Source organism: Sorex fumeus, unplaced genomic scaffold (assembly GCF_029834395.1).
Source record: "Sorex fumeus unplaced genomic scaffold, SorFum_2.1 ptg000236l, whole genome shotgun sequence".
Classification (NCBI taxonomy): Eukaryota; Metazoa; Chordata; class Mammalia; order Eulipotyphla; family Soricidae; genus Sorex; species Sorex fumeus.
The window spans coordinates 929,020-1,001,108 of NW_026606293.1; the positions used below are offsets into that span (position 1 = coordinate 929,020).

At 42.4% G+C, this 72,089-nt stretch overlaps 1 non-coding gene and 2 pseudogenes across 1 annotated transcript; 1 reads left to right on the forward strand and 2 right to left on the reverse strand.

Annotated features, from left to right (window-relative positions):
* Nucleotides 1-10,332: 10,332 nt before the first annotated feature.
* On the forward strand, nt 10,333-37,119 carry LOC130018099 (RNA-binding motif protein, X-linked 2-like; annotated as a pseudogene).
* LOC130018110 (U6 spliceosomal RNA) lies at nt 24,649-24,755 on the reverse strand. Its single transcript, XR_008791477.1, has one exon. It is a non-coding gene; the product is annotated as a U6 spliceosomal RNA (small nuclear RNA).
* Nucleotides 37,120-41,176: 4,057 nt separating the features above from the next.
* On the reverse strand, nt 41,177-41,862 carry LOC130018084 (elongation factor 1-beta-like; annotated as a pseudogene).
* Between the last annotated feature and the right edge of the window lie 30,227 nt (nt 41,863-72,089).

A 72,089-nucleotide genomic window follows, 5' to 3' on the forward strand; every position in this document is an offset into this window, starting at 1 on the left:
ATTAAGCTCAGGAATCGATCCTGGGTGAGCTGTGTGCAGGGCAAGTTTATTAGTCCTAAGGCTATAGTGAACATCATTGAAATTGGTATGAGTATGTCAGGCAATCTGTTAAATAGTTTTTGTAGGATGGTCAGGATAATGGGGGTAATCTGCTCCCCCCCCTTGGTGAACACAAACTTTTCTTCCACTTCCTAGTTTCCTCTAATAAGGAAATTATATTTCTGGTACCCTTCACCTGTTTTGTTCCCCCCCCCCCCCAACAATTGATCCAGCCGTGCCTGTTGTACTGGCTCTCTAGCTCTCTTTTTTAAAAATTTTTTTTAAACTCAAAAATGTAAAGCACAAAACCCTGATGTGTGTATTCCTAAGAGATTGAGTTTTTCAGAATAGCAGCTCCTTCCATCGTTGAATGAGGTGTGGAAAGAGGAAGCTAGCCACAAGCCAGTTGTGTCATGGAAAGGCTCTGGGCTTCCCCTATAGCTCCAGGACTGAATTTGAGTCAGCCACGAGCAAGGCAAACTCCCTATGCTCTGTATTCTGAATCTAGCCCCTTCTGTAATATTTTGGACAACTCGCTCATTGTTTTATTTATTTAATCATGAGCTTCTGCAATCTCACTGAAAGTGGAAAGGGAATATATAATAATATGAAACTGAAAGGAAAGCACTAGCATCAGAGGACATGAGTATGTATGGGATGGAGGGCTCCTGAGGAACAGAAGGAATGGTGTTGTGGTTTAGTTGTTTTGTTTTGTTTTGTTTTGTTTTGGGATCACACCTAGCGATGCTCATTGGTTATTCCTTACTCTAAACTCAGGACTTAATCCTGGCAGAACTTGAGGAACCATATTAGATGCTGTGGATTGAAGGTGGATTCAAGAAGTAAAAGGCAAATGTCCTACTCACTATTTAGTGCTCTTGTCCAATGTTCTGGTAGTTCTAAGAAAAATCCTAAGCCAATTCTTGTCCACAGTCTGAGATCATATTTTGGGTGCTCTTGCCATTTCAGGATGCAAAATGCTTCCTGGGTTCCACAATATTCATTTCCTATTCGAGCATTCCAAAATCTTTGTTCCTGCCATCCAACCAGTCAGTTTGATGTTGCAGGGGCAAACCTGGGAGTCTTTTGTGTTGTGTCCTGCTTTTGCCATGGACAAGATGCCAGGATTGGTGTGCTCCTAGATGAAATTCTCCTTACTCAGCATCTCCTTAATTTTTTCCTTTTTAAAAAAACTTTTAATTGTAGCCTTTGACTATCCAGTGGTTTGTGATGTGCCCTCCTAGGGCCTCACTCCTATCCCTGCATTCATGACAGGAGAATGCAGGAGTCTGGCGACCAAGTGAGAGTTCATCATCGACAGGCACAGTTTTGGGGGGAGGGTGTGGCTTGCTCCCCATGAGGGAGACCCAGTGCTCCCAGTCTTTCTGAGGCAGTTTGGACGCTTTTTCAGTGATGTTGATGGCTTTTTAATTATTTATTTTCACATCTGGATGGCAGTGGTAAATGGTGCGTATAGTTTTGGGCCTTTACCACCGCAAAAAAAAAAAAACAGATAAATAATTTAATAAAAATATATATATACACCTGATGTCTTTAAGACTTGTTCTGAAAGAGACTAGGCTAGGGTTATTAAAAAGAAAGAGAGAAAAGATATTTACTGTAGGAAGTTTCTAGAACCTGCATATGCATACGCTGCATTGGTCCCATCAGAGATACTTTTTCTGAAGCATCTGAACTTTGGGACGGTGGGGCTGGAGGAACTTAGGAGGGATCTGTAGTGTGGAGGGGGTCCTGGGTGCAGGGGCCTCGGGCTCAGGGTCCGGGTTCAGGTCAGCAGCATAGAAGATCAGATAGACGAGCAGGGGTTTCAGCAGGTGGACCTTATCCTGCAGCTGCGCTGTGAGGGGGTCTCCCAGGATCTGAACAAGGTGCCAGTCTGCTTCTTCACGTCCTGCACGATGATGTTGCCTTGCTGCGGTCTGGCTTTCACTGTCTTGATGATCAAATCCTTGCAATTGATCAGGGACCTCCGCAGGTGCTCTGCAAAAGCTGTAGTGGTAGGTCGGTTGAAATGTTCCGCATAACATAGCCTGTTCACTTTCTTTCTTCCTTTTGGGGTCACACTCCATGGTATGGAGGTTTTTCATCTGGCTCAGTCTCAGGAATTACTCCTGATGCTGTTTGGAGGACCCTGTGGGTCAGAATCTCCTATTGATGAGTACTAATCTGCTGGTGCTGTTATTTTGGGAAAGCAGGAGGATTATTCCATGGTAGGAAGCCTGCTTGAATGACTGGTGGATTCCCAGTGTCTCCCTCTTTGGGTTTTTAATTGAATTAGATATTTTTTGTGAGAACATTTTCCTACCTCTTCCGTGAAAATTCATGTGAACTGTTACCTGTATGAATTTATTATTTTCGTCTTAGATGTTACTTTATTGAGAAAGGTTTCCCACCTGTCCAACTTTGATAGTGTTGAGTTAGGTATGATTTCAGTGGGAACGATTTATTACATGCTTTATAACCCTCGGATTTCTTCCTGTATGAATTTGATATTATTGGATTCTACATGACTTTAGTGAGAAAGTTTTACTACTTGCTTTACATTGATAAGGTTTTTCTTCAGAGTTACTTCCATATTGTTGAATTACATATTCTAGTGGGAAAGTTTTCCGACATGCTTTACACCTCTAGGATTTCATACTGCATGAATTTGATATTGCTGAATTCTGCATGAATTTCGTGAGAATGTTGCTGTTTCAAATTTGCAATGTTTATCTTCAGAGTGACTTCCATCTTGTTGAATTAGATGTGATTTCAGTGGGAAAGATTTCCTACATGCTTGCTTGCCTTGCATGCAGCCCATCGGTTTGATCCCTGGCATCCCAGTACTCTGTCTCCGCATTTGATTTTTGGTATTTTTCTGACAGATGCCAAGTGATAAGTGTTTGGTATTTTGTTAATACCCTGGATGGCTGATACCAATTGATAAGCCTCTTGAGGATTTGACTTGCATTACCCTGATCTTTCACTTGCCTGGAATATTCTATTTTCATGATTCTAGCAAGTAAACAACTCGGAAGTCAAGAATGTAGCTTCTTTTGGAGAGGCTTGATCTGATTGGTAAGGGCTACTAGAATTTTGATTTTGCTCACTTATACTTAAGTATTTCTATAGCTGAGGCAACCCTGCATCAGGTAAGATGCTTCCCTTGTATGTGGTCGACCGGGTTTGATCTCTGGCATCTGTATAGTTGCCTGAGTGCAAAGCCAAGAGTAAGCCCTGAGCAGATTGTGCGCTGGACCGGACAGGGATTGATCAAAATCCAGCAGAGAAAATGCTGTAATTTGCATGGGATTGGATGGACTTCTCGTAAGTAAAGAGAATCAGAAAGAACAAAGGGCTCATCAAGTAGTCTCAGCTCTATGAGTTGTAAGGAAAGAAGGTGCCACCCAAGGACAGTGGAAAGAAGACCAGGAGGATTATTCCATGGTTGGAAGCCTGCCTCAAAGGCTGGAGGATTCCCAAACTCTCCCTCTTTGGGTGTTTTAATTGAATTAGATACATTTTTGTGAGAACATTTTCCTGCCTCCTCCGTGAATATTAATGGGGACTGTTAGCTCTATGAATTTATTGCCTGTACGGGACTTTCATGAGAACGTTTTACTACGTGCTTTACATTGATAAGGTTATTCATCAGAGTGATTTCCATATTGTTGAATTAGATATGATGCTAGTTGGAAAGATTTCCTACATGCTTTACACCCCTTGGATTTCATACCGTATGAATTTGATATTGCTGCATTCTGCATGACTTTCTTGAGAATGTTTTGCTACCTGCTTTAAATTTAGAAGGTTGCAGTAGCCGATCTGTTTGATCCCCAGCATCCCAGTACTCTGTCTCAGCATTTGATGTTTGGTATTTTCCTGATAGATATCAAGTGATATGTGTTTGTTACTGGGTCACTTGCAGGCAGATACCAGGTGATAAGCCTCTTGAAGTTTTGACTTGCATTGCCCTGATCTTTCACTTGCCTGGAATATACTATTTTCCCAATATATGTGTCTGCCATATTCTAGCAAGAGAACAACTCGGAAGTTAAGATGTTAGCTTCTTCTGGAGAGGCTTGATCTGCTTGGGTAAGCCCACCAGAATTTTGAGGTTACTCACTTATACAAGGGTATTTCTAGGGCTGGAGCAAATGTGCATGAGGTATGATGCTTCCCCTATCTATGGTCAACCGGTTTTGGTCCGTGGCATCCATATAGTTGCCTGAGTGCAGAGTCAAGAGTAAGCCCCGAGCAGATGGTGCAGTCGACCCGGCTGGGATTGTTCCCAAATTCAGAAGAGGAAATTCATGGGGTTTCTTTTTTTTTTTTTTTTTTTTTTATATATTTTTTTTTTATTAGTGAAAAACCATGAGGTACAGTTATAGGCTTACAAATTTTGTGCTTGGGTTTCAGTTATACAATGATCAAGTCCCCATACCTCCACCAGTGCCCGTCATCCATCCCCATGGGTCCCAGCATCCCCCCCCCTCATCCCCCCCCCCCGTCCCATCCTGCCTCTGTGGCAGGGTATTCCCCCTTGTTCTCTCTCTCTTCTTTTGGGTACTGTGTTTTGCAAGAGAGGCTTTGAGTGGCAATCATGTTTGGTCTATCGACTACTTTTAGCATGCTTCTCCCACCCTGGGAGGGCCCTCACAACACCCTTCATTTGGTAATCTCTTCTCTATCTGAGCTTCCTTTTCACCTAGAGCCTGTGGCTGGCCTTCCATTCATGGGGCAAAATTCCTGGTACTAATCTCAGCCATTCCTGTGTGTCACTCTCACTTTTTGTTGCTTTATGTTCCCCAGATGAATGCAATCTTTCTGTGTCTATCCCGCTCTTTCTGACTCATTTCGCTTAACATGATACTTTCCATGTAGTACCACTTGTATGTAAATTTCATAACTTCATCTTTTCTAACAGCTACATAGTACTCCATTGTGTAAATGTACCAAAGTTTCTTTAACCAGTCATCTGTTCTTGGGCACTCAGGTTTTTTCCAGATTCTGGCTATTGTAAAGAGTGCTGCAATGAACAAACAATTGCAGATGTCACTTTGACTATACCTTTTTGCCTCTCTGGGATATATTCCCAGGAGTGCTATAGCTGGGTCAAATGGCAGATCAAATTCTAATTTTTTGAGAGTCGTCCATACTGTTTTCCAAAAGGGTTGGACCAGCCGGCATTCCCACCAGCAGTGAAGGAGGGTCCCTTTCTCGCCACATCCGCGCCAGCACCGGTTGCTTTTGTTCTTGTGGATGTGGGCCAGTCTCTGTGGTGTGAAATGATATCTCATTGTGGTTTTGATCTGCATCTCTCTGATGATTAGTGATGTAGAGCATTTTCTCATGTGCCTTTTTGCCATTCGAATTTCTTCTTTGCGAAAGTTTCTGTTCATTTCCTCACCCCATTTTTTGATGGGGTTGGGTGATTTCTTCTTGTGGAGTTTAACCAGTACCTTGTATATCCTTGATATCAACCCCTTGTCGGATGTGTACTTGGTGAATATCCTTTCCCATTCTGTAGGCTGTCTTTGTATTTTGGTCACTGTTTCTTTGGAGGTGCAGAAGCTTCTTAGTTTAAGATAGTCCCATTTGTCTATCTCTGTTTTCACTTGCTCAGCCAGTGGCGTGACATCTTTGAAGATACCATTAGCTTCAATATCATGGAGAGTTTTGCCGACTTTGTCTTCAATAAACATTATGGATTCTGGTCTGATGTTGAGGTCATAAATCCATTTTGATCTTACTTTTGTGCATGGTGTTAGGCAGAGATCTGAGCCCACTTTTTTGCATGTAGCCGTCCAATTTTGCCAGCACAGTTTGTTGAAGAGGCTTTCCCTGCTCCATTTCACTTTTCTTGCCCCCTTATCAAAAATTAGATGATTATATGTTTGGGAGGAAATGTCAGTATATTCAACTCTGTTCCATTGGTCTGCAGCTCTGCTTTTGTTCCAGTACCATGCTGTTTTAATTATTACTGCCTTGTAGTAGAGTTTGAAGTTAGGGAGGTTGATTCCTCCCATTTTCTTTTTCCCAAGAATTGCTTTAGCTATTCGTGGGGGCTTATTGTTCCATATAAATTTCAGGAGTGTTTGCTCCATTTCTTTGAAGAATGTCATGGGTATCCTTATAGGGATTGCATTGAATTTGTATAGTGCTTTGGGAAGTATTGCCATTTTGATGATGTTGATTCTCCCCATCCATGAACAGGGGATATTTTTCCATTTCCTCGTGTCCTCTTTTATTTCCTGAAGTAGCGTTTTGTAGTTTTCCTTGTACAGGTCCTTTACTTCCTTAGTTAAGCTGATTCCTAGATACTTGATTTTCTGGGGCACAATTGTGAATGGGATTGTTTTCTTGATGTCACTTGCTTCTCTTTCACTATTTGCGTATAGGAATGCCATGGATTTTTGGGTATTGATTTTATAGCCTGCCACTTTACTATACAAGCCTATTGTTTCTAGGAGTTTCTTGGTAGAGGTTTTAGGGTTCTCTAAGTATAGTATCATGTCATCTGCGAATAGTGAGAGCTTAATTTCTTCTTTCCCTATCTGGATGCCCTTAATATCTTTTTCTTGCCTAATCGCTATTGCAAGTACTTCCAGTACTATATTGAACAGTAGTGGAGAGAGTGGGCATCCTTGTCTCGTCCCTGACCTTAGGGGGAAGGGTCTCAGTTTTTCCCCATTGAGGATGATGTTTGCTGTAGGTTTGTGGTAGATGGCTTTAACTATATTGAGGAAAGTCCCCTCTATCCCCATTTTGGCAAGGGTTTTCATCATGAATGGGTGCTGGATCTTGTCAAAAGCTTTCTCTGCGTCTATTGATATGATCATATGATTTTTATCTTTTCTTTTGTTGATATGATGGATTATGTTGATTGATTTCCGAATGTTGAACCATCCTTGCATCCCTGGGATGAATCCTACTTGGTCATGATGTATGATCTTTTTGATGAGTTGTTGTATTCTATTGGCTAGTATTTTGTTGAGAATCTTCGCATCCGTGTTCATCAGGGATATTGGCCTGTAGTTTTCTTTTCTTGTGGTGTCTTTGTTTCCTTTTGGTATTAGAGAGATATGGGCTTCATAGAAGCTGTTTGGGAGAGTTTCTGTTTTTTCAATTTCCTGGAAAAGCTTGAGAAGAATTGGCAATAGGTCCTCTTTAAATGTTTGGAAAAATTCGCTAGTAAATCCATCTGGGCCTGGGCTTTTGTTTTTGGGAAGACTTTTGATTACAGTTTCAATTTCCTTGATGTGAATGGGTCTATTCAGGTACTCTATATCTTCTTGATTCAGCTTTGGGAGATGGTAGAGATCCAGGAATTTATCCATTTCTTCTAGGTTCTCGTGTTTCGTGGCATAGAGACTTTCAAAGTAGTCTCTGATGATCTCTTGAATTTCTTTAGTTTCTGTTGTGATATCCCCATTCTTATTTCTGATTCGATTTATTAGGGTTCTCTCTCTCTGTTTCTTTGTGAGTGTTGCTAGTGGTTTATCTATCTTATTTATTTTCTCGAAGAACCAGCTCTTGGTTTCATTGATCTTTCGGATTGTTTCTTTGTTTTCCATGTCGTTGATTTCTGCTCTAAGTTTTATGATCTCTTTCCTTCTGCCTGATTTAGGCTCTTTCTGTTGATCCTTTTCTAAGGTCTTGAGCTGTGAGGTCAAATTGTTTATGTGCATCGTTTCTATCGACTTAAGATAGGCTTGCAGAGCTATAAATTTCCCCCTTAATACAGCTTTCGCTGCATCCCATAAGTTCTGGTAGTTTGTGTCTTCATTCTCATTTGTTTCCAGGTATCTTTTGATTTCATCCTTGACTTCGTTCCTGACCCACTCATTGTTCAGCATCGAGTTGTTTAATTTCCAGGTGTTTGATTTGGTTCTCCGTGTCTGTGTGTGATTCACTTCTATCCTCAGTGCATCATGGTCTGAAAAGATGGCTGATACTATTTCTATCTTCTTGATTCTGTTGAGGTGTGTTTTGTGTCCTAGCACATGGTCTATTTTGGAAAATGTTCCGTGCGCACTGGAGAAGAATGTGTATTCTTTCTTTTTGGGGTGTAAAGCCCTGTATAAGTCCATAAGCCCTTTCTCTTCTATTACTTCTTTCAAAGCCAATAATTCCTTGCTGGGTTTTGTTCGTGTTGATCTATCCAGAGGTGATAAGGCGATGTTGAAGTCTCCAAGTACTATTGTGTTGGTAGTGATGTCCTCCTTAAAATCTGTTAGTAGTTGTTTTAAATATTTAGCTGTTCCCTCATTAGGTGCGTATACATTTAAGAGTGTGATTTCTTCCTGTTGTACGTATCCCTTGATGAAGAGAAAATAGCCTTCACTGTCCCTTCTAATCTTTTTCAAGGTGAAATTAATGTTGTCAGATACTAGTATGGCCACCCCAGCTTTTTTGAGGGAGTTGTTTGCTTGCAGGATTGTATTCCATCCTTTGACTTTGAGTCTGTGTTTGCTCTGGCTGTTGAGGTGAGTTTCTTGTAGGCAGCAGAATGTTGGGTTCTGTCTCTGTATCCATTTTGCCACTCTGTGTCTCTTAACTGGTGAATTTAGACCGTTGACATTGAGAGAGAGAATGGTTATGGGGTTTTGTGTCATGTTTCTGTTTCTGATTTACACCCAGAGAATATTGTACTACATGAATTTGATATTGCTGAATTCTGCATGACTTTCCTGGGAATGTTTTGCTACCTGTTTCACATTTGAAATGTTTATCTTCTGAGTGTCTTCGATATTGTTGAATTAGATGCGATTTCAGTGGGAAAGATTTCCTACATGCTTGCTTGCTTTGCATGCAGCCCATCAGTTTGATCCCTGGCATCCTTGTACTCTGTCTCAGCATTTGATGTTTGGTATTTTGCTGAGAGTTACCAGGTGATTAGTGTTTGATATTTTCTTAATATCTTGCAGACAGATAGCAACTGATAATCCTTTTGCGATTTTGACTTGAATTTTCCTGATCTTTCACTTGCCTGGAATACACTATTTTCCCGATATATGTGTCTGTCAGATTCTAGCAAGAGAACAACTCGGAAGTTAAGATGTTAGATTCTTCTGGGGAGGCTTGATCTGATTGGGTAAAAGCCACTAGAATTTTGAGGATACTCACTTATGCATGAGTATTTCTAGGGCTAGAGCGATTGTGCATCCGGTAAGATTCTTCCCCTGTATGTGATCAACCGGGTTTGGTCCAAGACATCCGTATAGTTGCCTGAGTGCATAGCCAAGAGTAAGCCCTGAGCACTGTGTGGGCTGGACTGGGGTGGGATTGGTCCAAATGCAGAGAGAAAATGCTGTACCTTCCATGTGATTGGATGGAGTTCTGCTAAGTGAAGAGAATCATAGAAAAAGGGGTTCATCAGGGACTCTAACCTATTTGAGGTGTAAGGAAACAAGGTACCACCCAAGGACAGTGGGAAGAAGACCAGCAGGATTGGTCCATGTTTGGAAGCCTGCCAATTGTACTGGAGGATTCCATAATTTCCCTCTTTTTTATTTTTTAATTGAAATATATAGGATTTTTTGGGTACATTTTCCTACCTACTCCTTTAAAATTCATGGAGTTTCTTACCTGTAACAATTTAATATTGTTGACTTAGTTGTGACTTTCGTGAGGTTTCTCACCTGTTTAAATTCGATATTGTTGTGTTAGATATAATTTTAGTGGGAAAGATTTCCTACATACTTTACACCCCTCAGATTTCTTACTGTATGAATTTGATATTGTTGAATTCTACATAACTCTAGTAAGAAATTTTTAGTACTTGCTTTACATTGATAAGGTTTTTCGTCAGAGTGACTTCCATATTGTTGAATTAGGTAAGATTACAGTGGGAAAGATTTCCTACATGCTTTACACCCCTAGAATTTCATACTGTATGAATTTGGTATTGCTGAATTCTGCATGACTTTCGTGGAAAAGTTTTGCTACCTGCTTTGCATTTGAAAGGTTTGTCTTCAGAGTGACTTCCATCTTGTTGAATTAGATGCGAATTCAGTGGGAAAGATTTCCTACATGCTTGCTTGCCTTGCATGCAGCCCATCAGTTTGATCCCTGGCATCCCAGGACTCTGTCTCAGCATTTCATGTCTGGTATTTTGCTGACAGATACCAAGTGATGAAGTCTTTGGTATTTTCTAGATACCTCCCTGGCAGATACCAAGTGATAGTTCTCTTGTGGGTTTGACTTGCAGTTTCCTGATCTTTTCCTTGCCTGGGACATACTATTTTCCCGATATGTTTTTCTGCCAGATTCTAGCAAAAAATCACCATGGAAGACAAGAAATTAGCTTCAGCTCGTGAGCTTGATCTGATTGGGTAAGATCCACCAGACTTTTGTGAGTAGTCACTTATACTTAAAAATTTATATGGCTGGAGCAATAGTACAGCAGATTAGATGCTTTCCTTCCTTGGGGCCCACGTGATTTGATCCCCTGCACAGCAGATCATTTCCTGAGTATAGAGGAGTTGGGATCAGAATAGGGACCATATTGACAATGATGGTTGGAAGGGATTTCTCTGAATGGAGATGTGTTTTGAAATTGGGTAACTGACCAAACATGATGGCCTCTCCGTATCGGTATTGGAAGCCATAAGCCCAAAAGGAGACAGAGAGACAAGATGAAATATGCCTGTCTACAGGCACACTTGGTGGCTCAGAGTGTGTGGAGCTGGTAGAAGGGAAACTCAGGACATTGGTGGTGGAAGTGTATTTGGTGAAATGATGGATGTTGGAACATCGTATGTCAAAAACCTGATCACGAAAAGTTTATAACTATCTCAAATATTCAGGTAAATTAAAATGAATTAAATAATATTGGTCACTGTCACTGTCCTCCATTGTTCATCGATTTGCTCGAGCGGCCCCAGTAACGTCTCCATTATGAGACTTTGTTGTTACTGTTTTGGCATATCGAATACCTCACAGGTAGCTTGCCAGGCTTTGCCCTGCAGGGAGATACTCTCTGCAGCTTGCCGGGCTCTCTGAGAAGGGCAGAGGTATCGAACTCGGGTTAGCCATGTTGGCTGCATGCAAGGCAAATGCCCTACCCACACAGCTATCGCTGTAGCCCCATAATATTGGTACTATCATAAAATATACATACATATTTTATACAAAAATTCAGTGGTGGAGGGTCTTTGGTACTTTGGTGCTTTCCAATGTACAATAACGTTGTACTTGAAAACCATAAATGTTAATACTTTCATAATGTATTACTTTCAGTGCAATAAAAATGAAAGAAAAATGTAAAACCTCCACTGGTGGAGGGGGGCACTTTTCATTGGGGTGTTTTAATATCAGTCAAGAGAAATGGAGACTATGGTATGGATTGTGGTGTTTAAAGTTTGTTTTCTGAAATCTTATCATTGACAATATTGTAAAATTATAAATCCCACTGAAATTTAAGAAAAGCATTTTGTAGAAACTGTGCTCTCCCTGATTACTTGATGGCAATAAACAGTCTGCTGTTCTGTGTATACAAAATACAAACCAAAAATCTTGAACACTGTACAGGTCAATACTTTTGTAAGCACGTTTCCTACACTATAATAAAAATTAAATTTGGTTTGTTTTGTTGCTTTTGGGGTCACACCCAGCAATGCTCAGGGGTTACTCTGAGTATAGAAAACTGTTTAAGTTTGAACATGGAAAGGACAAGAAAACCAGTAAGGTGAGGAATATTGTCTTTAATGGAGGCAGGGAGCAGGTGGGAAAGGGGAATATACCAGGGATATTGGTGGTTGGTAATGTGCAGTGGTGAAGGGATGGGTGTTTGATCATTGTGTGATTGTAACCCAAACATGAAAGCTTGTAACTTTCTCATGGTGATTCAATAAAATCAAAATACAACAACAACAAAAGAAAACCAGTAATGGACCAAACTAATCTTTCCTCAAACCCCCAATTTTTTTATGTTTTGAAATTTTTGTTTCAATTATGTAGCGAGATCTAGCTATGCGAAAGTATCACTCCTAGAGGTACTCAGGGGACCATAAATGACAGGTGGTAAAGTGGTATGCAACTAAGGTTAGCCAAGTTCAAGGCCTTAACCGAATACTGTTTGGCCTTCAGAACCAAAACTTTGTAAGCAAAGAAGTTAGTTTCCAACACGACAAATATATCTTAAAATATATTATCAGCAGTTAGGGAGTATAGCAGATGTTCCCCTTACGTGTAGCCACCCCAACCTTGATCCACAGCACCCAATGATTCCCCCAAGCCCAGAGTTATCTCTGAATGTAGAGCCAGGAGTAACTCTTGAGCACATCAGGTGTGGCCCCAAAACCGAAATATATGTGTGTATAGATATGATTGTATATGCATATATATGTGTGTATACATATGTGTGTACACATACATATGTATGTATGTGTTTATATACAAATAAAGTGGACCAGAGTCATGCTAGAGCAGGTAGAGCATTTGTATTCTATTCAGCTCGCTCAGGTTCAATTCTTTGGACCACAGATTGTCCCCAAGCCGCACCAGAAGGAACCCCTGAGCTCAGAACCAGGAGTAAGCCTGAGCACCACTGTGGCCCAAAAATACAAAAAAAAAAATTGTTGAAGTCATCCGTTCCTTATCCCCCATAGCTATCTTTAAAATTAAGTGTTTCCACCGGGGCCTTACAAACAGAACTCAGGGACCATCCCGTGGATATTGGGTCAGACAACTCACTGGAAGGGCCCAAGCATGTGGTGCTGCACTGACTCTGCAGATTGGGGAACCTCCAGTGCCACCTGGCAGTCTCTGGGGCCACCTTTTGATGCTGTGAACAGGGCTTTTAGTGCTGCGGGAATCAGACGTAGTTTAATAATCTACGCTCCTAAACCGCTATCCTCTTGCCCCCCAAAATCAGTTGAAATGTGCAAAGATTAACCCTACCTCACACAGACTAAGGATTATAAAGAAAACTTTTAGGTATTTAACAAAAGTAAATCCTCGTTCAAACATATCCTACCTCTATAAATGCGTTTATTAGTATGACTCATGAGATTGTTCAAAGCAGCAAGGAATGTGTCCCAGGCAAAAGAAGGAGAGGAGGGGGGAAAGTGAAGAGGGGCAGGGAGAAGAAGAGAGGAGTGAGGGATACGGGAGGAGAAAGGAAAGAGGGGGAAGAGGTGAAAGAGAGAAGGGCAAAGCAGGGAAGGGAAATCTGGAAGACGAAGGAAAAAGAAAAGAGGGTGGGCATGGGGAAGAGGAAACGGGGAGAGCTGGGAGGGTGGAGGAAGGCAAAAAAAGCGGAAGGGGAGGGATAAGGGGAGAGGGAAAATGTGGGGGGAAGAGAGAAAATCGGGAAAGGAGGGGAAGAGGAGGAGGGGAGGGAAGGGGAAGAGGAGAGGGAAAGAGGATGATGGGGCGAAGGGGAAGGGAAGAAGGAACAAGGGAGAGGATTATAAGAGGATGAGAAGGGTAAAGGGAGAACAGGAACTGGAGCATAGCACAGGGGGTAGGGCGTTGGCCTTGCTCATGGCCAACCAGCTTCGATTCCCAGCATCCTATATGGGCTCAGGAGTAATTCCCAAGTGCATAAGCCAGGAATAACCCCTGTGCAAGGCCTGTTGTGACCCAAAAAGTAAAAAAAATTAAAAATAAAAGAAAATGCACGACATTAAAAAATAGAGGACAGGGGATGGGGAGAGCACGGAGAGGGGGAAGAGGAAGGAGAGTGGGAGAGAAAGGCAGGAGGAGGGCGAGAGCAGAGCAAGGAGAGGCGGAGAGGAGGACCCAGAAAGCCAAGTGGACATAAAGGGGAAGGGAGAAGAGGGGAGAGGGGAATGAGAAAGGAAATGGGGAGGGGGAAACGGAGGGGTGAAAAAGCTAAACTGTCCCCGTGAGACACGTGCCGGTTCTAGTGCGCATGCGTTCCTCGCATTACGTCCCGACGTGCATAATCTCTTCCGGATTAAATGGTCTCTTCCGGGGCAGCTCTAGTCCAATGGGATTGCGCGCTGAAGCCGGGCGACCGGCCGTTGAACGGCTTTTTCCAGAGGTCGTTACATCGTCATCTTGGAGCAGAAACCTGTGGAAGATGAAGTAAGGCTCCGGTTGTCCTACGTGGAGTGTGGGAGGTCGGGGCTGGGGGATTGGGATGCGGGGCGGGAGGAGCTGAGGGAAGAGGCGGGGGCCGAAGCGTCCGAGGGGGCGGGGGTCGCGAATTCTGGACAGGGCCGTGACTCTTCCAGTGGAGACCTAGTTCGGCGTCTGGGTCGCTGGGACATTTCTTTACTCTGCGGCAACTTCCGCAGCCCATTGACGAAATTGAAGTTAATCAAGGAACTCAAGGAGCGAGGGGTCCAGCTGGGGGTGCCGGAGAAGGTGTCCTGGCACCCCGAGTACAAGGACAGCGCCTGGATCTTCTCGGGTGAGTTTTGCCGCGGTGCGCTTCGGGTTCCCCGCCATGGCTTTCCAGAGAGGGTTTCAGCCTTCCGCCTCTCTTCTCCCGTTATTCCTCTCCTCTCCCTGGCTCTCGCGCCCCCCCCCCCCTCCTCGTTTAGGTGACACCCAGCGATGGTCAGGCGTCATTCCGGGATCTCCATTCAGCAGTTCCTTCTGGCGGTGCTCACAGAACCTATGGGATGGTCCAGGGAAGGTGCCAGGGATCGAACCTGGGTCAGCCTCATGCAAGACGATTGCCCTACCCGCTACACGAGCGCTCCAGCCCTGCCGGCATGTATTTCTGCTTCTTATTTTGGGGTCCACACCTGGTGGTGCTCCTGCGTTTCTCCTGGCTCAGTGCACCGGGAATACGACTGGCGGTGTCTGGAATTATATGGTATGCCAGAGATGGGACCCACGATTTTGGCCACGGGGACGGCAAGCGCCGTACCCATGGTACTATTTTTCCAGCACCCTTATTTCTGTTCTTTTTCCAGGCTTTCATTTTTCCCCTCCATTTCTCACCCTCCCATCCCATCTTTATTTTTTTTTTTTCATTTGTGAAACACCATGAAGTACAGTTGAAGACTTACAAGTTGTTGTGCTTGGGTTTCGGTTATAGAATTGATTGAGTACCAATCCCACCACCTGTGCCCATTCTCCACCCCCACCAATACCGGTATCCCACTCCAACCCCCATCCCCCATCTCACCCTGCCTCTGTGGTAGGGCAGTCCCTTTTGTTCTCGCTCTCCTTTTGGGTGCTGTGGTCTGCAGAAGAGACATTGGGTGGCAGTCATGTTCGGTCTATAGACTACTTTCAGCATGCATCTCCCATCCTGGGCAGATCTTCCCAGAACCCTTTATTTGGTGCTCCCTTCTCTATCTGAGCTGCCTTTACCCCTAGAGTCTGCCTCTGAGCCATGGAGTGAACAACCTGGTATTTATCAAAGCTGTTCTTCGGTGTTAGTCTCTTATTTTGTTACTCTATGTTACCCAGATGAATGCGATCTTTCTATGTCTGTCCCTCTCTTTCTGACTCATTTCACTTAGCATGATATTTTCCATGTAGTACCACTTGTATATAAATTTCATGACTTCCTTTTTTCTAACTGCTACATAGTACTCCATTGTGTAGATGTACTAAAGTTTCTTTAACCAGTCATCTGTTCTCGGGCACTAAGATTTTTTCCATATTCTAACTACTGTCAACAGTGCTGCAATGAACAAACAAGTGCAGATGTGACTTCGACTATACTTTTTTGCCTCTCTGGGGTATATTCCCAGGAGTGGTATTGCTGGGTCAAATGGGAGCTCAATTTCTAATTTTTTGAGAATCGTCCATACTGTTTTCAAGAAGGGATGAACCGGTCAGCATTCCCACCAGCAGTGAAGGAGGGTCCCTTTCTCGCCACATCCGTGCCAACACAGGTTGCTTTTGTTCTTTTGAATGTGGGCCAGTCTCTGTGGTGTGAAATGATATCTCATTGTGGTTTTGATCTGCATCTCCCTGATGATTAATCATGTAGAGCATTTCTCGTGTGCCTTTTAGCCATTCGGTTTTCTTCTTCGAGAAAGTCTCTGCTCATTTCATTGCCCCACTTTTTAATGGGGTTGGGTGTTTTTTCTTGTGGAGTTCAACCAGTATTTTGTATATCCTTGATATCAACCCCTTGTCGGATGTGTATTTGGAGAATATCCTTTCCCATTCTGTAGACTGTCTTTGTATTTTGGTCAGTGTTTCTTTGGAGGTGCAGAAGCTTCTTGGTTTAAGATAGTCCCATTTGTCTATCTCTTTTCACTTGGTTGGCCAGTGGCGTGGCATCTTTGAAGATACCATTAGCTTCAATATCATGGAGGGTTTTGCCAACTTTGTTTTCAATGTACCTTATGGATTCCGGTCTGATGTTGAGGTCTTTGATCTATTTTGATCTTACATTTTTTCATGGTGTTAGGCAGAGATCTAAGCCCAGTTTTTTGCATGTAGTCATCCAGTTTTGCCAGCACCATTTGTTAAAAAGGCTTTTCTTACTCCACGTCGCATTTCTTGTTCCTTTATCAAAGATTAGATGAGCATTTGTTTGAGGGGAGATGCCAGTATATTCAACCCTGTTCCACAGGTCTGCAGCTCTGCCTTTGTTTCAGTACCATGCTGTTTTAATTAATACTGCTTTGTAGTAGAATTTGAGGTTCGGGAGGTTAATTCCTCCCATTTTCTTTTTCCCAAGTGTTGCTTTAGCTATTTGTGGGGGCTTATTGTTCCATATAAATTTCAGGAATGTTTGCTCCATTTCTTTGAAGAATGTCATGCGTATCCTAATAGGGATCGCATTGAATTTGTACAGTGCTTTGGGAAGTATTGCCATTTTGACAATATTAATTCTCTCGATCATGAACAGGGGATATTTTTCCATTTCCTCGCGTCCTCTTTTTATTTCCAGAAGCAGCGTTTTGTAGTTTTCTTTGTACACGTCCTTTACTTCCTTCACTTCACTTAACTTAATCACTTAACTTCCCGTTAGTCGGCGATTTGCTCGAGCGGACGCCAGTAACGTCTCCATTTGTCCCTGTCGCGTGCTAGTGTAGCCCAATGGCATCTGTTCGCTCCGGGAACATGAAGGGCCTCAAACCGATCGATCATGATCTTGACGAAGACGTCTGACCACCTGGTAGGTGGGCGGCCACGCGGTCTTTTGACATCCCGTTGAATCCAGTCGGTAACAGCTCTAGTCCAGCGGTCATCTTTAAATCTCATTACGTGACCAGCCCATCTGATTTTCGACACCTTGGCAAATGAGACAGCGTCCCTGATTCTTGATCGTCGACGGATGTCAGAACTCCGGATTCTTTCTCTCATTTGAGTGAAACGTGATATTCCAAGCATAGCTCTTTCTATTCTTCTTTAGGAGACCTGAATAGCGTTCTCATCTTGTTTGCGTGGGGCCCAGGTCTGTGAGGCATATGTTAATGTAGAAACAACAGTGGAATCAAAGAGACGTGCCCGGAGCCGGAGGTTCTTCGTCCTCTTAGCTATTTCTTCGACGTTCTTGAAGGCGTTCCAAGCCACTCTCTTCCTCCTGCGCAGCTCGGGTGCCAGGTCATTTGTCATGTTGACCTCTCGACCTAGGTACACATAGCTGTTGCATTCGGAGATGGTCGTTCCATTGAGAGTGAATGGGGAGTCAGGAACGAGGCTGTTTCTCATAAACATTGTCTTCGTAAGATTCAGCTGTAGTCCTACCTTTCCACACTCACGGTCAAAGTCGGCCAGCATTTGTGCCGCTTGGCTGATGTTTGGTGTTATTAGAACAATGCCATCAGCAAAGCGGAGGTGGTGTAATTGCCGACCATCTGTCTTCACTCCCATTCCTTCCCATTCCAGTCGTCGCATGATGTTCTCGAGGGTGGCACTGAAGAGTTTCGGTGAAATGGTATCACCCTGCTGCTCCCCTCTCTTGACATCAACGATCACTTCTTTGTAGAAGTACTTCCTTAGTTAAACTAATTCCTAGGTAGTTGATTTTGTGGCATACAATTGTGAACGGGATTGTTTTCTTCATGTCATTTTCTTCTCTCTCACTATTTGCATATAGGAAAGCCATGGACTTTTGGGTATTGATTTTGTAGCCTGCCACTTTATGATACAAGTCAATCGTTTTTACGAGTTTCTTTTTTTTTTTTTTTGATTTTTGTGTCACACCCAGCAATGCACAGGGGTTAGTCCTGGCTCTGCCCTCAGGAATTACCCCTGTCAGTGCTCAGGGTACCATGTCAGATGCGGGGACATTGAACCTGGGTTGGCCGCGTGCAAGGCAAACTCCCTACCCATTGTGCTATTGCTCCAGCCCCTCTAGGAGTTTCTTGGTAGTGGTTTTAGGGTTCTCTAAGTATAGTATCATATCATCTGCGAATACTGAGAGCTTGATTTCTTCCTTTCCTATTTAGATGCCCTTAATCTCTTTTCCTTGCCGAATCGCTAATGCTAGTAATTCCAGTACTATGTTGAACAGTAGTGGAGACAGTGGACATCCTTGTCTCATCCCTGATCTTAGGGGAAAGGCTCTCAGTTATTCCCCATTGAGGATTATGCTTGCTGTATGCTTGTGGTTGATGGCTTTAACTATATTGAGGAAAGACCCCTCTCTCCCCAATTTGGCGTGAGTTTTCATCATAAACGGGTCCTAGATCTTGTCAAATGCTTTCTCTGCATCTATTGATATGATCATATGCTTTTTATCTTTTCTTTTTTTATATGATGGATTATGTAGATTGATTCCCGATTGTTAAACCATCCTTGCATCCACGGGATGATCCCACTTGCTCATGGTGTATGATCTTTTTGATGAGTTGTTGAAATCTATTTGCTAGTATTTTGTTGAGAATCTTTGCATCCGTGTTCATCAGGGATATTGGCCTGTAGTTTCCTTTTTTGTGGTGTCTTTGTTTCCTTTTGGTATTAGAGAGATATGGGCTTCATAGAAACTGTTTGGGAGAGTTTCTGTGTTTTCAATTTCCTGGAAATTGCTTGTTGTTCCCTATGAGATTTCTGTTGCTCATCTTCAAGCGCGCTGATCCTCTCTTCAGCTGCACTTATCCTATTGCTAAGGGTACTTACTTGCTTTTTAATTTCACCTACTGAATCCTTTATTTGTGACGCTTCTTTGTGTAGCTATTTTATTTCTGCTCTCATTTCTTCCTGTATTTTCTCGACTATCTGTTCTATTGTTTCTTTCATTTCTCCTTTTAGTATTCTGGACATCTCTTCCATTGACTCTTTGAGTAGATCCTTGAAGACCCTCTGCATTTTGTCCCGGAACTCTTATTCAAAGAGAGCATGCATAATTGTGGACAATCTCGGTTGAGGATTCGCGATTCTTTTCTTCGTATTCTCCTTGTAGTGGAGATTTGCGTTGTTTCTTCATGTTGCTTTGGTTGCTAGAGGTAGAATGCTGAAATCACAGGCACTGATCCGTTTTATCGTGGGAAAGGATTTTGGTTAAGATTGGTCGATGGTAGCCACCCTTCTCCCAGTCTAGAGTCCGACTTTCTATCGGTAGCTTGCCGGGCTCTCCGAGAGGGGCGGAGGAATCGAACTTGTGTCGGCCATGTTGGCTGTGTACAAGGCAAACGCCCTACCGCTGTGCTGTCGCTCCAGCCCTGACATTGAGTGAAGCTTTGGAGGAGGTGCTTTTTAGGATTGAGATTGTATAGCTTATTTCATACTGGCCTTTTGTTAGAAGTAGAGTAGGCCAGTGGGATGTTGTTATATTGTAGTAGAGGTGGTCAGAAATTTTTGGTCGGTATTAGGAGACAAAGTATGGGATGAAAGTCCTGAGTGCTCAGATTGGGAAATATAACTATGGCCAGGAGAAGGACACACCCACTTCTGGGAGGCCACGCAGCCTATGTAGTGGCCACGCCCCTGGCCTGCCCCCCTCCCGTTGCCCTCTCCTTCACCCTCCCTGTGCTCTCCCCCTCTTATTCCCATTCTCCCTGCTCTCCTCATCCCCTGTCCTCCTCTATTATTTAATGCTGTACAGTTTCCTGTATTCTTCATTTTTAATTTTTTACTTTTTGTGTCACACCCGGCCTTGCACAGGGGTTACTCCTAGCTTACTCACTCGGGAATTACTCCTGGGGCCATATAGGATGCTGGGAATCGAAACCGGCTTGGTCACGTGCACGGCAAACGCCCTACCCACTGTGCTATCGCTCCAGTCCCTGTCCTTTCACCCTTCTCCTCCTCTTATAATCCTCTCCTTGTTTCCTTCTTCCCTTCTCCCCTTCATACTCTTTCCCTCTCCTCTTCCCCTTTTCTCCCCTCCTCCTCTTTCCCTCCCCTTCCTCAGTTTTCTCTCTGTCCCCCTGGACTTTCCCATGCCTCTCTTCCCCCCACTTCTTCCCTCTCCCCTTCTCCCTCCTCCTTCCTCTTTTTTTTGCCTTCCTCTACCCCTCCCACCTCTCCCGCTTTCCACTTCCCCATGCCCTCCCTCTTTTCTTTTTCCTTACCTTCCTCTTCCCATTTCCCTTCCCCCCTTTGCCCTACTCTCTTCTACCTCTTCCCCCTCTTTCCTTTTTCCTCCTCTACCCCACACTCCTCTCTTCTCCTTCCCCCTGCTCCTCTTCACTTTCCCCTTCCTCTCCTTGGTTTCCCTGGGGCACATTCCTGGCTGCTTTGAACAATCTCATGAGTCATACTAATAAACCCATTCGTTGAGGTAGGTTATAATTTAATAAGGCATTACTTTTGTGAAATGCCTAAAAGTTTCCTTCTTAATCTTTAGTCTTTGAGAGGTAGGGTTGATATTTGCATATTTAAACTGATTTTTTGGGGGGCAAGGAGATAGTGGGTTAGGGGCACAGTTTTTGTTTTGTTTTGTTTTTTATTTTTTTGCTTTTTGGGTCACACCCGGGGATGCACGTGGTTATTCCTGGCTCTGCACTCGGGAATTACCCTTTGCAGTGCTCAGGGGACTATAAGGGATACTGGGAATTGAACCTGGATCGGCCGCGTGCAAGGCAAACGCCGTATTCGCTATGCTATTGCTCCAGCCCCAGGGTTGCAGATTATTAAAGTAGGTCTAGTGTCCCCCAGCACTAAAATCCTGCTCACAGCATCAACCCGTGCGGCCTTGGTGGCCCCAGCGCACTTCCAGGTGGCACTGGAGGTTCCCCAAGCTGTAGTGTCAGTGTATCACCACATCCTTGGGGCCTTAGAGTGAGTTGTCTGACCCAGTATCCAGGGAATGGTCCTTGGGCTCTGCTTGGAAGACCCCTTTGAAAACATTTTTTGAAGGTACCTATGGTGTATAAAGAGCGTATGACTTTAAATTCTTTTTGTATTTTTGAGCCACAGGCAGTATTGCTCAGGATTACTGCTGTTTCTGAGCTCAGGGCTTCCTTCTGTTGGGGCTTGGGGACCATATCTGGTGCACAGGATTGAACCTAGGCCAGCTGCATATAAGACAAGCTCTCTACCTGCTGTAGTATGACTCTGGTCAACTTTATATATACATATATGTGTGTGTATGTATATACATACACACATATACACAGATACATGCATGCATATGTATTTATATGTATTCACACATATATGTATATATAACCATATATCCATACACATATTTCGGTTAGGGGGCCACACCTGCTGTGCTATGGGGTTACTACTGCCTCTACATACAGAGATCATTTCTGGGCATGGGGGAATGATATTGGGTGCTGGGGTCAAAGTTGGGTTGGTACATGTAAGATGAGCATCTGCTATACTATCTCTATAACCGCTGATAATATATTTTAAGATACATTTGTGTTGTTGGAAACTTAACTCCTTTGTCTACAATTTTTTTTGTTTTGAGGGACACCAATAGTACGTAGGTAAGGCCTTGAAATTGGCTTTCCTTAGTTGCTCACCACTTACCACATAGGGTCCCCTGGATATCTCTAGGAGTGATCTTTGAGCATAGTTGAATGTGGCAAGATCATTGAAACAAAACATTTTCAAAACAAAAACAAATTGGGGGTTTTGAGGAAAATTTATTTGGGTCCATTGGTGGTTTTCTTGACCTTTCCATGTTCAAACTTAAAAACTATTCTATACTACTGGTGTGGGCTGGAGCAATAACACAGCAGTAGGGCCTGTGCCTTGTGTGCAGCCGGCCCGGCCAAGCCGGTTTTGATTCCTCCGCCCCTCTCGGAAAGCCTGGCAAGCTACTGAGAGTATCTTGCCCGCAAGGCAAAGCCTGGAAAGCTACCCGTGACGTATTCGATATGCCAAACACAGTGATAACAAGTCTCACGATGGAGACGTTACTGGGCCCGCTCGAGCAATCGAAGAACAACAGCAGGACAGTGCTACTACTGGTGTAATGTATTCTATTAGATTGTGAGTTCAGATCCTCTTTTTTGATAACCTCAAGGCTAGGCCTAGGGCCTTGTAGATAGTACATGCTTGGTAAATGTTTGAACTGAAATGTGATTTTTCTCTTCTAGGTGGACTTCCTTATGAACTGTCTGAAGGGGGTGTTTATCTGTGTTTTTGCCCAGTAAGTTCGCTTTAATTTTCTCCTTTCTAGATTATCTGTGTCATTTTCTTCCGTGATGAAATTTGTTTCCATACAAATTGTAAGTTGGCTGGCATTTCTGCATAGGGAGAGCTCAATTCAAGATTTTGCTTTAGTTCTACCCAGGACGTAGATCTATAGCTCTCCCAGTCTGGAAAATCCAACAATTTGTCTCTAGGCTTCGGCTCTGTTTCTATTGCTTTTGTTCTTCTTCTTTTTTTTTATTTTTCGTTGCAGAGTCCTTCAAGCAGTTACTCCTGACTGTGCTTAGGAATCACTCTTCTTTTTTCTTTTTGGGTCACACCTGGCAATGTGCAAGGGTTACTCGTGGCTCATACACTCAGGATTTACTCCTGGCATTGCTCAGGGGACCAATGGCCTGCTGGGAATTGAACCAGGAATCGGCCACATGCAAAGCAGGCACCCTACCAGCTGTGCTATCGCTCCAGCCCCAGAACCGCCCATGGTGTGTGGTGCTGGGGATTGAACTCCCGTCAGCTGCATGCAAGTAAGGGCTGTACCCCCTGTGTTTTATCTATGGCTATTTCCTTGATCTTTCATTGAGACTTTTTAAACTTGGATCTATAGTAGAGCAGATGAAAGGACTTTTAGATAGCTACAGTTCCCCTACAAGGTTTCTTTTTGACCCCCTACAGACTAGGGATAACAGCCCTTCTCTGCCCACACCTGTGTGACACTATCCATTTAGGCAAAGTATACAGGATGTAGGGGAAAAGAACTAATGGTTTTGGTTGTAGTTTGCTTTCTTTGTTTTCAGATAAGTGTGAGGTTAGTGAGCCGACCAGATCTCCTGTGGCTGGAGAGCTTAGGGGACAGTAGTTTCTGGTCAGGGGATGCGTACAACAGAGGTTAGAAGGCCGTGGGAAAGAAACTTGGCAATGCTTTTTATGAGAAGTGAGCCATAGGTATAGGTTTTGGCCATCCCACTCAAGCTGAGAGTTCTGGCAGGGGTTGAGGTGTCTTCCTCCTAGCTTCTGGGTGTTGGGGAGGTTCACAGTAGGTACAGCACATGATTTCCATTTCTTCATGGTATCTGTTCCTGTCTAGTCTCTCATCTAGGGCTGCATCCTTCAATATCACTGGCCTGCATACTGGTCCATGGACTTGTGTTTGAAGACCTATTGATCTAGATGTTTTTGTCTTGTTTCTATTGAGTGATGGTCAGCTAGTATGTGTATTCTAGTTTTCGCTCCACAGTGCTCTTCATAAAGACCTTTTGGCATTGTTAATAATGACTTTGAAAACCATTTTTGATTTAGATCATTTGTCTAGGATTGGGTTCGAGCAGAGTGGTTTACTCTATGGGGGTAATATGAGAGATTTTGTAGGGTTATGGAACTGTCTTTGGAATTTTGGAAAAGTGTGTTTTCTGGAGACAAACCTAAGGACAACAAACAACCATTGGCAAATGCACTGCATAGGTTTTTTTTTTTAATTCTTAATTGTCTTTTATTTGTGAGCAGTGTTTCCAGTAGTTTACTACTATAAATTAAACCATAATATATATTTTAGCATGCTGCTCTTCTTTGTAAAATTATTGGATTAATGTGGCTAGTTTTCTCTTTGCTGATTTTTAATTTTTTTTTCGTTTTGAGGCCATACTAGTCTCTGTTTAAGTATCATTTCTGAGGAGCTCTAGGGACCATATGTGGTTATCTAATATGGTTTGGTTTTGTGCAAGTCAAGCACCCTGCCTGCTGTACTCTCTCTCCAGTCCCTCTTTGCTAACTATTAAATGTCATTTTAAGATTTTTTTATATTATTTTCAGATTGCTCTCTATAAAGGTTTTCCGGCTTTCCGCTCAATAGTATGCCCCCTTTTTCTGAATTCTAATCAACAGTGATTTGTTATTTTAAAATTATTTGCAATTGACTTTCTTTCTGAAATTTATCTTATTAAAGAATTGTGGTTTCCAGAGTCATTGAAAGTTGAGTTTTAGACATTTATTTCATCATCAGCCCTACCACCAGTATTCCCTTATTCCCTCCCACCTCAACCCCCACATCATCCTCCACCTGAAAACTTGGTAGGAGCATGACAAGTTTCCGTGGTTGCAACGTAGATCCCATGTTTTCAGTTTTTGTATTTCCTTGCTTTCTCTTTTATTTTTTTAAAATTTTTTTTAAATATGGAATGCTTCACAAATTTGCATGTCATCCTTGTGCACGGGCCATGCTAATCATCTCTGTATTTTTCCAATTTTAATATATGTGCTGCCAAAGCGAGCACTTGCTTTATCTTTTCATTTGCTTTTAAATTCATCATCACTGTATCATTGTAGCACTGTCATCCCATTGTTCATCGATGTCTTTGAGCAGGCACCAGTAAGGTCTCCTTTCGTCCTTAACTGAGATTTTCACAAGATCCACATTGGAGACTTTCTCAGGGTCAGAGGAATGAGAGCCATCATTGTTACTGGGTTTTGGCATATCGAATACGCCATGGGGAGCTTGCCAGACTCTGCCATGCTGTTGGGATACTGTTGGTAACCTGCTGGGCTCTCTGAGAGCGAGAACTAGACACCGAGAGGTCATGCGGCCGGAAATGTGGCTGCATGCTTTCAGGAGCTTGGTTCATCAGCAGAGACATTAAACATCTTTTTCATAGATCAACAGATCATTATTCTTTTTAGTATGCTATGTACTTTGCCTATTTTTTTCTAGTGTTGTGTTCCTCATTAGTGATTTTACAAGCCTCCTTGATAGAATATGGATATAGTTTTGTTATATCATTTTATCATGTATTAATGGGCTGGAGCGATAGCACAGCGGGTAGGGCATTTTCCTTGCATGCGGCCAACATGGCCGACCCGAGTTTGATTCATCTGCTTCTCTCGGAGAGCCCGGCAAGCTACCGAGAGTATCTCACCTGCACGGCAAAGCCTGGCAAGCTACTCATGACATATTCAATATGCCAAACACAGAAACAACAAAGTCTCACTATGGAGACATTACTGGGCCCGCTGGAGAAAATTGATGAACAATGGGAGGACAGTGACAGTGACATGTATTAATTGATTTTTAAAAATGTGATATACTAGGATGGAGAGAATACATAGATTAAGGTCCTTGCCTTGCATACCATTTTTGGCTACAGTAGTGGTTCATTTTTGAGCACTTTATATGATTTCTTGAACACAGAGCCAGAAGTTGCCACAGAACTCTCCTGGGTGTCCTTCCCCCACCCCAATTTGATGTGTGATAGTACTGTGCCTTTATTCTTTCATGTTGAAAAGTTTTCAATTTGAGGTCTAAAGAGGCATTTTTAACCGATTCCTCTACTGTTTCTTTGCTTTTTATTTTGAAATACTACTTATATTTCATGTTAATGTATTTTATACTTTTATTTCAGACATATTTTATTAGAGAAACACCATGAGGTACAGTTACAGACTAACAAATTTTTGTGCTTGGGTTTCAGTTATACAGTGATCAAGTACCCATCCCTCCACCAGCGCCCATCCTCCACCACCACGGGTCCCAGCATCCCTCCCACTCCCCATCCCCCCATCCCACCCTTTAATACATGCCTCTCTGGCAGGGCATTCCCTTTTGTTCTCTCTCTCTCCTTTTGGATCCTGTGGTTTGCAAGAGATGCATTGAGTGGCAATCATGTTTGGTCTATAGTCTACTTTCAGCATGCTTCTCCCACCCTGGGAGGATCCTCCCAACACCCTTTATTTGGTACTCTCTTCTCTATCTGAGCTTCCTTTTCCCCTAGCGCGTGTGGCTGGCCTCCAAGTCATGGAGCAAAACTCCTGGTACTAATCGCGGCCACTCCTGGGTGTTAGTCTCTGATTTTGTTGCTTTATGTTCCCCGGATCAATGCAAACTTTGTGTGTCTATCCCGCTTTTTCTGACTCATTTCGCTTAACATGATAGTTCCACTTGTATTACCACTTGTATGTGAATGTCATGACTTCATCTTTTCTAACAGCTGCATAGTACTCCATTGTGTAAATATACCAAAGATTCTTTAACCAGTCATCTGTTCTCGGGCACTCAGGTTTTTTCCAGATTCTGGCTATTGGAAAGAGTGCTGATCCCTATAAGGATACCCATGATATTCTTCAAAGAAATGGAGCAAACACTCCTGAAACTTATATGGAACAATAAGCCCCCACAAAGAGCTAAAGCAATTCTAGGGACAAAGATAATGGGTGGAATCAACCTCCCCAACTTGAAGCTCTACTACAAAGCAGTAATAGTTAAAACAGCATGGTACTGGAACAAAGGCAGAGCTGCAGACGAATTGAACCGATTTGAATATACTGACATCTCCTCCCAAGCATATGTTCATCTAATCTTCTGTAAGGGGGCAAGAAAAGTGAAATGGAGCAGGGAAACCCTCTTTAATAAATTGTGCTGGCAAAAGTGGATGGCTACATGCAAAAAAGTGGGCTCAGATCTCTGCCTAACGCCATGCACAAAAGTATGATCAAAATGGATTTATGACCGCAACATCAGACCGGAATCCATAAAGTTCATTGAACACAAAGTTGGCAAAACCCTCCATGATATTGAAGCTAATGGTATCTTCAAAGATGTCACGCCACTGGCCGAGCAAGTGAAAACAGAGATAGACAAATGGGACTATCTTAAACCAAGAAGCTTCTGCACCTCCAAAGAAATACTGACCAAAGTACAAAGACAGTCTACAGAATGGGAAAGGATATTTTCCAAATACACATCCGACAAGGGGTTGATATCAAGGATATACAACGTACTGGCGGAACTCCACAAGAAGAAAACACCCAACCCCATCAAAAATTGGGCGAGGAAATGAACAGAAACTTTCGCACAGAAGAAATCCGAATGGCTAAAAGGCACATGAGAAAATGCTCTACATCACTAATCATCAGGGACATGCAGATCAAAACAAGGAGATATCATTTCACACCACAGAGACTGGCCCACATCCAAAAGAACAAAAGCGACCAATGCTGGTGCGGATGTGGCGAGAAAGGGACCCTCCTTCACCGCTGGTGGGAATACCGACTGGTCCAACCCTTTTGGAAAACAGTATGGACGATTCTCCAAAAATTAGAAATAGAGCTCCCATTTTACCCAGCAATACCATCCTGGGAATATATCCCAGAGAGGCAAAAAACGTATAGTCAGAGTGACATCTGCACTTGTTATTGCTATTTTTACCTGTTTCACAGTTTCTGATTTTACTAAGTTATCAGAGAGTCCATTGAAAGACATGATTTGTGGGTTTGGACCATGCCTGGCGATGATCAGGGATTACTCCTGGCTGTACACTCAGGAATTACTCGTGGTGGTGCTTGGGGTAGCACATGGGATGCTGGGATTGAACCCCAGTCACAAGGCAAGTGCCTTTGTGCTGCCCTCCATGTCAGTACCAAGATCTTTCAGTTTGTGTTTCCAAAAACTAAGGCCATCAGGAAATCAACACTGATACAGAACTGTGATGAACCTTTTGGTTTTCTTCCGTTTCACCCCCTGTCTCATAAAACCCTTTTTTGTCTCTAGGCCATACCCAGTGGTTCTTAGGGGCTACTCCCAGTCCATTGCTCAGGGTCGTTCTCACTGGTGCTCAGGGGACCATGTGGTGCTGGTGATCAAATCTGGATCTCCAGCATGCAATGCAGTTGTACCAGCCCTTTGAGCCATCTCCCCAACTTGCTGATAATCTCTTTATTGTAGGAGAAAAATTGCTTTGTGGTCCTTGATCTGTCATGTAAATTATAAAAATTTTAGTCTTTTTAATTTTGCCAGAGAGAAAGTACCAGGATAAAGGTGCTTGTCTTGCATGTGGGTAACCCTGGTTTTTATTTTTTTTTGGGGGGGTAATATAATTTTTCTTTTATTTATGGGATTGCTATTATTTTTTTTTACATTTAATATGTGTTTTTAGATTTTTATTAGTGAAACACCATGAGGTACAATTGTGGATTTACAAAATTTTTTGCTTGGGATTCATTTATACAATGATTGAATACCATCTCTCCACCAGTGGCCATTCTCAACCACCACTGATCCCAGTATCCCTCACACTCCCCGCTCCTCCCATCACAGCCTGCTTTTGTAAATTTTATTGAATCGCCGTGAGAAAGTTATAAGCTTTTATGTTTGGGTTACAGTCACACAATGATCAAACACCCATCCCTCCACCAGTGTACATTCCCCACCACCAATATTCCCGGTATACTCCCCCCTTTTCCCACCTCCCCCTGCCTCCATGGCAGACATGATTCCCCATATTTTCTCTCTACTTTTGGGCATTATGGTTTGCAATACAGACCCTGAGAGGTTACCATGTTTGATCCTTTATCCACTTTCTGCACACATCTCCCATCCCAACCGATTCCTCCAGCCACCTTTTTCTTAGCGATCCCTTCTGTATTCCAGCTGCCTTCTCACCTTTGCTCATGAGGCAGGCTTCCAGCTATGGCGTAATCTATCTGTCCTGTGTATCTACTATCTTTAGGTGTCAGCCTCGTGTTATGTTGTTTTATACTCCACAAGGGCTGGAGTGATAGCACAGCAGTAGGGCGCTTGCCTTGCACGCAGCCAACATGGCCGACCCGAGTTCGATTCCTCAGCCCATCTCAGAGAGCCTGGCAAGCTCCCCGTGATGGATTCGATATGCCAAACATAGTAACAACAAAGTCTCCAATGGAGACGTTACTGGGCCCGCTCGAGCAAATCGATGATCAACGGGAGGGCCTTTACCTTTTACCTTTTATTTATTTTATACTCCACAAATGAGTGGAGTCCTTCTGCGTCTGTCCCTTTCTTTCTGACTCATTTCACTTAGCATGATACTTTCCATGTTTATCCATTTATAAGCAAAGTTTATGACTTCATCTCTCCTGAGAGCTGCATAGTATTCCATTGTATAGATGCCCCAAAGTTTCTAGGGCACTTGGGCACTTGGCCCAGATTTTGGCTATTGTGAACAGTGCTGCAATGAACATAGAGGTACAGATGTCATTACTACTGTGCTTTTTTGCATCCTTGGGATATAGTCCCAGAAGTGCTATTGTGGGGTCATATGGAAGCTCACTTTCTAGTTTTCGAAGAATTGTCCATATTGTTTTCCAGAAAGACTGGACTAGTGGGCATTCCCACCAACAGTGAAAGAGTGTCCCTTTACCCCCACATCCATGCCAGCACTGGTTGCTTTTGTTCTTTTGAATGTGTGCCAGTCTCTGTGGTGTGAGATGATATCTCATTGTTGTCTTGATTTGCATCTCCCTGATGGCTAGCAATGTGGAGAATTTTTTCATGTGCCTTTTGGCCATTTGTATTTCTTTTTTGAGGAAACTTCTGTTCATTTCTTCCCCCCATTTTTTATGGGGTTGGAGGTTTTTTTCTTGTACAATTCTACTTGTGTCTTGTATATCCTGCATATTTGTGTAAACACACAAAAAATAAAACGGCCGGCGGTCTGCCGTTTCCCCACTCCAGGGAGGTCGAAGGCGATGGTCAGGTGAAGGAAGGAAACGAGGCCAAGCTAGTTGGTCTTAGTAGCCGTTTATTACATGGGAAGAGATGTAAGTCATGGAGGCCTCAGGAATCCTCTAGCATGTGCGCCTTTGTTCTCTCCGCTTCTGTCTCAGCCCCATCTTCCCAGGTTCTCTGATGCACGTGTCCCCCCGTTCTCTGGTGCACGTGTCCCCCCAGAGAGCCCTGAAATCTCCCTTATATAGATCATAGTACCTCTAAAGGGCGCAATATAATGATGTCATCAGAAGGAGTTACAGAAAGAACGTTGAGGCGGCAAACCATACATTGTTTCCTTACATCTGCAGGCCAGTAATCCTGGCCTCACCTTTTCACAAGCTACAAGTACTTAGATTAGCACAACAAAGACCAGTCTGCTAGAGCTTGGAATCTACATCTCCAAAAAAGCAGTCTCATCCAAGCTAGTCAGGACACACAGAAAACTGCTTCTAGGACGTGTTTCTCCTCTCCTTGTCCAACCAACATATAAGCATACATAATATTAATCATTTCGTATGGACACAGTAAGAAATACTTTGGGCTTATAGAATTGCTCTCCTAGGGCCATCTCGATCTCAGACTGCAGTGCTCAGGCCAGATATCTTTCCTATTCCTAGCAGCAGGGCCCTAGTCTCGTCGTTACTTTTGGATCATGACATCATTTGCCTATGATCAAACTCTTAACTTATAGTTAAGAATCGTGGCACCTTGGCCTGGCCCATCGCGATGCCAGGGTAGTACATAACTTACCGGCTTGCCCTGGTTCCATCCAGTCCCACGTCGGGACCCTGCCCTTGGGGTGCTAGGAAGTAAGGGCAACTGAGGCTTAAGTTGAGAAGGCAGATGCCCAGGAGTGAATAATATTCAAAGCCAATCAATTCCTAAGTTATAAAGCATAATATTAATTAATTGTCTTCCTGTATCCATACAAAAGGACATTGCATTAAAGTAAACTGCTCAAAGACATAAGGAGAGGAGAAAGGCAATATTGACTTACAGTACAGCTTCAGTGTCTAAGAAGGATGAGACCTTACAAATTGGTTGGGGAAGAGAGCATAGAAGAGGTTACAGACAGACAAAGTAATGGGAGTGACTCGGGAGCACTGTGATGGGCACAATCTGATAAACCTAAGCTCCGTGTACTCCAACACATATTAATCCCGTATCAGATGGGTATTTATTAGGTAAATATTCGTCCACATTCTGTGGGCTCTTTTTGTATTTTTGCCACTGTTTCTTTTGAAGTGCAGAAGCTTCTTAGTTTGATGTAGTCCCATTTGTGTATGTTTGCTTCCACTTGCATGGGGCTGACCCTGTGTTAATGTCCAGCATTGGTCCCCTGAGTGCCTAGAATGACCCCTGAGTATAGAGCTAGGATTAACCCCCGAGCACCTCTGGGTATTTATTATAGGATAAAACTCATTTTTAGGGTGTTCATTTTTTAAAAGTTTTTGTTGAGTATTGATAACAGTGTCTCACATGTGCTGTAATGCTGAGCCACCTTCCTAGCCCCTGTAAGTTTTAGTGCAATTATTTTGTAATCATCGCCTGAATCAGAATGAAGCTCAGTTTCATTACCCTCAATCTTTCTTCACGTGGTACCTTTTATAGTCTTCTCTTTGATTTTATTTCTGTATGTTTTTCCTTGGAGGTTGGGCACTCCCAGCTGTGCTCAGGGTTTACTCCTTGCTCTGAACTCCATGATTCTTATTCCTGGTAGGCTCGAGCGACCATATGTGGTTTTTGTTTTCTGGTTTTGCTTTTTTTTTTGTTTTTTTTTTTTTGGCCACAGCCTGTGGTGCTTTGATATTCCTGGCTCAGTACTCTGAAATCATTTCTGGTGGACTCTGAACCAACTCCCCCTCCCCCGCCACCGTTTGATTATTTTATGTGGCAAAGTGTATCATTATTTCATGTTTCTGGATTTGTAATCAATTATAGGTGTTTCTACTCACCCACTGCTCTTTTTTTTTCTCATGTGTAAGATTTTAGTGCCATAAATTGAAATCCCTGATCCATTTATAGTTATTTTTATGAATATTTGTGAGACACGGATTCAGTTTGTCTTTTCCAATGGCTAATTTTTGTAAATTGAAACATTAACCTACCATATTTGTATACTAATTCATATACGCTTGACTTTCTTGGTGTTTTTCTTCCTTTTTATTGGTTTATTTATTCATGACACATACCAAGTAGCTAATCTTATGAGCTATTCAGAGTTTTTCTAGTTCTTATTTTTTTTCCCTTTTTGGGTCACACCCGGCAATGCACAGGGGTTACTCCTGGCTTTGCATTCAGGAATTACTCCTGGCTGTGCTCGGGGCACCATGTAGAATGCTAGGAATCAGACCCGCGTCAGCCACGTGCAAGGCAAACTCCCTACCTGCTGTGCTATCATTCCAGCCCCATTCCTAGTTATTCTTATGTTCATTTTTCCACAAGAATGTTGGAAACAATTTACTCTGCTCCAGGGGAAAAAATGTGTGCACTTTAAAAGTGGAATTGCGTGAAATTTATATATTAGTTTTTGAAGGACTTTTATTTTTGCTTTTTTTAAAATTTTTTATTAGTGAATCACCATGAGGTACAATTACAGACTTGCAAACTTTCATGCTTGCATTTCAGTCATACAATGATCGAGTACCCATCCCTCCACCAGTGCCCATTTTCCACCACCAATGGTCCCAGCATCCCTCCCACCACCCCGCCCCGTCCCTTCCACCCCACCCCGCCTCTGTGGCAGGGCATTCCCTGTTGGCTCTCTCGCTCTTCTTTTGGGTGTTGTGGTTTGCAGTAGAGCTATTACGTGGCCATTATGTTCAGTCTATACTCTACATTCACCCTGCATCTCCCCTCCCAATTGGGCCCTCCTAGCACCCTTCTCTATCTGAGCTGCCTTTTCCCCCAGCATGTGAGGCCGGCTTCCTAGCTGTGGAGTAATCCTCCTGGTACTTATTTCTACTAATCTTGGGTGTTGGTCTCCCATTCTGTTACTTTATATTCTAGAAATAAGTGCAACCTGAGAAGGATTTTTAGTGCCTTTGTTATGTTGGGTTATCCTAACCAACAACAAACGATATTTTCCCCTCAATTTTATTTTTATAATGTTGTTCACAAGAATTTATTACATTCAGTATCCCAACACCAATTCTACCTTCATTACACCTTCTCACCCCCATTGTTTCAGGTTGTCCGTCCACCAGTTAAGCCTGCCCCCAAAGAAAGCCATAGGTAATTTATTTTGTATTGTTTGCTATGAATAATATGTTACAAATGATTCAGAAATGTTTTCTTTGAGAAAATTGTGTGAAGATTTTTGTATCTCACCCTAGAGCCATTAAACCCAACAAGGGATATTTTTATATTTATTTAATTCTATGTTTCTTTGAGGAGTTTTAAAAGTTTTACTTAAGATACAATTTGTAGTTTATTTTTCTTTTGGGGCCATACCTGATGGTGCTCATGGCTTATTCCTGGCTCTGTTGTCAGTGACCCCTTGTTTCAGGGCTCAGGGCCCATTTGTCATACCAAAGATTAAGCCAGGTCTGCCACATTTAAGGCAAGCACTTTGACCCCTGTACTGTCTTTCCAGCCCTGTTCAAGTCTTTTCATTATTTATATGTTTACTTATTATTTTGGCCAGACTCTGCAGGGCTCAGGGTTGATTCCTGGCTCTGCATTCAGGAATTAGACCTGGTGGTGCTAGGTGGATCTTTTACTGGGAATAGAACCCAGGTTGGATATGTGTAAGGCATGTGCCCTACCCAATGTACTCTTCATCGGGTCCCTCAAGTATATGTATTTATTTATATTTGTTTTTGGACCATACACGGCAATACTCAGGGGTTACTCCTGGCTCTGTACTCAGAAAGATTCCCTGGTGCTTCTTAGGGGATCATTTGGGATACCGTGGATCAAATCCGGGTCTGACACTTGCAAGGCAACTGCCCACACTACTGTACTTTTACTCTGACCCCTCAAGTTTATTTATTTATTTATTTATTTATTTTGGTTTTTGGGTCTCACCCAGCGATTCTCAGAGGTTATTCCTGGTTCTGCACTCAGGAATAACTCCTGGCGGTGCTTGGGGAACATATGGGATGCCGGGTATTGAACCCAGGTCACCCACGTGCAAGGCAAATGCCCTACCCAATGTGCTATTGCTCCAGCCATTAAATAGGTAAATAGTTCATGAAATCACTTTAGCTGTTTTTAGTCGTTTCTGTTATAAGATGCTAGATTTTGGCAGAAATTTTGTGTCTATGATTATGTTTATAATGTATTCATCAATTTTTTTTTGTTCTTTTTGTTATTTGTCCCACTCCAGTGATGCCTGGGAACTTTCCCTAGCTCGGTGCTGGGGGATTACTTCTGGTGGTGCGTGGGGGACCATTTGATACCAGGGATTGAGCCTAGGTGGCCTACCTACAAAGCATATGCTGAAACGCACTAAGATTTCTGTTTGATATTTTCTTTTTGTGACTCTAGTAAAAATATTATTTTGTTTTTGTTTTTGTTCCTCACTTGGCAATAGTCATGGCTTTGCGCTCAGGAATCGTTCCTGGTGGTGCTCGGGAGAATGTATGGGATGCCCGGGATTGAACGTCATTCGGCCGTGTGCAGGGCAAGCACTTTACCAGATTTACTGTTGTCCTGGTGACACCATGCTCTACTCAGGAAGTACTCCTGGCTCTGTGCTCTGGGATCTCTCCTGGGAATGATTGGATATATTAATTGGTGGGGGGAATTTTGAGTCTTAATTTTTATCACTATTTTTAAACTTTTTATTTCTACTTTTAATTGAGTCACTGTAAGCTAGACCCTTACAAAGCTGTTCAAGATTAGGTTTCAGTCAGTGTTCCAACACCCATCTCTCCCAAGTTTACATTTCCCAGCACCAGTGTCCCCAGTTTCCCCTCCCATCACCTTCCCCCCACCCCCCAGCCTGCCTCTATGGCAGGCACTACTCATCTCTTCATTCACTTTTTAAATGGGACATTTCCTATTATATCCTTGAGTAACTTTTTTTGTCTTGTTTAGGGGTGCCACACCAGTGGTGCTCAGGGATCACTCCTGGTCGGGCTCAAGAGACCCTATGGGGTGCTAGGGATTGAACCCGGTTGACTGCATGCAAGGCAAGAGCTCTACCCACTGTCCTGCTCTAGTTCCCTCCGTATACCTTTTTATAGTTAATCTTCATTCGTCATCTGGTTCTAGCTTCGTCTTTTATACTCAGTATTTAAGTTTTGTTTGTCAAGCATTCTGAACATTTTATTTCTAATAGTGTGTCTTTTTTGTAAATAAATAGATACGGTGAGATTGTTACCATAAATCTGGTACAGGATAAGAAGCCTGGGAAATCCAAGTGATTTCTGCTTCCTTTGCTATGAAGTCCAGCAGAGCACAATACTGGAGGTTGACAATTTTAATGGCATCAAGGTGGGTATAAGTAATAAACAGGATTTCGCTGAAGGTTTCTGATGTAGTAGTTTAGTTTTATTTTTCCCCTGGTTCAGAAAGTCCCAGGGGCCACCAGGATGAGACATAAAGAGTTTCAGGGGTGTGGAAAAATGGTTCTAGGAAGCAATTACATGGGCCTCTGCCCCAGTCAGCACTTTTTTCTTCCTCAGTATTAGCTATTTCTCCACCCACCCAGGGAGGCCTTTGTTTCTTACCTTTCCCTCCTCAACACTGTAGTTCTCCAGCCCAGGAGAGTGACTCGTGGAGAATGTATCAATGATTGCACCAATAATCAGGAGTTTCAAGGATAGCATGGAATGGGGATATAGGTTTCCATTTTATGGAGCCTATATTCAAATTGACTCAAAGAAGGAATGGTTTTCAAAACATTTTTTTCTTTTCGGGTTGTATGCAGCAATGCTCAGGGGTTACTCCTCGCTCTGCACTCAGGAATTACTTCTGGCCTTGCTGGGGATGGAATGCTGGGGATCAAACCTGGATCCGTCAGCTACAAGGCAAATGCCCTACCCTCTGTGCTATCGCTCCGGCCCCTCAAAAATATTTATTTATTTATTTATTTATTTATTGCTTTTTGGGTCACACCTGGCAATGCACAGGGGTTACTCCCGGCTCATGCACTCAGGAATTACTGCTGGCGGTGCTCAGGGGACCATATGGGATGCTGGGAATCGAACCCGGGTCAGCCGCGTGCAAGGCAAATGCCCTACCCGCTGTGCTATCGCATCAACCCCTCAAAAGTGTTTTAAATGGGAAATAGGATAGATGAAAAGAGGTAGATTAGACTTAAAGATAAGACTAAAATCAGACCTTGTATTGGAACAATAAAAGCTAGACTTTGGGAATGTAGAGTGCCTGATGCCTATAGAATTAAGTATGTATCGGGGACTGAAGTGATCCTACAGTGGGTAAGGCTCATACCTTACCTGTGGCTGACCAGGGTTATGATCTGGACACCCTATATGACCTTCTGAGCACATTCAGTAGTGGCTCAACACCCCCAACATCAAAAAAGAATTTTTAAGTCTATGCTTGAAAAATGAAATGGTTTTGTTTGATGTGAGTAATTACTATTTTGTTCCTTGCACAGAGTTTGTGTTTCACAGCAAAGTATAAGTGTGAACTAGTCACAAAATTTCCCAGAGTTTTTTTTTATGTCATGACATAAATAGAGCACAAAAATATTTGTATGGCACACAGGGGTAAACTGACCGATGATGCTAGTGCACTTGCCTCAGGGGCTCAGTAGCCCTCAGGCCCCATGTGGTTGCCCTGAGAGCAGAGAAAATTGCTAGCTGGGAAAAAGTGCTCAAACACACCAGTTGGGCAAACAGTGTTGGAGATTTTCCCAGAGATTGAATTATCAGGAAGTTGGTGTGGATCACTTAGTTTGGAAGGAGGGCTGTCTTTGATGATGCGTTGGCTTTTTGTCTTAGATCAAAGGACAAACTATTCGAGTGGATCATGTGTCTAACTATAGGGCTCCTAAGGACTCACATGAACTGGATGATGTGACCAGACTGCTTCAGGAGAAGGGCTGTTGGGCTCACATGCCTTCAAACAGTTCAGCTGAGGACTCTGAAGATGACAAACCCACCAAAAAAAAAAAAACACACACAAAAGAAGGTAAAATGTTATGACCAAAAAAGATTCTAGGTGGTCTTAATTGTTTTTTTTTCTTATGAATAAAGCTGTTTATGTAACCATAGAAAGGTATGTTTACTTTCTAATAGGAAATGTTCATATACAAAGCTCTCTAGAAATCATGACTTAGTAAACTTGTTTATGTCAAGATACAAATGTGGATACTCAATTTTTTTTCTTTTTGGGTCGTACCCGGCAATACACAGGGGTTACTCCTAGCTTTGCACTCAGGAATTACTCCTGGTGTTGCTCGGGGGACTATATGGGATTCTGGGAATCGAACTTGGGTTGGCAGTGTGCAAGGCAAACACCCTACCTGCGGTGTTATTGCTCCAGCCCTGATACTCATTTTATTTTATCTCGACTTCCCTAGAGAAAAGTAAATTTAAAGAATATACTGATGTGCATACACACTTTCTAGAAAATCATTGAAGACATTTTCACCGCTCATCATTTTTAAATTGGAGTATGATAATTTGAATCTTTTGACTCTGCATCTTATAGACTTTGCTCTTTTTTGCTGTCTTGCCATGAATATACTATTAAAATTCAAGTTATTAGACTGGATGATAATAGTACAGCGAGTGGGTAGGGCGTTTGATTTATACACAGAACCAGAGTTTGATCTCTTGCATACCATGTGGTCCTCCAAGCACCACCACCCCAACTTCAAGTTAATTTTTGGGGTGTGGGAGGTCACACCCGTTGGTGCTTTGGCTTACTCCTGGTTCTGCATTTGATGCAGTGTATTTAGAAAATAAGTACGTTGGGGGAGAGCTTTTTATTTTTTCATTTCCTTTTTGTGGCTCCCTTCCATTTTTTTTTAATCTCCAGACAAAAAGGGGAAAAAAGAAAATGAAGACAGAAAAGTGGGAGGTACAGCCAGAACCAGAGGTCTCCTGTTCATCACCCAGAAGCAAGATGCTAAAGGAAAACGATTCCCCCGAATGTAAAAAGTTCATCAGCAAGAACTCTGAAAAGGTTCTGAAGTCAGAGTCCGGAGAGGGGATGAAGCAGTACCACAGCTCCCCTGAGGTCAGGACTGTTGGAGTACACGGAGCTTAGGTTTACCAGATTGTACCCATCACAGTGCTCCCGAGTCACTCCCATTACTTTGTCTGTCTGTAACCTCTTCTATGCTCTCTTCCCCAACCAATTTGTAAGGTCTCATCCTGCTTAGACACTGAAGCTGTACTGTAAGTTAATATTGTCTTTCTCCTCTCCTTATGTCTTTTGAGCAGTTAACCTTAATGCAATGTCCTTTTGTATAGATACAGGAAGACAATTAATTACTATGCTCCGTAACTTAGGAATTGATTGGCTTTGAATGTTATTCACTCCTGGGTATCTGCCTTCTCAACTTAAGCCTCAGTTGCCCTACTTCCTAGCACCCCAAGGGCAGGGTCCCGACGTGGGACTGGATGGAACCAGGGCAAGCCAGTAAGTTATGTGCTACCCTGGCATCGTGATGGGCCAGGCCAAGGTGCCACGATTCTTAACTATAAGTTAAGAGTTTGATCATAGGCAAATGATGTCATGATCCAAAAGTAACGACGAGACTAGGGCCCTGCTGCTAGGAATAGGAAAGATATCTGGCCTGAGCACTGCAGTCTGAGATCGAGATGGTCTTAGGAGAGCAATTCTATAAGCTCAAAGTATTTCTTACTGTGTCCATACAAAATGATTAATATTATGTATGCTTATATATTGGTTGGACAAGGAGAGGAGAAACACGTCCTAGAAGCAGTTTCCTGTGTGTCCTGACTAGCTTGGATGAGACTGCTTTTTTGGAGATGTAGATTCCAAGCTCTAGCAGACTGGTCTTTGTTGTGCTAATCTAAGTGCTTGTAGCTTGTGAAAAGGTGAGGCCAGGATTACTGGCCTGGGGGTGTAAGGAAACAATGTATGTTTGCTGCCTCAGTGTTCTTTCTGTAACTCCTTTTGATGACATCATTATATTGCGCCCTTCAGAGGTACTATGATCTATATAAGGGAGATTTCAGGGCTCTCTGGGGGACACGTGCATCAGAGAACCTGGGAAGATGGGGCTGAGGACAGAAGCGGAGAGAACAAAGGCGCACGTGCTCGAGGATTCCTGAGGCCTCCATGACATACATCTCTTCCATGTAATAAACGGCTACTAAGACCAACTAGCTTGGCCTCGTTCCTTCCTTCACCTGACCATCGCCATCGACCTCCCTGGAGTGGGGAAGCGGCCAGACCGCCGGCCGTTTTATTTTTTGTGTGTTTACACAAGGACAGACTCCCACTCCAGAGCAGAGGCCATAGACAGGGAGCCAAAGAAGGAGAAGCCCAAACAGGAACACAGGTCTTTAAGTAGGAGGGAGGAAAGGGAAGAAAAGAACAGGGATAGGAACAGAAATCAAAGATCAGATATGCAAGTTCGCTGGCAGGCACAAGGAGCGTTCTGAATGGCATGGTCGAAGGAGTAGGAGTAGGAGCAGTGATAAATCCCACAGGTATCAAAGATCCTGGCACTCCCGGGATTGGCGATCCCCCACTTCCAGAGACTACAGGCATCACTGAGACTGCAGCCAATTGAGTTGCTTCGTAGAATAGGACATGGAATGGTGTGTTCTTGTGTGCGTGTGTGTGTGTGTGTGTGTGTGTGTGTGTGTGTGTTGGGTCCCACTAGGAGCTACTCATGACTTACTCCTAGCTCTGTGCTCAGGGGTGAATCCTGGCAGGGCTCAGGACCATATGAGGTTCTGGGGACTCAACTTAGGGCAGCTGCATGGAAGAGGATCACCCTGTCCACCGAACTGTCTCTCTGGCCCCAGATTTGAACTGTTCTAAGAAGCAGTTTTTAGAAAGCAAAACCAATTATTTCTCTCTTTTGATATGTAAAATCTTTTGAAGCTCAATTATTTTATTCGCTTGTGTATCAATCCTTGAGAGAGATATACTTCCTAAAGTCTGATATCCTTACTTTTTTTGGGCGGGGAAGGCAGGTAACACCTGGCGATGCTTAGTGATTCCTTCTGGCTCTGCACTCAGATATTACTCTTGGCAGTGCTTGGGAGACCATATTGGATGCCATGGGGACTGAACGCAGGTTAGCTATGTGCAGTTCCTATGCCTGACCTGCTTTTTTATCTCTCCATTTCCTGATATTCTTAATTTTTTATGCACAGTTTGTTGTCCTTGGGAATATATTTGCCATTAATCAGATTACATGTGCTAAAAATGGTTCATATATAGATCCAAGAACCTATACCCCCCCAAGTAGGGTGAAAAATATTTAAGAAATGGGAAAATAGGTGTTCTTGATTTTTCATCTGTGTTTGATGACTTTCCATCTGGCAGATAAAACCATAGAGATGTGTGACTTAATTCGGGTTAAGTAGCATGACATAGATACAATAATGAAGCTGTTAGTCTCTTCTGTGCATATTGAGATGTGCCTTTTCCTGAATCATTTTGTTGTTGATATATTCCCACATATTTTCCTTGCAGTTTATTTTTATTGAGAAATTGACACAACAAAATTCACCTCGTACAAAAATGTAGTTTTTCAAAATTGCCTTAAAATTGGTTTGAAATACTGTGAAGGTTCTCCTGTTAGCTTCAGACCTTTGTATGTATATAATTGTCACAACATCCACCACCAAGTTTTGGGTGCTATCCCACCACCAAAAAGACCCCAGCTGGTTCCTTCCACTACCTACTCCTTCTCTCAGAGAGTCACCATTGTATTCCTTCAGTCTAGCAAGTTTGTTATTTTCTTTCCTTTTTACTTTTTTGGTGAAGCAAGAGAGTTTTATTATTTTTTAAAACTTAAAATAATTGTTTTTTTTTTTTTTTTTGGTAAGACCCGGTGAAGCTCAAGGGTTGCTGCTAGCTCTACCCTCAGTAATTATTCCTTGCTGTACTCGGGAACCACATGGGATTCTGGGGGTAGAATGCAGGTTGGTCCTGTGCAAGGCAAATGCTTCACTCACCGTTCTGCTGTCCCGGCCCTGAAGCAATTTAATTTTGTTGTTTTTGTTGTTCCTGCAAGCCTTTATTGAAGAGCCGTGATCCATAATGGATTTAGATCTCATTGAAAGCAGCCACATCCATGGACTGCACCTAGTACTCAAAAGCAGTGATCTGCTCCTCCAGCATATCTGTTCCAACTTTATCATCTTCAACCACACACTGTATTTGAAGTTTGCTAATTACGTATCCTACTGGTACTAGTTTGGTAGAGCCCCAAACCAAGCCATCTGCTTGAATGCTTCTGATGCACTCCTCTAATTTTGCCATCTCCGTTTCATCTTCCCAAGGCTTCACATCTAGTAAGATGGAAGACTTGGCAACAAGTTCAGTTTTTTTGGCTTTCTTTGATTCATACTGTGCAAGGCGTTCTTCTCTTAGATTCTTTGCTTCTTCGCTCCCCTCATCCTCATCAGATCCAAAGAGATTAATGTCGTCATCATCTTTACTGTCCCCAGCTCCACTTCCCGTGGTGTCTTCCACATTAGCAGGGCCACATTTGCCCAGAGCTTTCTTCACCCCTAGCAGACTGGCCTTCTCCTTCTCGAAGGACTTGATGTGGTTGTACCAGCGAAGGGCATGATACAAGGGGGTGGGCCTGTGACCTCCTCAAACACCGCCACGTTGGCCTGTGACGACACGTACCCCTCGATGTAGCTTTTGTCCGCCAGGTAATCTTTGAGCACCTGGAGGCCTGCGGGAGTCTTCTGAACTCCAAATCCCATGGCGCTTGGCTGCTGCTGCTGGGGCGAGTCTGCCGAGGGAAAGGGTGACGCGGAGCGAGGAGGCAAGAAACGCTCGCCTCTAAGAGGCAGGAAAAAAAGGGCAAAGGAATTTAGTTCTAATTAAAACTTGAAAATCTGTGAGGACAGAGAAAGGAAGAAATGTGTGTTCGGGAGAAAACACAGGATTCTCCAGAGTAGAAAAAGGCAAGTAAAGAACACAGAAGCAAGTGGTATGCATGTTTAAGTGAGTACACGGGCTTAAAGAGCAAGCCAATTTTGTTATTTCTTCGGGGTGTACTTTCTTTAGTAATGCATACTCCAAATGAGTAAATAGTGATGATTGTCTTTAACTTCCAGACTTGGTCTATTCCATTTTGTCCAGAATGACATTTTATCTTTTAAAATGACAGAATAGTATTCCAGTGTCAGTATGCTCTTGCTTCTTTGGCTAGTCATATGTGGATGGGCATTTAGGTGAATTCCTATCTTTTCCCTATTTTGAATATGATATAATCAAAAAGGGGTGTAAATGTCTCTAGATAAGTGTTTTTTACGTCAGATGACTGCCCAGGAGTTTTTTTTTTCCAGAAGTGATTTTGTTGTGTCAAAGAATTTCTTTTCTTGTTTTGTATTTTAGGCCATATCTAGCTCTGTTCAGGGCTTACTTTTGGCTTTCTACTCAGGAATCACTCCTGGCAGGTTTGGGGTAACATATGCTTTTCAGGGGACCAAACCCGGTTCGGCTGCGTGCAAGGCACAGCAGCTACTTGAATACTCTTTCCAATCATTGAGTGTTAACCATTATTTTGCGTCACACCTGCGGATCAAAGGGGTTACTCCTGGATTTGCACTAGGGAATTCCACCTGGCGGTGCACAGGGGATTATATGGGATGCTGGGAATCTTACCCGGGTTGACTGATTGCAAGGAGAATGCCCTCCCCGCTGTGCTATAATGCTCCAGCACCGAGAATTAACCATTTTATTGGTAACATTAGTGGCATTTGGTCAATTCATAGTGTTGTGAAAGCACCACTTCTGTCTAGTTCAAAGTATTTTAATCTGCCCTTAATAAAACCCTGTACCCATTAAGCTATGTCTCCTCATGCCTTCCTTGCTCTTCCAAATTCACCCATCTGTTTTCCATTTCTATGAGTTTGTCCATTCTAAGTGACATCCTATAACCATTAACCTTTTGTGTCATTTTTTATTTCAGTTAGGATAATGTTTTTGAGGTATATGGTATGAAAGAAGGATGTGGTGTCATTTTGGGTTAAGTGGAGCATAGTTATCTTAGCGGCATTTGCTGAGGAGCCTTTCTTTGGCCTAACTTCATGAATTCCTCTCCTTTGTAATAGACTCAGACAGAGCCTCTGACTCTGAGGGTTGATATCTGGGCTCTGAATTCAGAATTCCATGGGTCTGAAAGTTCCATCATTTATTTAAGTTTGGAATTGTATTTAAACACTGATTTATAACGTAGCCCGTCCCAACACTGAGAAAGCCTGTTGATTTTGGTCACAAAGACCTGCACACCTGAACTTTCAGCAGGTTTATTTCTGGGTAAGTCTCGGTTCTGAGATAGTGGAGTCTGACCAGATGCATGACTGCGACTTTGCAGTTGGGGAGTGAGCAGCAGCCAGGGCTCAGTTTGGGCGGGCCCTGGGCTGGCCCCTGAGGCCTCAGCTATGCATGGATGATAGAAGGAGTTTGGGCAGCTGCTTGGTCTCTTTCAAGATTTTGAGTCTCTGGAGCAAGAACAATAGATGAGCCTACATGGTACGGTGCGTGGTTCCTGGGTGTGACTGCCAGAGCTTCCAGAAGTACAGGGAGGTAAGGGAGGTAGCCCATTCCGAGTCAAGATTTCAGTCACAAAAACTTGCATACTTGAATTTTCAGCAAGTTGGTTTCTGACTAAGTCTCAATCCTGAAACAGTGGGGTCCACCCAGAGAGAAAGCAGTGTGGGAGTAAGAACCTTCTGGGACTCTGTTTGGGCCTTTCCTGGCCTGGCTTGCCGACCTTGGAGAAAGTTCTCTTGCATTCATAGGGTTTCTCTCCTTTGTGAATCTTCTCAAGTTCAGTGAGGTTTGATTTCATGAATCAGCTTTTCCTACATTTCATACTCTAAGGGTTTGTTCTCTTTGTGCAATATGTTGTGTATAGGGAGACCTGATTTGTTGTAAAAAGGTTTTATCCATTCTTGATATTCATAGGCTTTCTCCCCTGCATGAATTATGTCGAGTGAGGAACAATTTTATCGAAAAATTTTCTTACTTTCTTTACAATTCATAGGGTTTCTCACGTGTGTGAATTCCATATTGTTTAATGAGATATGATTATAATGAGAAAGTTTTCCCATTTCCTTTCCATTCACAGGTTTTCTCTGTGAATTTCGTTCCTATTCAGTTAGGTATGATTTGAAAGGAAAGTTTTCCTACATTCATAGGGTCTCCTGTGTAAATCCTCTCATGGTTAGTGAGGTTTGATTTCAATGAGAATTTTTTCCTACATTTACAGGGTTTCTCTCGTGTGAATCCTGTTATGTTCAATCAGTAATAACTTAATGGAGACAGATTTCTTCCTGCATTCACTGCATTCGTAGGGTTTATCTCATGTGAATTCCTTATGTTCAATCAGACATCACTTCTACGAGAAAGATCTTCTACATTCAATACATGAACAAGGTGTCTCTCTTGTTTGAGTCCTCTCATGTTGAATGAGAGATGATTTCACTATGAATGTTTTCCTACATTGTTTATGTACATAGGGTTTCTCTCCTGTGTGCGTTCTTTCATGTTGAATTAGGTCTGGCTTCCTTGAGAAATTTTTTCTACATTGTTTTTATTTGTAGTGTTTCTTTCCAGAGAGTCTCTGTTTTGAGTTATCTATCATCCATGGCTCTACTCCTTATTTCATTTTTACTTTTTCATGGCTCTACTCTTTGCTTCAACTTGTTGATTGCTTCAGGTGTGATGACAGAAAGTCCCAATGACTCCAGGTCCTGTAGTTTTCCAGCATCACGTCACCGAACAGGGTCCTCTGCTCATCAGCCAGGCAGGAACTGCCAGTCTTTGCACGTAACGTTCACAGGCTCCTCCACAAAGAGCACCGTCCCCAAAGGTGTTTTCATAGGTATCTCTTAGAAATTCCGTGAGCTCTTGAAGTAAAGTTGAGGAAGATTGGGAAAACTGGCATGGCTGGCTCCTGTATCTTAAGTCTTATGTTTATGGTTTGGACAGAAGTCTGCATAATTTCATGAGCATGCCAAGTTAGAATCTTTCCATCCTGTACCTGCTGTCTGTGCTCTTCTGCTGCTTTACAACCTGTGTTTGATACTAAGATCCTCCTTCACGTCACAATGAATTTAAGTGAAGCAGCAATTTTGGCCCAGGATGATCCTGGAAGCAGCAAGTTCTGGTGGATAGCGTCATTTGGAATTTTGAAGGGCTCTGCAGGAAATCTTTTGAATGCTTTGGACAGACTAGAAGAATTGTGCCACTCCTTGAACACCAGGGTTTTCTTCCCTAGTGATCCTGATAGGGAAAATGTATCCCTTGAGCTCTGCCCCTCATTTTTGTTTCATTTTAAATCTTAATGATTTTACCCGAGATCTCGTGCTGGGGGTTAGGTCAATTGTCAAAACTCTTGGAAAAACACCACTTTTGACTACATTGGTTGAGGTCACTGCAGTATATCTGGACTTAGTGGTGCCCTGTTCCAGAAAGCAGCTGCAATCTGTAAACAGTGAGATCCGAATTTCAAAAGGAGTGTTAGAGAGATCAGGTCTTTTGGTGTATGTATATTCCTAGGTTTGTAGATAAGACTTCTTTAGAGGAGGACCGTGGCCTAGGCAATAAAGTAGCAGAGTTCAGGGTATTACATGAATTTAAGGTGAAAACTGGATATTCTGAAAGAGGACATAACATTGAAGAAGCAACAATCTATCATGCAAAAAATGTGTGTCTTGGTTTTAAAGAGTAGTGTTAATTGATGAGAGATGTGGATTATTCATGCCTGTCCCCAACCTCAGTTATTCGCCTATGTAAAAAAGCTGTGGCAGCTACTGCTCTTAAAGCACTTGGCCATTCTGCTGCACCTGGCTCTAGATTCTTGCTTGAATATCCCGTTGGTCTTTTTCTGGGACCTAATGACTGGGTTAAATCTCCAGATGCTATGCCTAACTTTTGGAGCCAAACATTAAAGCGCTTGTGCAGCTGTGGCAAAGGTAAAGCTGGGGCTCACGTTTAAGCCCACATTGGGGCCAGAAAGGCAGTTCTCCGTTCTGATCTACAAAAGAAGAGGAATGTCCTTGGCATCCCTCAGACTTTCACGTAGGGCTTTATTGCACTGTAGAATCAATGGTTCAGTCCACACTGTGAGGCTTGAAGGTGCTTCTAGGTTGTAGGCATCGAAGCGTCAATATAGCATGGAAAGTCTGGTTCTAAGGTTCTCGTCAAGGGGACCCGAACAACTCCCAGGTGTTTCACCTGTTACTGGTTGAGCTAGGCCTTGTTTCTTAGGATTTCATATCCCCAAAGCTAAAAAATTAGAGGAGTTTGCACAGTTTTTGTTATCCTTATTGTGTAGGGGAACAGATGAACAGATTATGCACACACTGAACAGGTTTTACCTTTGTAAGAGTACATCCTCTGGATCATGACCCAGAGCACGTGCACATAGAAGAGCATGGTTCCAAAAACCCTGAGGAAATAGACCTAAAAAAATGAGGTTGTTTCCCCACATCCCACTTTAAAGGTAATACGTGTTGCGAGTCTTCTATTCTCTGAATGCGCAAAGAAGGATTTTTTTGATCTACTTCTGTCAACCAGAATGTGGACGGAGAAATGTTTCCCAATATACAGTAGGGATTTGGGAGTGTAGGGTAAGTTGGAATAAGAGGTTCCTAGGGTGCTCTTAAGTTACTTTTGTACCATCCTTCGTTGCGCATCAGATTTGCTTTCTGCCACGTTTGGAGAAGTACATAGGGGCTCAGGTGTTTTAAAAGACCAACCAGCAGCTCAGATTTTGTCTCTAATTGTTTACAATCCTGCCCTCACTTGCAGTTTTAGGAAATAGTGGTGTCAGTCTGAAGGTGATTGAGGTCCTTTAATTGACTACACAGTGTGGAATGTGTCAAGGTTCTCTGTGGGCTACCTGCTGCCTAAAGAGCAGGGTCATCTTGCATCATGTGATCCTTCTGCTGAATGAACACGACTTCTAATAGTACTTGGTACCATTAATAGTGGTAAGCAAGAGGGACTGATGCCTTTAAATCTTGAGGATGTCTCTGCACAAATATTATATGGGAAGACATTCATTACCAAAGAAGGAATGTCTAAAAATGATCACACCACAGAGAGCGTAGAGGGTGGGTATGGTATGTTAGTTACATAACTGACTGTGGCCACAAGAAGTTGACCAATTTTGAGAGATAAGGGTCCCCAAATAGGACTCTAAAATAGAGCAGATCCTTTTTGTACTCAGAAGAAACTTGATAATCTTACCTGCTACTTCCAATATTACCGTAGGTTCTTCTGTAATATATTTTAAAATTTGGGGGAGGTTGGGAGGTAGTCCCAGCGGTGCTCAGGGCTGACTTAAAATTTTTTTATAAAGTTCACAATTTATTACACTCAATGTTCAAACACCAATCCCACCACTATTACACCTTTCCAGCACCACCCAATCTGGCCCCCAAAGCAGGTCTTATATTATTTTGCATTATTTCTTATGAAAAAGCCTCTAAAATGATCCAAAAAGTTTCCTTAGAGGAAAGTGTGTGAAGCTTGTTGAACCTCACAATAGAGTTGTTAAGCCCTTGTGTAACAACAGGTAATTAACACGTTGTTACAGGCCAAGCCTTGTGTGATTTAATTGGTTGTCTTCTACTTTACACCCCATCTGATGTGGTGTGCTATTCCTGGTACATCAGTGGTGTAGAGTATGGGTTGTTGCTCCAGGAATTTTACAATTTTAAATAGGGTGATACAGCTGGAGTTAAATGTTTAACCTTATGGTGGCTTTGAGGTCTGGAGCATCTCTGCAGCTTGTTGCTCTCTTCTAAGATTTGTGAGTCTCTGGCTCATGGACTTCAGTGAACTTTTATGGCCCCAGAGGCAGTTCATGGGCATGACTGCCAGGGATATGGGGAAGGTCACCCAGTGTCAGTGCTGACTCTTGAGTTTCAGCTCAGGAAGCAAACTTGAGTCAACTGCGTGCAGGCCAAGTGGCTCATTTCGGGGCCCGAAAGGCAGTTTCCTATTCGGAACTCCAAAAGAGGAATGTCTTTTGCATCCCTCAGACTTTCACATGGGGCTCTAGCTAATGAGTTCCAATGTAGAATCCATAGTGAACTCTACACGGCAGGCTTGAAGTTGCTTCTGGTTTGTAGGCATTGCAGTGTCAATATAGCATGGAAACTGTGGCCCTAAGGTTCTAGTCCTGGGAATCAGAATTACACCTAGGTGTTTCACCTGTTATTGGTTGAGCCTGGCCTTCTAATGATTTCCTGGCTCTGCACTCAGGGACCACTCCTGGAAGGGCTCTGGGGATCAGCTATAGCACCAGGACTGAACTTGTGTCAGCCACGTGCAAGGAAAACTCCCTATGCTCTTTATTCTCAACCTAGCCCCTTCTGTAATATTTTGGGCAACTCGCTCATTGTTTTATTTATTTAATCATGAGCAACTGCAGCCTCACTAAAAGTGGAAAGGGAATATATAAAATAATGTGAAACTGAAAGAACTGCAGGGAAAGCCCAAGCATCAGAGGACATGAGTATGTATGGGATGGAGGGCTCCTGAGGTACAGAAGGAATGGTCTTGTGGTTTATTTGTTTTGTTTTGTTTTGTTTTGGGACCACACCTAGTGGTGCTCATTGGTTACTCCTGGCTCTAAACTCAGGATTTCCTCCTGCCAGAACTTGAGGAACCGTATTAGATGCTGGGAATTGAAGCTGGATTCAGGAAGTAAAAGGCAAATGTCCTACTCACTATTTAGTGTTCTTGCCCAAAATAGTTTAGTGTTCTGGGCGTTTTTTGGTTTTTTTTTTTTTTTGCTTTTTGGGTAACACCTGGTGATACACAGGGGTTACTCCTGTCTCTACACTCAGGAGTTACTCCTGTTGCTGCTCAGGGGATCATATGGGATTCTGGAACTTGAACCCGGCTAGGCCACGTGCAAGGCAAACGCCTTACCCGCTGTGCTACCTCTGCAGCCCCTGTGCTGGTAGTTTTAAGAGTAAACATAAGCCATTAGTATTGTGCACAGTCTGAAATCATTTTTGGGTGGTCTTGCGATTCCTGGATGCAAAATGCTCCCTGGCTTCCATGATATTCATGTCCCTTTCACCATGCCAAGATCTTAGTGCTTGCCATCCAACCAGTCTGTATGATGGTGCAGGGAAAGAACTGCGAGTCTTTTGTGTTGGTTCCTGCTTTTGCCATGGACAACATGCCAGGATTCGTGTGCTTTAAGATGAAATTCTCATTATTTAGCATCTCCTATTGTGTTTTTAATTTTTAACCCTAGCCTTTGAAGGTCCAGCGGTTTGTAATGTGCCCGCCTAGGGCCTCACTCCAATCCCTGCATTCATAATAGAGAATGCAGGAGTCTGGCCAGTGAGTCAGAGTTCTTCAGCAACAGACACAGTTGTAGGGGGCAGAGAGTGGTTTGCTCCCCCAGAGGGAGACCAGTGCTCCCCGTCTTTCCAAGGCAGTATTCCCGTCGTTCACTGGCAGTGCTCAGGGAACCAAATGGAGTACTGGGAATCGATCCCAGGTCAGCTGCATGCAGGAAAATGCCCCACCCGCTGTAGTATCGCTCCAGGCCTGAAGGTCTGATTTCTTGTAATAAGTTTTCATCTACTCTTTACATTCATAAGGTTTATTTCCTGTATGAGATTTACAGTGACTCTGGAGAACTGTTAGACAGAAGAATTTTTTTCCTTCAAAAGATTTCTCTCCTGCATGAATTCTTTGTTTTGACTGAGAGAGGATTTGCATGAGAAAGCCCTACTATGTTTTTTACAATTCATAGGTTTTCTCACCTGTATGAATTCAGTATTGCTGAATTCGATATTATTTTAGTGAGAAAGATTTCCTACATTCCTTCATAGGGTTTCTAACCTGTATGAATACGATAGTGTTGTATTAGGCATGATTTTATTGAGACTGGGTGTCAACATACAACTTCATTCAGAATGATTATATGTGGGCAGAAGGAACCTTATATATGCGAGCCAAGTCGATATGGTTTCAGAGATTGACACTGGCCCTTCCTCAAAGTATGCCCTCCTAGAGCATTCTAAGTCATCTTCCAGGAATCGGTCTCTTTCACCATTTGCTGTTATTTGTTAGTAGAGTTGATTACAGATAAGCTCATTGTTGATTTGATTTGCATTTTCCTGGTATAGGAAATTGTCAATTAAATCTTCCTTGGCTGGGATATCCAACTTTTCCATATATGTGTCTGTCAGATTCTAGAAAGAAAACAACTCTAAAGACAGGGAGTAAGTTTCATCTGGAAAGGCTTGATGTATTGGTAAGACCCAACAGATAATGGGGGTAGTAACTTATACGTATTGAGGTAAGTAGTCTCTATTTCAATACTACTGTGTTTGAGGTCATCGTATAGAAGTTTAAGATGTTTGCTTGCCTTGAATGCAGCCCGCCAATTAGATCCCTGGCACTTCAATATTCTTGGTAATAGCCCTGGTAACAGATATCAAGTGATATGCTCCTTGTGGTTTTGCACTCTATTTTCCTGAAAGATTCCTTACCTGGGATATACTATTTTCCCAATATATGTGTCTGTCATATTCTAGACAGAAAACTACTCAGAAGTCAAGAAGTTCGCTTCTTCTGCACAGGCTTGATCTCTTTGGGTAAGACCCACCAGAATTTTGAGGTTACTCACTTATACAAGAGTATTTCTAAGGGTAGAGCGATTGTGCTGTTTCTTACTAGGGCACAAAAATTGAGGCTGGGCAGGGTGCATGCAGAGCAGATATCCTCAGGTCTGGTCTCAGGTGGTCCCCCTCCCACAATGCCGTGTTTCAGGGTCTACCAACCAGATGACCTTGGCTTTGATATAGCAGAACCACAATGTGTTGAATATGTAGCATTTCATCTCAGAGTTCTGTCGCTCTATTTGCACTACTCTGATGGTTTTGTGTCCATTTCTCCACTCTTGGAAATGAGATCCAATTTGTATGCTCTGCAGAAATGCTCTCTTAGTCTTTTTCTACCCCTGAACTGTCATCCATTCTGAACTGTCATCCATTTGCCATCACGCTAATACCGAGCTTTAGTGGAACAATCACTGTCTTTGTAGGCCTTATTGCTCCCATAGTTTTTCAAAGTGAAATTAGCTCAACTGTAGGGCCAGCCTCTCTTTTCCCAGGTCATCTCCAAAGAAATACTGAAAAAGCTATCTTGGGCCTCTTGATTCCTACCCCAATATGTGCTGTCTTAAAAAAAATAGTTTAAGTATGGACGTTTCTCAAAAAATTAGAATTTGATCTCCCATTTGACCCACTAACACCACTCCTGGGAATATATTCCAGAGAGGCAAAAAAGTATAGTCGAAGTGACATCTGCACTTGTTTGTTCATTGCAGCACTCTTTACAATAGCCAGAATCTGGAAAAAACTGAGTGACCGAGAACAGATGACTGGTTAAAGAAACTTTGGTACATTTACACAGTGGAGTACTGTGTGGCTGTTAGAAAAGATGAAGTCATGAAATTCACATACAAGTGGTAATACAAGTGGTACTATCATGTTAAGCGAAATGAGTCAGAAAGAGCAGGATAGACACAGAAAGTTTGCATTCATCTGAGGAACAAAAAGCAACAAAATGGGAGACGAGCACCCAGGAGTGGCAAAGATCAGTACCAGGAATTTTGTTCCATGACTTGGAGGCAGACCACACGTACTAGGGGGAAAGAAAGCTCAGATAGAGAAAGGATCACCAAATAAAGGGTGTTGGGAGGATCCTCCCTGGGTGGGAGAAGCATGCTGAAAGTAGACTATAGACCAAACATGATTGCCACTCAATGCTCTCTTGCAAAACACAACACCCAACAGGAGAGAGAGAGAACAAGGGGGAATGCCCTGCCACAGAGGCAGGGTGGGAAGGGGGAGATGGGGGGTGGGAGGGATGCTGGGACCCGTGGTGGTGGAGGATGGGTGCTGGTGGAGGGATCAGTACTTGATCATTGTGTGACTGAAACCCAAGCACAAAAATTTGTAAGTCTATAACTGTACCTCATGATGTTTCACTAATAAAAAAAAATAAAAGAAAAACAAGAAATACAAAAAGGCAAAAAATAAATAAATATATTTAAAAAAAGAAAAGAGAAAAAATAAAATACAGGGATGGGGACACCATTCCAATGGCAAAGCTTAAAAAAATGCAGCTCAGATATAGAACGGACCCCCAAGTAAAGGGTGCTTGGAGAGCCTACTGGGGTGGGAGATGTGAGCTGAAAGTAGATTGTAGACCGAACATGATGGCCACAAAATATATGCATTGCAAACCACAACACCCTAAGTGAGAGACAGAGTAAAAGGGAATGTGCCTTCCAGAGGGAGGGGAATGAGAGGAGGGATACTGGGAACATTGGAGGTGCAGAATGTGTACTGGTGGAGGGATGTGTACTCAATCATTGTATGACTGAAACATAAGCACGAAAGTTTATAAGTCTGTAACTGATGGTATTTCATTAAAAATTTTTTAAAAAATTTTAAGCCTCTTCACTCCTCACGCTGCGCTCATCTCGTCCCAAACCCAGGTCAGTTCAGCTGCCGCCTCTTGAACCCGGGACTTGCATCTCTCCCTTCAAGACCCCAGGCGACCCCCAGACGCCTGGAGTAAAGCAGTTATGAGCGTCTGCCCTCCCCTCTTCACACCTCACACTGCACCCATCTCGTCCCAAACCCAGGTCAGTTCAGCTGCCGGCTCTTGAACCCGGGACTTGCATCTCTCCCTTCAAGACCCCAGGCGTCCCCCCAGACGCCTGGAGAAAAGCAGTTCTGAGCGTCTGCCCTCCCCTCTTCACCCCTCACTCTGAGCCCATGTCGTCCCAATCCCAGGTTTCTGTAGAGGCTTGGCCTCTACACAAGTGGGCGTGGCTTCTGCAGAAGTGGGCGTGGGCAATTTTTCGGCGGGCCAACGCCGATGCGGCCGCAAGAGGTTACCCATACTAAGGTATGGAGCGATAGCACAGCAGTAGGGCGTTTGCCTTGCACGTAGCCAACATGGCCGACCCGAGTTCGATTCCTCCGCCCCTCTCGGAGAGCCTGGCAAGCTACCGAGAGTATCTCGCCCACACGGCAGAGCTTGGCAAGCCACCCGTGATGTATTCAATATGCCAAACACAGTAACAACAAAATCTCCAATGGAGATGTTACTGGGCCCGCTCAAGCAAATTGATGAACAACGGGAGTGCCTTTACCTTACCTTAAGGAACCTAATCCCCATGGAATCTAGTCCCCAGCCTACACAGCAATATGAAGAAACAACGCAAATCCCCACCACAAGGGGAGGACAACGAAAACAATCTAGAAGATTCTGTCGGTACTCCTCACCTAAGGGACCTCTCTGACACAGAATTCAGATACAAAGTCATGAAGATGTTCAATCAACTCAATGAAACACTCAGACAGACATCCAGTAACACCACAGAAAAAATTGACAAATTACGCAAAAAAATAAGAGCAGAAATGTCAAGATTAAAAGATTCCATAGATGAAATGAAAAACTCAGTCTCTTCTCTTAACAATAGAATAACCGCAGCTGAAGAGAGAATCAGTGAGCTGGAAGATCAGCTGCACCAAGCCAAAAGGCAACAACAAACAGTGGCAAGGGACCTCAAAATAGCTCTACAGGGAATCAGAGTTCTAGCAGATGATTCCAAGAGGAACAACATTAGAATCCTTGGACTTCCAGAAGCTCAGGGAAACAATTCCAATGAAAAAAAACACCGTCAAACAAGTCATTGCTGAAAAATTCCCAGAGCTTCACAATGCAGCAATCCAGGTTAAAGGAGCCCAAAGGGTGTCAGCTAAAAGAGACCCTAACAAAAACACTCCAAGACATATCATAGTTAGAATGATTGATACTGCCGATAGAGATACAATACTCAAAGCAGCAAGGTCAAAGAAGGAATACACATACAAAGGAGGACCCCTTAGATTCACAACAGATCTATCAGAGGAAACCCTCCAAGACCGAAGGCAGTGGCGAGATACAGTGAAAAAACTCACTGAAATGAATGCTTCACCAAGAATACTCTATCCGGCTAAACTCTCACTCAAAATTGAAGGAACAGTACACTATTTTCTAGACAAACAGCAGCTCAGGAAATTCATAGACTCAAAACCAAACCTAAAACAAGGGCTAAAGGGGCTACTATAAGACAAGACAAACCCTACAACCATAACACACCCTCATAGAAAGATGACACAAAACCCCATAACAATAATCTCTCTCAATGTCAATGGTCTAAATTCACCAATTAAGAGACATAGAGTGGCAAAATGGATTCAGAGACAGAACCAAACATTCTGCTGCCTACAAGAAACTCATCTCAATGGTCAGAGCAAACATAGACTCAAAGTCGAAGGATGGAAAACAATCCTGCAAGCATACAGCTCCCTCAAAAAAGCTGGAGTGGCCATACTAGTATCCGACAGCATTAATTTCGCATGGAAAAAGATTAGAAGGGACAGCGAAAGCTATTTTCTCTTCATCAAGGGATACGGACAACAGGAAGAAATCACACTCTTAAATGTATACGCACCTAATGAGGGAACAGCTAAATATTTAAAACAACTGCTAAGAGATTTTAAGGAAGACATTGCTAGCAACACAATAGTAGCTGGAGATTTCAACATCGCCTTATCACCCCTGGATAGATCAACAAGAACAAAACTCAGCAAGGAAACATTGGCTTTGAAAGATGAAATAGAAGAGAAAGGACTTATAGACCTATACAGCGCTTTACACCCCAAAAAGAAAGAATACACATTCTTCTCCAGTGCGCACGGAACATTTTCCAAAATAGACCATGTCCTAGGCCACAAAACATACCTAAATAGAATCAGGAAGATAGAAAAAGTATCAACAGTCTTTCCAGATCATGACGCACCGAGAATAGAAGTGAATCACACACAGACACGGAGAACCAAATCAAACACCTGGAAATTAAACAACTCAATGCATAACAACGAGTGGATCAGGAATGAAGTCAAGAATGAAATCAAAAGATACTTGGAAACAAATGAGAATGAAGACATGAGCTACCAGAACTTATGGGATGCAGCGAAAGCCGTTTTTAGGGGAAAATTTATAGCTCTGCAAGCATATCTCAGGACAGAAGAAAGGATGCACACAAACACCTTGACTTCACAGCTCAAGATCTTAGAAAAGGATCAACAGAAAGAGCCCAAATTGGGCAGAAGGAAAGAGATCATAAAACTTAGAGCAGAAATCAACGACATGAAAAACAATGAACAATCCGAAAGATCAATGAAACCAAGAGCTGGTTCTTCGAGAAAATAAATAAGATAGATAAACAACTAGCAACACACACAAAGAAACAGAGAGAGAGCCCTAATAAATCGAATCAGAAATAAGAATGGGGATATCACAACAGAAACTAAAGAAATTCAAGAGATCATCAGAGACTACTTTGAAAGTCTGTATGCCACAAAACAAGAGAACTTAGAAGAAACGGATAAATTCCTGAATTCCTATCATCTCCTAAAGGTGAATCAAGAAGATATAGAGTACCTGAATAGACCTGTTCACATCAAGGAAATTGAAACTGTAATCAAAATCTTCCCAAAAACAAAAGCCCAGGTCCAGATGGATTCACTAGCGAATTTTTCCAAACATTTAAATAGGACCTACTGCCAGTCCTTCTCAAGCTTTTACAGGAAATTGAAAACACAGAAACTCTCCCAAACTGTTTCTATGAAACCCATATTTCTCTAATACCAAAAGGAAACAAAGACACCACAAGAAAAGAAAACTACAGGCCAATATCCCTGATGAACACGGATGCGAAGATTCTCAACAAAATACTAGCCAATAGAATTCAACAACTCATCAAAAAGATCATACATCATGACCAAGTGGGATTCATCCCAGGGATGCAAGGATGTTTCAACATTCGTAAATCAATCAACATAATTCATCATATTAATAAAAGAAAAGATAAAAATCATATGAAAATATCAATAGATGCAGAGAAATAATTTGACAAGATCCAGCACCCATTCATGATGAAAACCCTTGCCAAAATGGGGATAGAGGGGACTTTCTTCAATATGGTTAAAGCCATCTACCACAAACCTACAGCAAACATCATCCTCAATGGGGAAAAACTGAGAACCTTCCCCCTAAGATCAGGGACAAGACAAGGATGCACACTCTCTCCACTACTCTTCAATATAGTACTGGAAGTACTTGCAGTAGTGATTAAGCAAGAAAAAGATATTAAGGGCATCCGGGTAGGGAAGGAAGAAATTAAACTCTCACTATTCACGGATGATATGATACTATACTTAGAGAACCCTAAAACTCTACCAAGAAACTCCTAGAAACAATAGGTTTGTATAGTAAAGTGGCAGGCTATAAAATCAATACCCAAAAATCCATGACTTTCCTATACGCAAATAGTGAATGAGAAGAAAGTGACATGAAGAAAACAATCCCATTCACAGTTGTGCCCCAGAAAATCAAGTACCTGGGAATCAGCTTAAATAAGAAAGTAAAGGACATGTACAAAAAAACTACAAAACGCTACTCCAGGAAAAAAAAAGAGGACACGAGGAAATGGAAAAATATCCCCTGCTCATGGATGGGGAGAATCAACATTGTCAAAATGGCAATACATCCCAAAGCAGTGTACAAATTCAATGTGATCCCTATAACGATACCCATGACATTCTTCAAAGAAATGGAGCAAACACTCCTGAAATTTATATGAAACAATAAGCCCCCACGAATAGTTAACGCAATTCTTGGGAAAAAGAAAATGGAAGGAATCAGCCTACCTAAATTCAAGCTCTACTACAAAGCAGTAATAGTTAAAACAGCATGGTACTGGAACAAAGGCAGAGCTGTAGACCAATGGAGCAGAGTTGAATATACTGACATTTCCTCCCAAGCATATGATCATCTAATCTTCGATAAGGGGGCAAGAAAAGTGAAATGGAGCAGGGAAACCCTCTTTAATAAATTGTGCTGGCAAAAGTGGACTACTACATGCAAAAAAAATGGGCTCAGATCTCTGCCTAACACCATGCACAAAAGTAAGATCAAAATGGATTTATGTCCTCCACATCAGACCGGAATCCATAATGTTTATTGAAGACAAAGTTGACAAAACCCTCCATGATATTGAAGCTAATGGTATCCTCGAAGATGTCACGCCACTGGCCAAGCAAGTGAAAACAGAGATAGACAAATGGGACTATCTTAAACTAAGAAGCTTCTGCATCTCAAAAGAAACAGTGACCAAAATACAAAGACAGCCTACAGAATGGGAAAGGATATTCACCAAATACACATCCGACAAGGGGTTGATATCAAGGATATACAAGGTACTGGTTGAACTCCACAAGAAGAAATCACCTAACCCCATCAAAAAATGGGGCGAGGAAATGAACAAAAACTCGCAAAGAAGAAATCCGCATGGTAAAAAGCACATGAGAAAATGCTCTACATCACTAATCATCACTAATCATCAGAGAGATGCAGATCAAAACAACAATGAGATATCATTTCACACCACGGAGACTGGCCACATTCACACGAACAAAAGCAACTGATGCTGCTGCGGATGTGGCGAGAAAGGGACCCTCCTTCACTGCTGGTGGGAATCCCGGCTGGTCCAACCCTTTTGGAAAACAGTATGGACGATTCTCAAAAAATTAGAATTTGATCTCCCATTTGACCCAGCTATAGTACTCCTGGGAATATATCCCAGAGAGGCAAAAAAGTATAGTCGAAGTGACATCTGCAATTTTTGTTCATTGCAGCACTCTTTACAATAGCCAGAATCTGGAAAAAACCTGAGTGCCCGAGAACAGATGACTGGTTAAAGATACTTTGGTATATTTACACAATGGAGTACTATGTAGCTGTTAGAAAAGATGAAGTTATGAAATTTACATACAAGTGGTACTACATGGAAAGTATCATGTTAAGCGAAATGAGTTGGAAAGAGCAGGATAGACACAGAAAGATTGCATTCATCTGGGGAACATAAAGCAACAAAATTGGAGACTAAAACCCAAGAATGGCTGAGATTAGTATCCGGAATTTTGCTCCATGACTTGGAGGCCAGCCACACGTGCTAGGGGAAAAGGAAGCTCATATAGATAAGAGAGCACCAAATAAAGGGTGTTGTGAGGATCCTCTCAGGGTAGGAGAAGCATGCTGAAAGTAGACTATAGACGAAACATGATTGCCACTCAATGTCTCTCTTGCCAAACACAGTACCCAAAAGAAGAGAGAGAGAACAAGGGGGAATGCCCTGCCACAGAGGCAGGGTGGGATGGGGGCGCTGGATGGTGGGAGGGATGCTGGGTCCCGTGGTGGTGGAGGATGGGCACTGGTGGAGGGATGGGTACTTTATCATTGTATAACTGAAGCCCAACCACAAAAATTTATAAGTCTATAACTGTACCTCATGGTGTTTCACTAATAAAAAAAATTTTAAAAAAATCAATTCACCACCCCCCAAAAAAATCACAGCTGGGGGTTGTTTCTTACTAGACCATGATCCAACATGATTCACGTCCAATCACAGGAGTTTAAAAAAAGGGGGTTTATGAATTTGGCAATTGATTCCAAAGCAGCTTTGAACATTCAAGCCACAGGAAAGAAGGGCAATGATTCACTGGGGCCTCGCGAAGAGATGAAATCAGAAATTGAGTCCTATAAAATATTCTCTCCCTCTTGACTATATTTTTCTATGTATATTTAGCTTTATTTTCTCACACTGCAAACTTACCCTCTTCCCATGGAGACAATTTCCATCTTAGAAGTCTCTGAATTTCACCACTCAGTTTCTTCGAGCAGGGGGATGACAGATACTTGGTCTAAATTTCAGAAATCTTAGAAAATATATCCAATTATCCCACCCTGAGTAACCTTTATGCTGCTACATTCAGAAAAATGGTGTATAGGGTTCAGAGAAAAACATAAGACAAAACTGTGTGGATGGAGCAGAGCGAGAAATATTTTCAGAAAAAAAAGAGATGGTTCCAGATGAATAGCTGACAAATACTGAAGTGTAGATTATACATGGATGTACATATACATAAGTATATATAATTTAAGTAAACGTTTAACAGAAATTTTCAGTCCATTTCTATTATACTACATATAGTTCTCAGATCATTTAATATAAAATTTGGAAATAAAAAATGAACAATAAAACTCAAAGAGAAACGATTTTTACTTAAATTCAATATTAATAAGCAAGTCTGGAAATGTGTACTCATTTGTAAATCATGAAACATAAATATATAAATATTTCTTGCTAATACATTTGCTAATGTATATTTAAATAAAATATTTTTAGTTTATCAATATATGCAAAAGATTACCACACTGCATTATTTGTTATTATTTCTACTAGCAGTTTTTCTTGAGACACAGTTATTAAATATGATGGCCACATCTTATTTTTTATTTTATTTTAATGTATAAATTAGAAGTCAAGAAAAATATTACTATACAAATATCTTATTCTTCTCTGTCAATGACGATATATCCTATTTCAAAGTGATGTTCATATTAAAGATTATTTTCAAAGCTTAAGGTTCTTAATAAGTCTATCACTCCTCACAATGAAAAAAATTTTAAAAAATAGTTTATTTGGTTTGGGGTGGGGTTGGTTTGGGGGTCACACTCCGCTCTGCTCTGCTCAGTTCTTAATTTTGATTCTATGTTTAGGGTATTCACAGTGCCAAGAAGACGATATGCAGTGCCAGGATTGAATGTAGGGTTGGCGTTCTGCAAGGAAAGCGACTGTTTTTTTTTCATTATGTATATTATTTTTACAAACGTAGTTCACAATAGTTCATTACAGATAATATTCAAAAACCAATCCCACCACCAAGCACCTTCCCACCACAATAAAGAGGTAAGTGTGTGAGGGTTGTTGTCTTTTATTCTGGAGTCATTTAAGCCCGAATATAAGAGAATACAAGCAAGTATATTAGAAACCAAACAAATGTATGATACTTTTCATAAGTGAGGTAGAGTATATGAGGTTGCATGGCCGCAAATGTGGCTGCACGCTCCAGGAAGGCAATTTAACCCCGAACTTATCTCTCTGGCCCCTGAGCATAGTACATTTTTTGTCCAATGGGCATTGACTGAAACATGCCAGAACTTCATCTTATCACCAGCTGTTGTCTTGGTCTCTCCTGCCACCATTTGTGCTAGTCCAGGGTTCTGTGATAAGGGGATTCCAAAATGGGATTAGGCATGCTGGATTTAGGAAAACCTCTTGGAGAGGACCGTGGGGGTGAGGAGCTAGAGCTGTAAGGTAGAGCTTTCAGACCGGACACAGGTTTCACACTTGTGGCAAAATGAGGGGAGAGCTGATGGGGTTGCAGGGAGGAAAAGCCAGACTGCAGTGAGGTGCTAAGCATTGGCAAAGCAAATGTGTCAGGAGAGGCAATCCACCGTGGCCCCCGAGCATTCCATTGCACGTTCCTGGTATGGATCTTTATTCATTTATTTATTTATTGCTTTTTGGATCACACCAGGGATGCTCGGAGGTTTCTTCTGTTTCTGCACTTAGGAATCCCTCCTGGCAGTGCTTGGGGGACCATATGGGATGCTGCAAATCGAACCTGGATTGACCACGTGCAAGGCAAATGCGCTACTTGCTGTGACCCTGGTATGGACCTTTAAAGGAAGATGTGATACATTGCATTTCCGTAAGATAAGGTAGCATTTTGTGTTAATAAGTCCTGAGGAAACTAGGTATGGCCTGAAAACAATCAATAACAAAACTCAACCCCCCACAATATTGCATTACTTTTCAGTCTATAATGAACATGAGTCAAAATGTGTTTTCCGTTTAGAATTGAGAACAGAACTTTGGGAATGATTGAAGACATGTAGGTTCTTTAAAGAAACCATTCAGTCTCAACTAATGCTTTTCTCTCATGCTTGTGAGAAATAGATAATACCATCCCATCCCATTCCCCTTCCGTTAGGGTTAGAATTGACTTTTTTTTTCCCTTTATTGTATTTTATTTTTTTTTTAAGTTGTAGATTTACAATTTTTTGTGCTTTGGTTTCAATTATACAATGATCAGATACCCATCCCTCCACCAGTGCCCATTTTCCACCACCATGGATAATATCCCTCCCACCCCCATCCCCCCATCCCCCCTGTCTCTGTGGCAGGGCAATCCCCTGTGTTCTCTCTCTCCTTTTGGGTGTTGTGGTCTGCAAAAGAGGCATTGAGTGGCAAACATGTTCAGTCCATAGTCTACTTTCGACATGCATCTCCCCTCCTGGGAGGATCCTCCAAACATCCTTTATTTGGTGCTCCCTTCTCTATCTGAACTGCCCTTTCCTCTAGGATACCCGGCTGGCCTCTAAGTTATGGAGTAATCCTCCTGGTGCTGATCTCAGCTATTCTTGGGTATTAATCTCTTACTTTGTTACTTTATATCCCCCAGATGAATGCAATCTTTCTATGTCTATCCCTCTCTTTCTGACTCATTTCGCTTAGCATGATACTTTCCATATTGTACCACTTGTATGTAAATTTCATGACTTCATCTTTTCTAAGAGCTACATAGTACTCCATTGTGTAGATGTACCAAAGTTTCTTTAACCAGTCATCTGTTCTTGGGCACTCAGGTTTCTTCCAGTTTCTGGCTATTGTAAAGAGTGCTGCAATGAACAAACAAGTGCAGATGTCACTTCGACTATACATTTTTGCCTCTCTGGGATATATTCCCAGGAGTGGTATTGCTGGGTCAAATGGGAGCTCAATTTCTAATTTTTTGAGAATCGTCCATACTGTTTTCCAGAAGGGCTGAACCAGTGGACATTCCCACCAACAGTGAAGGAGTGTCCCTTTCTCGCCACATCCACACCAGCATCGGTTGCTTTTGTTCTTTTGAATGTGGGCTAGTCTCTGAGGTGTGAGATGGTATCTCATTGTGGTTTTGATCTGCATCTCCCTGATGATTAATGATGTAGAGCATTTTCTCATGTGCTTTTTTGCCATTCGGATTTCTTCTTTGAGAAAGTTTCTGTTCATTTCATTGCCCCATTTTTGGATGGGGTTGGATGTTTTCTTCTTGTGGAGTTTAACCAGTATTTTGTATATCCTGGATATCAACCCCTTGTCAGATGTGTATTCGGCGAATATCCTTTCCCATTCTGTAGACTGTCTTTGTATTTTGGTCACTGTTTCTTTGGAGGTGCAGAAGCTTCTTAGTTTAAGATAGTCCCATTTATCTATCTCTGTTTTCACTTGCTCGGCCAGTGGCGTGGCATCTTTGAAGATACCATTAGCTTCAATGTCATGGAGGGTTTTGCCAACTTTATCTTCAATGTACCTTATGGTTTCTGGTCTGATGTTGAGGTCTTTAATCCATTTTGATCTTACTTTTGTACATGGTGTTAGGCAGAGTTCTGAGCCTATTTTTTTGCATGTAGCCGTCCAGTGATGCCAACACAATTTATTAAAGAGGCTTTCCTTACTCCACTTCACATTACTTGCACCTTTATCAAAGATTAGATGAGCATATGATTGAGGAGAGATGTCAGTGTATTCAACCCTGTTCCATTGGTCTGCAGTTCTGCCTTTGTTCCAGTACCATGCTGTTTTAATTATTACTGCTTTGTAGTACAGTTTGATGTTCGGGAGGTTGATTCCTCCCATTTTCTTTTTCCCAAGAATTGCTTTAGCTATTCGTGGGGGCTTATTGTTCCATATAAATTTCAGGAGTGTTTGCTCCATTTCTTTGAAGAATGTCATGGGTATCCTTATAGGGATTGCATTGAATTTATACAATGCTTTTGGTAGTATTGCCATTTTGACAATGTTAAGTCTCCCGACCCATGAGCAGGGGATATCTTTCCATTTCCTCATGTCCTCTTTTATTTCCTGAAGTAGCATTTTGTAGTTTTCTTTGTACAGGTCCTTTACTTCCTTAGTTAAGCTGATTCCTAGGTACTTGATTTTCTGGGGCACAATTGTGAACGGGATTGTTTTTTTCATGTTGCTTTCTTCTCTCTCACTGTTTGCTTATAGGAAAGCCATGGACTTTTGGGTATTGATTTTATAACCTACAACTTTACTATACGAGTCTATTGTTTCTAGGAGTTTTTTGGTGGACGTTATTGGATTCTCTAAGTAGAGTATCATATCATCTGCGAATAGTGAGAGCTTGATTTCTTCCTTTCCTACCTGAATGCCCTTAATATCTTTTTCCTGCCTAATCGCTATTGTAAGTACTTCCAGTACTATATTGAACAGCAGTGGAGAGAGTGGGCATCCCTGTCTCGTCCCTGATCTTAGAGGGAAGGCTCTCAGTTTTTCCCCATTGAGGATGATGCTTGCTGTAGGCTTGTGGTAGATGGCTTTAATTATGTTGAGGAAGGTCCCCTCTATACCCATTTTGGCTAGGGTTTTCATCATAAAGGGGTGCTGGATCTTATCAAATGCTTTCTCTGCATCTATTGATATGATCATATGCTTTTTATCTTTTCTTTTGTTGATATGGTGGATTATGTTGATTGATTTCCGAATGTTAAACCATCCTTGCATCCCTGGGATGAATCCTACTTGGTCATGGTGTATGATCTTTTTGATGAGTAGTTGGATTCTATTTGCTAGTAGTTTGTTGAGGATCTTTGCATCTGTGTTCATCAGGGATATCGGCCTGTAATTCTCTTTCTTTGTGGTATCTCTGTCTGCTTTTGGTATCAGTGTGATATTGGCTTCGTAGAAACTGTTCGGAGGTGTTTTTGATATTTCAATTTCGTGGAAAAGCTTAAAGAGCATCGGGAGTAAGTCCTCTTTAAAGATTTGGAAGAATTCACTCGTGAATCCATCCGGGCCAGGAGTTTTGTGCTTGGGGAGACTTTTTATTACCATTTCAATTTCCTTGATGGTGATAGGTCTGTTCAGGTATTCCAGGTCTTCTTGGTTCAGCCTTGGGAGTCTGTAGGAGTCTAGGAATTTATCCATTTCCTCGAGGTTTTGATGTTCCGTGGCATAAAGCTTCTCAAAGTACTCCCTGAGGATCCTCTGAATTTCTGTGGTTTCTGTTGTAATGACCCCCTTTTCATTTCTGATTCGGTTTATTAGGGTTTTCTCTCTCCCTTTCTTTGTGAGTTTTGCTAGAGGCTTATCGATCTTGTTAATTTTCTCGAAGAACCAGCTTTTGGTTGCATTGATCTTTCGGATTGTTTTTTGGGTTTCCATCTCGTTAATCTCTGCTCTGAGTTTTATTATTTCCTTTCTCCTGTTCGGGTTGTGCTCCTTTTTTTGGTCCTTCTCCAAGCTCTTAAGCTGTGAGGTTAGGTTACTTTTGTGTGCTCGCTCCTCCTTCCTGAGGAATGCTTGTAGAGTTATAAACTTTCCTCTTAACACAGCCTTTGCTGTGTCCCATAAGTTTTGGTAACTCGTGTTCTCATTTTCATTCGTTTCTAGGAATCTTTTGATTTCCTCTTTGATTTCCTGTCTAATCCACTCGTTGTTCAATAGTGCACTGTTTAATTTCCAGGTGTTTGATTTAGTTTTCTGTTTTTGTGTGTGATTTACTTCTAATTTCAGCGCATTATGGTCTGAGAAGATTGTTGATACAATCTCTACCTTCTTAATTTTATGGAGGCATGTTTTGTGGCTCAGCATGTGGTCTATCTTGGAGAATGTTCCATGTACGCTTGAGAAGAATGTGTATTCAGCTTTTTGTGGATGAAGTGTCCTGTATATATCTACTAAGTCCCTTTCTTCCATTGTTTCCCTCAAATGAAGTATGTCCTTGCTAAGCTTGAGTCTGGTTGATCTATCAAGAGGTGACAAAGCAGTGTTGAAGTCTCCCACTAGTATTGTGTTGCTATTGATGTCTTTTTCCAAATCTATGAGTAGTTGTTTTAAGTACTTTGCTGGTCTCTCATTAGGTGCATATACATTTATTATTGTAAGTTCTTCCTGTTGTACAGATCCTTTGATCAATAAGAAATGGCCTTCACTGTCTCTTATGACCTTCCTCACTCTGAAATCGATGTGGTCTGATATAAGGATGGCTACCCCAGCTTTTTTATGGGAGCTGTTTGCCTGTAGGATTGTTTTCCAGCCTTTGACTCTGAGTCTGTGTTTGCTTTGACTATTGAGATGCGTTTCTTGCAGGCAACAGAATGTTGGGTTCAATTTTCTAATCCATCCTGCCACTCTATGTCTTTTAATTGGTGCGTTTAGCCCATTGACATTGAGAGAGATTATTGTTATGGGATTTTGTCCCATTGTTCTGTTAAAATTTGGTGTATTTGAGGGGCCTTTCTTGCCTTAAAGTAGCCCATTTAGTTGTTCTTGCAACCATGGTTTTGAGTCTATGAAGTTCCTGATCTGTTGTTTGTCTGTGAAACTGTGTGTTGTTCCTTCTATTATGAATGAGAGTCTTGCTGGGAAAAGTATTTTGGGGGAGGCATTTATTTCATTGAGTTTTTTTACTATGTCCCACCACTGTTTTCGGGCCATGAGGGTTTCATCAGAAAAATCAGCTGTGAATTTTAAGGATGCTCCTTTGTAACAGATTTCTTTCTTCGATCTTGCTGCTTTCAGAATTTTGTCTCTGTCTAAGGTTTTGGTCATTTTGATCAGAATGTGTCTTGGGGTATTTTTATTCGGATTTCTTCTAGCTGGTACCCTTCGGGCCTCCTGAATGTGGTCACAAGTTTTCTTCAGCTCTGGAAATGTTATAGCAATGATTTCTTTGACAGTTTCTTCTTCATCGAGGTTTTCTTCCTGTCCCTCTGGGACTCCAATAATTCTTATGTTACCCCTCTTGGCTTCATCACGATCTTCTCTTGCCATCTGTTCCCGAATTGTGAGTCTCTTTTCCATTCTCTGCTCTTTTCTGGAGAGTCTCTGAACTTCATCTTCGAGCTCACTGATTCTGTTCTCAGCAGCTGTTACTCTGCTGCTGAGGCCTTCCACTGAGCTTTTCAATTCGCCTACGAGATTTTTCAGGTCTGACATTTCTGATTGCATTTTCCTCATTTCTGCCTTCAGATCCTCTTGTCTTCTATTGGCATTGCTTTCCATTGTTTCTTTTAATTCCCTAAGCATCCTAAGTAGCTCCCTTCTGAATTCCTTGTCAGAGAGGTTGTCTAACACTACAGTGCTGTTGGTGTCATCTGGGCTAGACTCTTCAATATGAAAGTTTGGTGGGCTTTTGCGTTGCTTTACCATTGTGAGAGGTGTGGTTTAGTCCTTCACGTTCACTGTTACTATTCTGCTTTGATATGCAGTGTGAGTTAAGATAGGCTTATGAGTTATTGGCTACTGTGTTTCTAGTGGCTGAGCTAAAATAGAGAAGTTTCCATCTAAGAAGTTAGCTTATGGTTCCTATGGCATATGTAGTGGGAAAATATTTCGCGGCCGCATTAGCGGCCGCGGCTCCGGAAAGAGTCCCTGGCACTGGCGAGGAGTTGGGAAAGTCTCCTGTTTGGAGTTGGAGCGGTTCAGCTTTGTTGCCCAGAGCTGGGCCTCTGTGCCCGTCCCACGCAGATCAGGGGTTGAAAACCGGCTGTCTAGGGGCTGTTTCTAGCTGCGCGTGCCCAGAGAGGGACCCGAGCCCTTGGGGGCGGGCTGTACCTGTTGGAATTGGAGCCGTTCAGCTTTGTTGCCCAGAGCTGGGCCTCTGTGCCCGTCCCACGCAGATCAGGGGAGAATTGACTTTTGAAGAGATGTTAGTAATGACACTGATGATGCTTTTATTTATTTATTTATTTATTTATTTATTTAATTTTGCTCTTTGAGTCACAGCCAGGATGCACAGGGGTTCCTCATGGCTCTACACTCTGGAATTACTCCTGGTGGTGTTCAGGGGACCATATGGGATGCTTGGGATCGAACATGGGTCGGCTGCATGCAATGCAGACACCTTACTTTCTGTACTATAGCTCCACCCCCTGATGATGCTTTTTAATGAGATAGGTGTTAACTAGTTAACAGCAAAAAAGTCCTTTATTTTTTATTAATATGACTGTCCAGTATCTTTGGATTGTTATAAGTATACTGTGTAATCACACAAAAAAGGAGGGGCAAAAGCGTGGCAGCAGCCTATCTCTCCCACCGCCCGCGTTCAGTGGTCTCAGGCCATTTCCCCACTCCAGGAAGGTCAATGGCGATAGTCAGGTGAAGGACAGAAACGAGGGCCAGGCTGGTTGGTCTTAGCAGCAGTTTATTACATGGAAGAAATGTATGTCATGGAGGCCTCAGGAGGCCTCAAGCAAGTGCACACTTGTTCTCTCAGCTTCTGTCCTCAGCCCCATCTTCCCAGGTTCTCTGATGCGCGTGTCCCCCCAGAGAGCCCTGAAATCTCCCTTATATAGATCATATAGATCATAGTACCTCTAAAGGGTGCAATATAGTGATGTCATCAAAGGAGTTACAGAAAGAACATTGAGGCAGCAAACCATACATTGTTTCTTTACATCCACATTGTTTCTTTACATCTGCAGGCCAGTAATCCTGGCCTCACCTTTTACAAGCTACAAGCACTTGGATTAGCACATCAAAGACCAGTCTGCTAGAGCTTGGAGTCTCAAAGATCAGCCTGCCTAGAGCCAGGCATCTACATCTCAAAGATCAGGCCTGCCTTAGCACCTGGGATCTGCATGCCTAAGACCAGCTAGGTTCCTGTGAGATAAGGGAAACTGCCTCAAAATACTGAAATCATTTACTGAAGGCAGTTTGAAGGGGTAAAAGGTTCTGTCTCAGCCAAGCTAGTCAGGACACCCAGGAAAACTGCTTCTAGGACAGATTCTCATTTAGCAGATCAACCCACCCTAGGACAGATTTCCCTGGATGTGTTTCTCCTTTCCTTGTCCAACAAACATGTAATCATACATAATATAAATCATTTTGTATGGACACAGTAAGAAATACTTTAAGTTCATAGAATTGCTCTCCGAGGGCTATCTCCATCTCAGACTACAGTGCTCAGGCCAGATATCCTTCCTATTCTTAGCAGCAGGGTCCTAGTCTCGTCGTTACTTTTGGATCATGACAGCAGTTGCCTATGATCAAACTCTTAACCTACAGTTAAGAATCGTGGCACCTTGGCCTGACCCATCGTGATGCCAGGGTAGCACATGACTTACCAGCTTGCCCTGGTTCAATCCAGTCCCACGTCGGGACCCTGCTCTTTGAGTGCTAGGAAGTGAGGGCAACTGAGGCTTAAGTTGAGAAGGCAGATGCCCAGAAGTGAATAATATTCAAGGCCAATTAAATCCTAAGTTATAAAGCATAATATTGTCTTCCTGTAGCTATACAAAAAGGACATTGCATCAAACAATTCAAAAGACATAAGGAGAGGAGAAAGGCAATATTAACTTACAGTATAAGTTCAGTGTCCTAGAAGGATGAGACCTTACTGTTAGGGCGCGGATTGTGATCTCCGTTTAACGACAAAGAGACTCCAGAGACTGCAAACAGCAAGCAAGGTTTATTGTAAGAATGGCTAGCCAGGGTCAAGCCACCTACACAGACGCGCAGGTCAGTTAGGTGAGGCAAGACCCCGAACTTCTTCAAAGGGGATCTTATATAGGCCTTCACTGGCCGTTACAGCAAAACCCGCGCATTTCATAGCCAATAGATTTGTAACAACATATACTTTCTTAACCAATCCATTTGAAAGTACATCACTCCTTAGCCTATAGATTCAAAGATCAGCATTTACATACATAGGCATTGTGGCTAGTGGGCATCTGGTAACTCGGACATTTGGTTATCACCTGGCTTCCTTTGATTCTCAGCCCTGCATTCCAGTGGAGGTGGATAAGGGAAAAGTTCCTAACAGAGGTAATAGATAAGGAAGGGCCAACAAATGGTTTCAGAATTTACATTTCAATAAGGAATGGTTTCACTCTAAAGCTCTGCTAGGGAGGGGGCAGGAAACGGAGAGTTACTAATTTGTAGAGTTTTAACTCTGGAATTTCCCTCAGGGTCCCTAGGGACCTTACACTTACAAATTGGTTGGGGAAGAGAGCATAGAAGTGGTTACAGACAAACAAAGTAATGGGAATGACTTGGGAGCACTGTGATGAGTGCAACCTGATAAACCTAAGCTCCTTGTACTCCAACAGTATAACATGGGGTATCAGTCAATTATTTGTTTTCAAATGTCATCAGTTTCAGGATTGGAGAGATTGTACATTGAATAAGGTGCTTGCCTTGCACTTCCATGCGTGATACCTGAGCGCATAGCAAGGAACAATTCCTGGGCACAGATGGGTATGGTCCCGCTATTTGCATCTTTTGTTAAATATGCATTTAGTTTACCATATTTTGAGCATATAGTTGTAATATTTTAATTTTTAAAAAGGCTCACTGGCTTACTTTGGTTTGGGGGCCACACCTACCAGTGCTCAAAGGTTATTCCAAGCTCTGTATTCAGGGATCACTCCTGGTCGTACTCGGAGGAGCATATGAAATGCCGGGGATTGAACTTGGGATAGCTGTATGCAAGGCAAATGCCCTATCAGCCCTGATATCGCTCCGGCCCACCTTGACTTACTTTTTAATATTATGTTTAATAATCATGTGAATATTTTTTCTTTTAAATTTTGCCTTTTTAATGATTTCTTTAGACCACAGTCCCCAAAATAGAAGCAGAAGTTGTAAAAATAACAGGCTCATAGAACCATAATTTGTCTTATTAAATTGCTTTTCTGAAAGATCAAGTATGTGGAACCATCAGCACTATGAAGCTTATGTCTAATTATTTCCCTACAGTCTGACAACACTGGGCTGTATTCTTTTTTTTTTCTCTGCAAGGTATATTGTATTAACTTCAGGCTACTCTAATTTGCATTTTTTAATTGCAAGTGGGTCATTTGTTTTCATTTTTAGTGCTTTTGTGTGTTTCTTTGTATTTAAGTAGTTCCTTCTCCAAAAAATAATTGATCCACACAATTGAGTTGTTGGGGGGGTGTTGAAAGGGTGTTAGGGTCCTTGCGGAGCTACACTGGTGGTGGGTGTCGTGTTGAAGTTATGTGCATGAGAAAACATTATTAGTATTGTAAACCACAGAATATAAATCAGTATATTTTTAAATGTGATCATTTTCCAAGTTAGAGAGTTAGTACATTGAGCAAGGTGCTTGCCTTGTACCTCCAGGAGTGATTCCTCAGCACAAAGCTAGGAGGAAGCCCTGAGCATGGATGGGTATGGCTTCCCCAAAAGTGATAAACCTGTATCTTTTTCAAATGTACATTTTAATTTACCATGTTATAAGCATATGCTTGTAGTATATTAATTTGTATATCAAAATGCGATATGCAAATAAATGTTACTTAAGCTAGATGAGCAAACTACAGGACCAGGCACAAAGCTCAGTGAGAAAGCACTTGACTTGCATGTGTGAAGCTCTAGGTCAGATTTTTAGTACTGCAAAAGATATAACACAAAAAGTCTACAAGTTATGTTCTGTATGTGATAAATAAGTTAGGGCAAGGATGAGTGTGTACATGAAGGCAACAATATGGGGCAGAATGGCTTACCATTCTCCTTCCTAACTCTGTTACAATTTCTGGAATATAGGTAGAGCATAGAGGAAAATTTGTTTTGAAATATCTCCTTAGAGATTCTGATAATTTAGGACCTATCTCTGCCTTAACTTCTTAGATAAATCTGGGGGATAAGAGTAGTTGAGTGAGAATCTTCTTGTGACTTAAGGGAGAGGTGGTCAGCGGGAGAAGGAGGAGGAGATAAGAGAGAGAGTGGGTGGGGAAGAGAGAGAATAGAACGGTGTTTTTAGTTGTAAAGTGGTTCCTGTCACTGAAAGCAGTTTCCTACAAATACTACTTGTAGGAAAGGCTCTCATTTGCTCTGTGGTTTCTTGACTTTTTTTTCTAGATGCGGCCTGTGCTTTCCCACCCTTTGAGTTAGCATCAGTGCAGGACCATAGTATGACTGGAAAATATAAGCTCGTTCAATGGCCATATAAGAGGTTCGTAAATATTGAAAGAGTCCCTGAGGACACTTGGAAGCTTCCAAACCCCTCTGAGGAATGAGATCTTGCACTGCTTTCCGATATGTTTGGGGTAGACTTTGGATACACGCTCACATGTTTCAATCCTGATTGAATTGGCTGGTGTCTGGGAGGTCCATGAGAAATAGTCTTGTTTTCAATAAGTCACTAGCCACATGTGGTTAAATTCAAACAAATACTCATGCTGGTGTTTCAGTTGCCATGTGGTTGGTGTTAGTTTATGCTGTAGGTTTTATGAACTTTTATGAACATTTCCACCCTCACAAGGCTTATTGTAGGCCCGTGTTAACCAGAATGTTGAGCTAGGAGAGAGAACAGAGTGAAAGTCTCCCTGATGTTTACCCTAACTACCTCATCCTACATGTCCTTTTCACATTGCCTTAATTCCACTTCCTCCGGAAATATCTGACCACTCCCGCTCGCATCCATGACCCCCTTTATGGAACCTCTAAAGCACTGGAATACCTGACCATACATAACCATAAAGGTAGCATACTTTGCATTGAAATTAATCCTAGCTTCCCCCTAAGACTAGAGATCCCTCGATTGCAGAACTTTAACCCCACACTGGCCTACTAGATGTATCAGTATGTGAGACAGAGTGCATGAACCAGAATGCCTATCAAAAGCGTTTTTCAAACCTTCCTTTATTTCAACTACCTTTTGGTACTTTGTTCTTTTTTGCTGTTAGTTTTGGTTTGGGGGCTATACCTGGCAGTTCTCTGGGACCATGTGATACTGAGGATCAAACTCCAGCCGCTTTTATGCAAAGCATACACTTATCCTGCTGAGCTATCTCTCTGGTCTTCTTTGCTATTTTTTGTTTGTTTGGGGCCACACCCAGTGCTGGTCAGGGGTTACTCCTGGTGGTGCTTGGGGGACCATATAGGATGTCGGAGAAAAAACCTGGGTCTGGGGTGTGCGAGACAAGCATCCGATTCGCTGTACAGTCTCCTGTC